The sequence below is a fragment of the Euleptes europaea genome, chromosome 7 (genome assembly GCF_029931775.1).
Source record: "Euleptes europaea isolate rEulEur1 chromosome 7, rEulEur1.hap1, whole genome shotgun sequence".
Classification (NCBI taxonomy): domain Eukaryota; kingdom Metazoa; phylum Chordata; class Lepidosauria; order Squamata; family Sphaerodactylidae; genus Euleptes; species Euleptes europaea.
This window is the reverse complement of record NC_079318.1, coordinates 97513420-97583923: the sequence shown is the minus strand read 5'-3', so window position 1 is coordinate 97583923 and position 70504 is coordinate 97513420. Positions and strand designations below refer to the sequence as shown.

General features: G+C 47.5%; 4 protein-coding genes across 4 annotated transcripts in view; 3 read left to right on the top strand and 1 right to left on the bottom strand.

Moving 5' to 3' along the window:
* The window catches only part of LOC130480911 (acyl-coenzyme A thioesterase THEM4-like), a 10210-nt gene extending 8112 nt beyond the window's left edge, over positions 1-2098 (top strand). Inside the window, exons 6-7 of the mRNA XM_056853534.1 lie at positions 1437-1672; positions 2030-2098. Coding sequence (XP_056709512.1) covers positions 1437-1672; positions 2030-2098 — 305 coding nt within the window. The remainder of the gene's footprint in view (positions 1-1436; positions 1673-2029) is intronic.
* A 4539-nt stretch (positions 2099-6637) lies between these two features.
* Positions 6638-7712, top strand: AP5S1 (adaptor related protein complex 5 subunit sigma 1). The gene is made up of 2 exons (XM_056853663.1): positions 6638-6810; positions 7286-7712. Exons 1-2 carry the CDS (start codon positions 6638-6640, stop codon positions 7710-7712), a joined length of 600 nt encoding a protein of 199 aa, XP_056709641.1.
* Positions 7713-16465: 8753 nt separating this feature from the next.
* LOC130480910 (acyl-coenzyme A thioesterase THEM4-like) lies at positions 16466-25925 on the top strand. The gene is made up of 6 exons (XM_056853533.1): positions 16466-16639; positions 19491-19650; positions 21668-21839; positions 22436-22546; positions 24635-24759; positions 25885-25925. The coding sequence occupies exons 1-6, from the start codon at positions 16466-16468 to the stop codon at positions 25923-25925; spliced, it is 783 nt and encodes a 260-aa protein (XP_056709511.1).
* An 8753-nt stretch (positions 25926-34678) lies between these two features.
* Positions 34679-49080, bottom strand: LOC130480909 (acyl-coenzyme A thioesterase THEM4-like). The gene is made up of 6 exons (XM_056853532.1): positions 48943-49080; positions 46390-46549; positions 44802-44970; positions 41616-41726; positions 39213-39337; positions 34679-34737 (listed from the first exon to the last, which is right to left on the bottom strand). Exons 1-6 carry the CDS (start codon positions 49078-49080, stop codon positions 34679-34681), a joined length of 762 nt encoding a protein of 253 aa, XP_056709510.1.
* Positions 49081-70504: the final 21424 nt, after the last annotated feature.

The window sequence follows — 70504 nt, the reverse complement described above, 5'->3', positions numbered from 1 at the left end:
CGGCTGCCACAAAATGGTGGCTGCAGGAGGCGGAGCCAGCCACGAAATGATTGCCACTGCTTCACTGCAGTCGCGCAGTGCCGATCTAGTACCTGGAGGTTGGCAACCCTAGCAGACAGGCTGAGGCCTTCCCCTAATGTTGCCTCCTGGCATGGGGATTCAGATAGGGTGGCCAACCTCCAGGTGGTGGCTGGAGATCTCCTACTGTTACAACTGATCTCCAGGCGACAGAGATCAGTTCACCTGGAGAAAATGGCAGCTATGGCAATTGGACTCTATGGCATTGGAGTCCTCCCCTCTCCAAAACCCGCCCTACTCAGGCTCCACCCCAAAATACTCCCGCCGGTGGCAAAGAGGGACCTGGCATCCCTACGCTATGCCCTGTTGCTGGACCTCCAGAGGAACTGGTTGGCCACTGTGTCAGACAAGATACTGTGTGAGACCTAGAGTACTGTGTTCAGGGCACCGCAATTTAAGAAAGATATAGACAAGCTGGAGCGTGTCCAGAGAAGAGCAACAAGGATGGTGAGGGGTCTGGAGACCAAGTCCTAGGAGGAAAGGTTGAAGGAGCTGGGTATGTTTAACCTGCAGAGGAGAAGACTGAGAGGGGACATGATTACCATCTTCAAGTACTTGAAGGGCTGTCATAGAAAGGAGAGTGCAAAGTTGTTTTCTGTTGCCCCAGAAGGTCGAAATAGAAGCAACGGGTTGAAATTAAATCAAAAGAGTTTCCATCTAGGCATTAGGAAGATTTTTCTAACAGTTAGAGTGGTTCCTCAGTGGAACAGGCTTCCTCGGGAGGTGGTAAGTGCTCCTTCCCTGGAGGTTTTTAAGAAGAGGCTAGATGGCCATCTGTCAGCAATGCTGATTCTATGATCTTAGGCAGATTGTGAGAGGGAGGGCATCTTGGGCATCTTCTGGGCATGGAGTAGGGGTCACTGGGGGTGTGGGCGGGAGGTAGTTGTGAATTTCCTGCATTGTGCAGGGGGTTGGACTAGATGACCTTGGCAGTCCCTTCCAACTCTATGATTCTATGCTGGACTGGATGGACCTCAGCAGCTCCTCGGTGAAACAGACTTCCTTGGAAGGAGGTGAGCTCTCCTTCCCTGGAGGTTTTTAAGAAGAGGTTAGATGGCCATCTGTCAGCAATGCTGATTCTATAACCTTAGGCAGATGATGAGAGGGAGGGCATCTTGGCCATCTTCTGGTCACTGGGGGTGTAGGCGGGAGGTAGTTGTGAATTTCCTGCACTGTGCAGGGGGTTGGACTAGATGACCCTGGTGTTCCCTTGCAACTCTATGATTCTATGACCGCTGGCCTGATCCAGCAGGGCTCTTCTTCTCATGTCCTAATGACGTGACCCTGGCTGAGTTGTCCCCTTTTCTCTTGTTTTCCCTCTTTTTGGTTTTAGGTCTGATGCTCCCACTGGATTCCAGCAAGCCTTTTTAGGAACTGCAGCTCTGTCCTAAGTAAGGCTCCGAAGTCCACCCAACAAATCCGGACCTTTGCCTTGGCCCGGTCCTCTCGAGTGAAGCCTTTCAATCCGCATCTCTTGCTCTCCCTCGTTCCGGAGTCAGCTACCATCGAAGTGTCTCTGCCCTTCGTGCACCTTCAGAAAAGCCCGTTTCCTCTTCACCCACTTGAATTTGTACCTTCGGGGCCGCCTCTCCTGGTACATGCTCCCCTCACAAAGGACACTGTGTTCTGCTGATAACAACTTGTTGGTAGTCCCTGGCTGTAGAAGCATGCTGCTGTCCTCGACAAGGGCCAGGGCTTTTTTGGCCATGTCTCCGGCCTGGTGGAACTCTCTTCCCAGTAACATCAGGGGGGCCCTGTGGGACCTTAAGGAGGACCACATGCACACATAAGAATATAAGAAAGGCCCTGCTGGATCAGACCCAGGCCCATCAAGTCCAGCAGTCTGTTCACACAGGGGCCAACCAGGTGCCTCCAGGAAGCCCACAAACAAGACGACTGCAGCAGCACCATCCTGCCATGATGATGTCTCTTCTGGATTTACTTCTGGAAGCACCGCATTGCCGCGGCCGATTTAGCACTCAAAAAGCAGCGGCAGCACATCGCCGCCGCTGCTTTTTGAGTGCTAAATCGGCCGTGGCAATGTCATCGCGTGCGCGCAACCACGCACACACGATTGCCGTTCCGGAGCAGCTGGGTGGATTGGGGGGCAATTGCCCACCAAAACTACCCACCTAGCAACCTGACTCCCTACTAGGGTTGCCAACCTCCAGGTAATAAATTACAAGCTTACTTGGATCGCAATATATAGTTAGTCAACAAAGAGCAACCAGCCTCCAGGTATTAGGTGGAGATCTCCTGCTATTACAACTGATCTCCAGCCGATAGAGATCAGTTCCCCAGGAGAAAATGGCCACTTTGGCAATTGGACTCTACGGCATTGAAACCCCTCCCCAAACCCCGCCCTCCTCAGGCTCCGTCCCAAAAACCTCCTGCCGGTGACAAAAAGGAACCTGGCAACCCTACCCCCTACCCCCCCTTTTGATTTTGTCTGGTTATGCACCATTGGGGGTTCTGTCTGACTGCCGAGCGCTCAGCAGATATTGTGATGTCCTATTATTTTTATATTGTAGGTAAGACTGTTTCATCTTGTTTGAATGAAATTGGATGTTACTGGTTTTAATGTATACATATTAAGTTTTATATCTTTGATTAGATTGCTGTTACCCGCCCTGAGACCGGCTTCGGCTGAGGAGGGTGAGATAGAAATAAAAACAAATAAATAAATAAATTCCAAGCGTGTGTGTTTTTTTACTCTCCTGGCCAACATCCAATTTGTATTGCCAATGAGCTGTCTTTGTTATGTTAAGTGAGCTGTGCCAAAATTTCTCTGCTGGTTGGGAGTCAATCAGCTGTTTATGCTTGGTAATTATCAGTGTGTTCCAGGCTGAAGTGCCCTGCATATTTTTTTGAGTTCTTCATGCTGAACCGTCATTCCGGAAGTCATTGCGAAGCCTGCACATACCTGCTTTGCATTTCTTAAGAGCCCCTTTAACGCTACCTTTTTTCTTTGCTCCGTCCCCGCCTCAATACATCCACTTAAGGAAGCATGAAGAATCACAGCCTGGCTTAGCTATGCAAACGACTATTGCTAATGGTTATGCAAACGAAGGAGCAGGCGAGTGGGGCATGGTGGAATTGGTTTGACTTTCTCCTCTTGCATCGGGACCACGAATAGGCATTTTAAAGGTCGGAGCGAGCATCAAAATCGACCCAGCATAAATGGCCAATCCAGTCTGAGGCAGAGTTTACGCTTCTATGCTGTGGCCAAGATAAACTAAGCCAACCCTCGTTGAGCGCACCAACATCCACTTCCGGTTCAACTGCCAGTGCCCCAACTAGGGTTGCTAGCTCCAGATTTGGAAATACCTGGACTCCACTTGCCCTGGGCCTGATATCTACGGGTAATCTTCCTTCCTATATGGATTCTCTGGTTAGTCCAAAGTTATGTAGAATCTTTAAGCATTCAAGATTTAATTGATTCAATGGTTTTGCTGGGCCGTATGCTAAAGATCCCCTTTTCAGACCGGCTGTGTCCCTGCCCTCTTCAGCCAGTGGACTCCTTGGTACATATCCTTTTGCACTGCCCTTACGTGTACCAACTTAGGCTAAAATGGATTATACCGTGTTTTAACAAGTGGCTAGGGTTGCCAGGTCCCTCTTCGCCATTGGCAGCTTTTTTTTTGGGGGGGGGGAGCCTGAGGAGGGCAGGGTTTGGGGAGGAGAGGGACTTCAATGCCATAGAGTCCAATTGCCAAAGTGGCCATTTTCTCCAGGTGAACTGATCTTTATCGGCTGGAGATCAGTTGTAAAACAGGAGATCAGGTATTTCCCAACCCAGAGCTGGCAACCCTACCAACGCCTGAGAAAGAAGAAGGAAGCTTTGAATCTGGAAGGATTGCTAGGGTTGCCAGGTCCCTCTTCGTCACTGGTGGGAGGTTTTTGGGGCGGAGCCTGAGGAGGGCGGGGTTTGGGATGGACTTCAATGCCATAGAGTCCAATCGCCAAAGCGGCCGTTTTCTCCAGATGAATTGATCTCTATCGGCTGGAGATCTCCAGCAAGTACCTGGAGGTTGGCAACCCCAAGGATAGCAGTATCATGGTTAAGAGAGTTGGATTAAGAGACCCGGGTTCGAATCCCCACTGGTGCCATGGATGCCTGCTGGGTGGCCAAAGGCCAGTCACTCACTCTCAGGCTCTCCCACCTTGCAGGGTGGTTGTGAGGATTAAATGGAGAAGAGGAGAATGCTTTAAACTGCTTTGGGGGGAAACAGGATATAGACGAATTACATAAATAAAATTGTACTAGCTATTCTACATAACAGGGTTGTTTGCTCTGAGGAGTGGAGAAGCAATGTATGTTACCCTTAGATGAAGAGGGGTAATAAATAGATAAAAATCCCTCTTCTATGTAGTTGATTTAAATATCCGCCTTTTGTAACCCCATCAGAGTTCTAGCCAATCCATGAATAGCCTCGTCAAGTCATAGCCAATCACAGCGGAGCTATGTGACACTTCGCTATTGATAAACAATTTATCTTCGTTCATTGGTCAAGGCTTTGGCCAATCCCAGTCGGGCAGAGCCCCTCTTCTTTTTCTCCTCCCCCATCCTCTTGCTCTCACGTGGACGCGCCCATTGTCCTATTGCCAGCCAATCCTTAGACAGGTTCAGAACCTTCTTTAAGCTGTCCAAAGGCGAGACCACGCCCCACTTTGTTCAACCAATCCCAGGATTGGGGCTTAATAAGGCGCATGCGCGTTTTAAAAACGGAAGCCTCAGAAAATAAGGGAGCTCAAATTTTCAACCAGACTACCTTTCCCGGAATGCCTCGCGGCGCCTCAAGGCGGCTGTGGCCGCTAGTGCCGCGCAAAGGTTTCTGGGAAATGTAGTTTACTTGCTCTCTTTCTTCCAGTCGTTGCTGCTTTTCCTCTTTTTTTTTGCAACGCTTTGGTAGGGCTGCGAGTTCTGCGGCTGATTTCGGGAGGAAGAAGCGGAGGTGAGTGGGAGCCTTCAGCCCTGGGAAGCGTCTCCGAGGAACCTGTCATGAAATCTGCAAGAAATCTGCAAAATGCCTGTATTTATCGGAGTCTTTGTTCTTCTGGGTTTGGCCCCCTTACTTCTTTTGAGACAGAGTTGCCAACATGCCTGGGGGGGGGGGGAAGCGCCCTGCCCTTCTTACTAGTTAGAATTGAATGCAAATGACTATATCTATATATATATATATATATTTCTTTTTTCTTTTTTGTATTGTAAAATTCAATAAAAAATTATTAAAAAAAATAGAAAAAAAATTAAAAAAAATTGAATGCAAATGGGCAGGGGCAGCTTTTCATGGCATGGTGGTAAATGACATCCACGTTAAACCTCAATGAAAGGGACAGGCATTTTTCCTCCAAGCAATTGAGCTCGGGTTTGGAGTTTGGAGAGGGACAACTTTTCAGGGAGGGGTGCAGGGAACTGTCTGTGGGCTCTCTCCCTCACGCACACATTACAATTGTCTTAATGCTTGCAAACTCCCACTGGGCATTTTGAAGCTGGAGGGGGAGAGATTCAAAACAGATATAAGGACATATTTCTTCACACGACACATAGTTAAATTGTGGAACTCCCTGCCCCAGGATGTGGTGATGGCTGGCAACTTGGAAGGCTTGCAGAGGGGAGTGGACATGTTCATGGAGGAGGGGGCTATTCATGGCTACTAGTCAAAATTGATGCCAGTCATGATGCATAACTATTCTCTCCAGGATCAGAGGAGCATGCCCATTATATCTGGTGCTTTGGAACACAGGCAGGATGGTGCTGCTGCAGCTGTCTTGTTTGTGGGCTTCCTGGAGGCACCTGGTTGGCCACTGTGCGAACAGACTGCTGGACTCGATGGACCTTGGTCTGATCCAGCAGGGGTTTTCTTATGTCCTTAAGAGATCAGCTGTAATTTACCCAGAACACCCTTATTTACTCCCTCTCTCATAATACCAGAACGCGGGGTCATCTGCTGAAGCTGGAGAGTGAGAAATTCAAAACAGGTACAAGGAAGTATTGCTTCACACAATGCAGAGTTAAATTGTGGAACTCCCTGCCCCAGGATGTGGTGATGGCTGCCAACTTGGAAGGCTTGAAGAGGGGAGTGGACATGTTCATGGAAGAGAGGGCTATCCATGGTTACTAGTCAAAATGGATACTAGTCATGGTTCATAACTATTCTCTCCAGGATCAGAGGAGCAGGCCTATGATATTAGGTGCTGTGGAGCACAGGCAGGATGGTGCTGCTGCAGTCCTCTTGCTCGTGGGCTTCCTAGAGGCACCTGGATGGCCACTGTGTGATCAGACTGCTGGACTCGATGGGCCTGGGTCTGATCCAGCAGGGCTTTCCTTAATTTCTTGTGATCTGGCAGGTACATCTGTTGGGATCCACATCTGGCAGATCTGGGGGGAATGAAAAGGAGCTCTAGAGACTGAGGGGCTATTTGAAAAGCTGCCTCCCTAAAATTCATGGACTCAAATGATGTGACTTGGCTTGGTCTCCTCTGAGTTGCCTGGACCTTGGGATCATGTCCTTCTTTCTCAATCTCCAACCCCTTCTGCAGTAACCAACCAGTCACCATGGTCCACGCTTTCTTGATCCACACAATTCGCTGCCGGCCTGGGGATGAGGCCGGGCCCTGCCGGGTGCTGTATTCAAGAGTCTTCGGTCCCGAAACGTTGGAAGAGGGCGGATGTCAGGATGTCGAGAAGGAGCGGCTGTGCAGAAAGGAACAGATCCTGGCTGTGGCAAGGTAATTGATTGAAAGCTGCCCTGGGCGGAGATGCAATTTAAGGAGGACAGCCTGCATGGCGTAGGGGTTGAGAGGGGCAGATTCTAATGTGGAGAACCAGGTTTGATTCCCCACTCCTCCACATGAGCGGCAGACTTTAATCTGGAAATCTGGATTTGTTTTCCCACTCCTACACATGAAGCCAGCTGGGTGACCTTGTGCTAGTCACAGCTCTCTTAGAGCTCTCTCAGCCTCACCTACCTCACAGGGTGACTGTTGTGGGAAGGGGAAGGGAAGGTGATTGTAAGCTAGTTTGATTCTTCCTTAAGTGGTAGAGAAAGTCGGCATATAAAAACTATCTCTTCTCCTCCTTCTTCTCCTTTTCCTCCTTCTCCTCCTCCTCCTTCTTCTCCTCCTTCTCCTCCTCCTCCTCCTCCTTCTTCGCCTCCTCCTCCTCCTTCTTCTCCTCTTCCTCCTTCTCCTCCTCTGTTCACAGGCAAGCAGAATCGGTGTGCAAATTATCTCAGCAGGCCTCCGGGAAGCCCCCCTCCGACCACCTCATCCAGCTGCCTGACGAGCCCGTTTCCCTGCAGGACGCTCCGTCGGGGGTCTTCCGCCTCCCCTCGGGGGACCCCTTCCGTGAGGACAAGGCCGTTCTGTGGCTGGGGGTCCAGTGCCTGGGCTTCGCTCTGGTCTGCGACCCGCACGAGAACCTGATGCTGGCCGAGAGCACCCTGCGGCTGCTGGCGAAGGAGCTGCTGGACCACCTCAAGCTGCTGAGCTCAGGAAGCGACGTGGTGCTGAAGGCCGACAAGACCGAGGTCATCCTCAGCAAGTTGCTGCCCCACGGCCAGCTGCGCTTCCTGAACGACCAGTTCGTGCGGGGTCTGGAGAAGGAGGTGGCCGCCTCACTGGGCAAATAGATCTCTTTGTGTGACCCGTGATTAAACTGTGTAATTTGCTGCAGGAGGATGTGGTGATAGATGGTTTTAAGAGGGTTTGCGCCCACCACTTCTGTCCTGTCTTCCCTTCTTCCTCCCGCCTGGGCCAGCCTCAAAATGGACAGCACTCGTTTCACACCCTCCTGTCTTGCGTGGTGTAGTGGTTAAGAGCGGCGGTTTGGAGTGGTGGACTCTGATCTGGAGAACTGGGTTCGATTCCCCACTCCTCCATGTGAGCGGCCGAGGCTAATCTGAACTGGATTTTTCCCACTCCTAGACATGAAGCCAGCTGGGTGACCTTGGGCTAGTCACAGCTCTCTCAGCCCCACCTTCTTTACAGGGTGTCTGTTGTGGGGAGGGGAAAGGAAGGCGATTGTAAGCCAGTTTGATTCTTCCTTAAGTGGCCAAGAAAAGTCGGCATATAAAAACCAACTCTTCTTCTTCTGTAAAATACTGCTTCTGCTATTTGGTGTTTTGACACCACTTTTCTGTGTGTTCAAAGGATCTCGCGTGATTGGAGTACAACAACCTGGCAACCCTATTGATGGACCAGGGGTCTGATTCAGTATAAGGCAGCTTCATGTGTTCAGGTGTTTATTAAAGCCAGTGTGTTGTAGTGGTTAAGAGTGGTGGTTTGGAGCAGTGGACTCTGATCTGAAGAACTGGGTTTGATTCCCCACTCCTCCACATGAAGCCAGCTGGGTGACCTTGGGCTAGTCACACTCTCTCAGCCCCACCTACCTCACAGGGTGTCTGTTGTGGCGAGGGGAACAACTCTGTTTTAAAAGCACTGCGGAACTCCTGAAGAAGAAGAGTTGGTTTTTATATGCCGCCTTTCTCTACCACTTAAGGCAGAATCAAACTGGCTTACAATCACCTTCCCTTTGCCCTCCCCACAACAGACACCCAGTGAGGTAGGTGGGGCTGAGAGAGTGTGACTAGCCCAAGGTCCCCCAGCTGGCTTCGTGAGGAGTGGGGCAACAAATCCGGTTCACCAGATTAGCCTCCGCCACTCATGTGGAGGAGAGGGGAATCAAACCCGGTTCTCCAGATCAGAATCTACCATTCCAAACCACAGCTTTTAACCACTACACCAAGCTGGCTCTGATGTTGCTAAGGAGGGAGTTCCGCCAGGCCGGAGCCAGGGCCAAGAAAGCCCTGGCTCTTGTTGAGGACAGCCGCACACTTTTAGGGCCTCTGACCACCAGTAAGTCATTATTCATCAAACGTAATGTTCTTTTGGGGGGTGGACCAGAAGAGGCGGTCCCAAAGGTACGAGGATCCCAGACTCTAATCTGGAGAACTGGGTTTGATTCCCCACTCCACATGAGTGGTGGACGCTGATCTGGAGAACCAGGTTGGTTTCCCCACTCCTCCACATGAAGCCAGCTGGATGACCTTGGGCTAGTCACACGCTTTCTCCGAACTCTCTCAGCCCCACTTACCTCACAAGGTGTCTGTTGGGAGAGGAAGGGAAGTGCAAGCCAGTTTGAGTCCCCTTAAAAAAAGATAGAGAAAATCGGGGGATTTGCATTGCCTTACATTGAATGCAGAAAGGGGGGGGTTCTTGCATTCATGCTACCTTCGATCCAGCAGCCTCAAACAAACAAGGCTTTGCTTTAAAAAAAACATTTCACGCAGAACTGCCGCCCATTTTAAACAGCGGAAGAGGGTTGTGCAGGTCAGAGCTCCAAGAAACACCAGCACGTCTCCACAAATCCCCTTCTTTTCCCCGAAGTAAAGGAGGATGGGTTATTCTAGCATTTCTTTGCTGGTTTGGGTGTCAAAAACCAAAAACTTGGGGGGGGGGAATGGATGAGGGGAGGGGAGATGGGCAAAACAGTGGGTGTGAACAAGGGCGGAGAAATAAAGAATGTTTTCAAGCTGTCCTCACGCTCAAGGGAAACTGGCTCAGATACGGTGAAAAATAAACATCGCGGCAAAAAGTGTTCGGGAAAACAACGGCGAATAAATGACGGGAAAACGTTTCCAACACCAAACGGAGGGAAAAACGTGGAGTTGTTCATCTGAGAGCCGGTGTAGTGGTTAGAATGTCGGAATAGGACCTGGGAGACCCAGGTTCAAATCTCTGCTCTACCATGGAAACTTGCCAGGTGATCTTGGACCAGTCACACGCTCTCGTCCTTGCCAGCATGGCATAGTGGTTAAGAGAGGTAATTTGGAGCGGTGGAGTCTGATCTGGAGGACAGGGTTACCGGTAGGGTTCCCAACCTCTGGAGATCTGCTTTTACAACTGATCTCCAGCTGATTGAGATCAGTTCCCCTGGAGAAAATGGCCCCTTTGGCAATGGGACTCTATGGCATTGCAGTCCCTCCCCTCTCCAAACCCTGCCCTCCTCAGGCTCCACCCCCAAAATCGCCTGGCAACCAGCGGGAGGGTTGAGGGTGGAGACATGGTGATGGGGGCATCCAGGATGCGAAGGCATCACTTTCGGTAGACAACCCAGAGGAGACAATGGGTAGCTCTAAGAATCACGGGAAACTCTTTGGTAAAACACTCAACCCCTAGGATTCCTGGCCAATCTGGCCTGGAGGAAAATTCCTTGCTTATCCCAAAGTGGTGATCGGCACTACCCTGGGCATGCAAGAAAGGGCCACGAGAGCCAAGCACTGACGCAACCCTTCCTGCCCTCCCTCTCATCATTTGCCGAACACCGCCACAGATTAAATCTATCCGTACAGAACTATTCCAGTACGCAGCTGCTGCGGCCAGAACTGGGTTCGCCAATCATTGGAAAGCCGAAATTCCTCCAGAAAGAACCGAATGGATTATAGAGTCACAAGACCATGCCGCGATGTCGAGACTAACATACCTTCTCAAAAGCCAGTTCATGGAAGATGATAAACAGAAGTGTTTCCTTGGACATGTCTTTTTAAAATATTGTATTACTTTGTGGATGATGTCAAAAAGGGCAAGAGTCCAGTAGCACCTTAAAGACTAACAAAAATATTTTCTGGTAGGGTATGAAGAAGTGAGCTGTGGCTCACGGAAACTCATACCCTACCAGAAATTATTTTTGTTAGTCTTTAAGGTGCTACTGGACTCTTGCCCTTTTTTGACTACTGCAAACAGACTAACACAGCGACCCACTGTGAATTATCTTTGGGGATGATGTTTAGTGAAGGCCTATGGCCACATACAAATAAATTTCTCACCGATAAACAGAAGTGGCAGCCGTCATTTGACAGATTTCCATGACTGAATTATGTAGACAGTGGAGCAGCGAATGGGCGTAGAAGATATATCAGTAATAGAGAATGTGTAACAGCCCATTCCTGAAAATGCGGCACGCGGAGTCGGCGGGGAAGAGGCGCGGCGGCGCCTCTTCCTAAGCCGAATCGCGCACGCCGCAAAACAAAAAAAAAGCCGTTTCGTGGCTTTTTTTTGTTTTGTTTTACCGGGGCCTTTCGCCCCATAGGGAACAGTGAGGCTGCGCCTGCTAAAAACCAGCCAAAACGGGATAGGAAGCCACCTACCCGGCGGCTCATCCCCCCGGAACGGCCCCAGAACGCCCCCCTGCGCTGGCGTGGCCTCTCTACGCCGTGGCCTGCGCCATGGAGAGGCCACACTGGCGGAGGGGGGGAGGCACGGTCCTGCGGCCCTCTGCTGCCAGCGGGACTGGCCTCACCGCCAGCGTAAGTGCGTTGAAACACGCGATTAGGCGCACTTACGCTGGCGGAGAGGTCACGCTGCCTCCTAAGAAGATTCGGCCCGATTTTCAGGAACGGGCTGTCAGCGTATCTAGTTTTAAGGCTAGGATGATTATGTTGTGTCCGTGAAAGCACAGACAGTACAGTTTATTGGAACAGTCCATGGCCAGTGAAATATCCATCACATATACAGAATAAAAGATATTAATTTTTAAAAAGGAAATCAAAGTGATCCAAAACATGTAACGTATAAAACATTATATACAATCGTAAACATGATTAACCATTAAAATCCACGGATAATAATAGACACTGTCATGAAATTAGAGGTGCTATAACATTCTACCTACATGAAACCTAAACTGTTTATAAGTGACTTACGTTTGATAATTGCAATATACAGAAATTAAGGCACAGACAGTACATACACTCACATAGCCCGATTAGAGTGCTTCTGCTCAAGGACAGACTCCCCTCCCTCCTTCCCCGTCCGTGAATGCAAAAGAACTCTCTGACCCCATATAGATTGCTTTGTTCCTTCAATAGAGCGAAGGACTCGTTAGACGCGCTTGCGCAAGAAAAAGTGCTGACTTAGTATCTTTAATATGCAATAATAGTGCATATTCCTTCAATTTGCAGGATCTGAGCAGGGCTGTCAAAGATAGGACATTTTGGAGGACTTTCATTCATAGGGTCGCCATGAGTCGGAAGCGACTTGACGGCACTTAGCACACACACACACACACAATAGTGCTAGAGAGACTGTATGGTCGAATGTATCTTTTAATGGAATGTAACTGCCTTCATGATATAAAAAGTACTGCTTGCCCCTTGCTCAGGTGTGGCAGCCTCCCGGCTCTGTTTGATTTGGAGTCTGTGCACCCGGTTCTATGGCTTTGGCCAAAATAAAGAGCTGTAGTTTATCCAACCTCCCCTCTATTGTCTTCTTCTTCTTCTTCTTCTTCTTTTTTTAAATAATATTTTTTATTCGACAATATTTTAATATTTTTTATTATTTTTCAAGTATATAAACAAACAGTTCAACAATTGATAAAAGTTGGTTCTTGTAGGTTATCCGGGCTGTGAGACCGTGGCCTTGGTATTTTCTTTCCTGACGTTTCGCCAGCAGCTAATTAAAGAAGATTTAATTCTATGTTGCTGAAATGATGTATGTATTTTAATTTTATCATACCACAAATAGCCATGTCATCCACTTCTATTATCAAAACCCTCCAAGTCAAGTAGTCGGGCATTAGAAAGTTCGATCCAGTCTTTAAGCCGTACTAAAGCGGCCGCTTCAGCATATAATTGAAAATTAGGAAGTGCAAAACCTCCTCTGTTTTTGGAGTCTTCCCCTCTATTGTCTTCATTGGACTTTATAGTCACAACAATTATAGGTTAATAGACTGATTTAGCATAGACAAGTATGATCATTCTAATTACTAGGAAAAAAGGAGAGTGCAGGTTTGTTAGCTAATGTTTAATTACAATTATTAAGCATAGCAATTATAGTAAAGACAGTAATGACAGAAATGAATGAATTAAATTAAGTAACAGAAAATTAAATTAAAATTAAATATGGGGTAAGACTAAAGTCACGACTGAGTCTGGGCCTGGAGATAACAAAGGACTTGTTAAAATTCCCTAGCTGTTTTTCCCTACTTTTTCTTTTCTGTACCCCCTTTATTATGAAAATAAATCAGTAAATAAAAATCATTTGCCTAACATGAGAGTGTGTTCAGACAAGCCAGGTGTAGATCCTAAGCTACCAGCTTTCTAATATAGGACTGAAAGGCCGTGGAAAGAGAGCTTTCTTCCTTGTGCTCAGGCTAAAGCGGATCTATGCTCAAACTGGAAAGCGGACCACGTCCACCCAGGCACATGTCTAGTATACTTGTGACTTCCTGGCCTCACGTGGTAACAAGTGGTCCTTGTAAAATGACGCTTCGCCTCAGGGATCTGCATTAAAAAAATAATAACCACTTTGCAAGATGAACGTTGGAATTTGCACTCTGTGAATATTCGGAGGCTAACATAAAAACTGCCTTGCCAGGTAGTCCAAAGGTTGCAGAACAAGTATATCTTGCTTGCTTCCAGTATGCAGAAGTACCAGGATGGGGTGATTCAAGTTAGTCGAGGAAGTGCTGAAGACGATAGGCTGGCTCTTTGTCTGGAGCAGCTGCATATAAGCGATGGGAGCTAGCAGAAGCTTCGACTTTCTCTCTGTGCCCTTATGGTGACCATATTAATTCATGTCCTCCCAAACGCCCATTGTTACAGCCAACGTGGAACACTGGTTAAGAGCGGTGGACTCTTACCTGGAGAACCGGGTTCAATTCCCCCCTCTTCCACGTGAAGCCTGCTGGGTGACCTTGGGCTAGTCACAGTTCTCTCCGAATTCTCTTAGCCCTACCTAACTTACAAGGTGTCTGTTGTGGGGAAGGGAAGGCTGTCAGAAGATGTCTGTTGTGGAGAGGGGATTGTATAACCTGCTTTGAGTTTCCTTATTGTAGAGAAAAGCAGAGTATAAAAACAAACCCTTCTTGTTCTTCTTGTTCTTCTTCCTCCTCCTCTTCCTCTTCTTCCTCCTCCTCCTCCTCCTTCGGGATTGATGACCCACGTATACCAGGATCATCCTGGGGAAAACTCTCAAATGAGCAGGCAGTTGTATAATAACATTTGATTTTATTAAAATATAAAATAATAAGGAATATACTTTCAAGAAATGGACACACACACACACACAAATCAAACAAGAGTACAACAGCTAAGAGAAAAAGGGTGGAAGTTGGATAGTTATTCAGGGATGGGCGATATTTACCAGCCTCGAAGGGACATTCGGGGAAAGCAGTGCTGAAGAGGGCAACGGCCAGCATTTCCAGGAGCAAAGAAAAGAGCGCACACCTTAGCGGGGGTGCATGCACGGATCCAAGGCACACGCACACACACTATAAATGGCCAAAGGACCCATATTTATACCCCAAAATGGGTCCTGAGGTAGTATGAGGTACACTGGCAGGAAAGCCAGAAATAATCGATTGCTTTTCTGGGGTCCAAACAAAAAGGTAGCAGAGGTTTGATGAGTCGTCAGGACCCAAGAGAATGCCTGGGTTGTTCTCCTGAATACTGATTGATTGCTGGGATGGGTGCAAACAGGGTAAGCAATGTCTGCTCAGAGGGGAGTTTGAATCACCTTAGGGTGACACAGTGGAGATTAACTAGCCGCATTGTCCAGCCAGGCACGACTTAGGGCCAGGGGAAAAGTTCAGCGGCCATGGGATGGAGAGAGTGGACAGGGAGAAGCTTTTCTCCCACTCTCATAATACCAGAACGCGGGGTCATCTGCTGCAGCTGGAGAGATTCAAAACTGATAAAAGGAAGTATTTCTTCACACAACGCAGAGTTACATTGTGAAACTCCCTGCCCCAGGTTGTGGCAAAGGCTGCCAACTTGGAAGGCTTGAAGAGGGGAGTGGACAGGTTCATGGAGGAGAGGGCTATCCATGGCTACTAGTCAAAATGGATAGTAGTCGTGATGCATAACTATCCTCTCCAGGATCAGAGGAGCAGGCCTGTTATCTTAGGTGCTGTGGAACAAATGCAGGATGGTGCTGCTGCTGTCGTCTTGTTTGGGGGCTTCCTAGAGGCCCCTGGTTGGCCACTGTGTGAACAGACTGTTGGACTTGATGGGCCTGGGTCTGATCCAGCAGGGCCTTCCTTATGTTCTTACAATTCATACCTATTCTCTCCAGGATCAGAGGAACATGCCTATTATCTTAGGTGCGATGGAGCACAGGCAGGATGGTGCTGCTGCAGTCGTCTTGTTAGTGGCTTCCTAGAGGCCCCTGGTTGGCCACGGTGTGAACAGACTGCTGGACTTGATGGGCCTGATCCAGCAGGGCTTTTCTTAAGTTCTTATGTTCTTAACCGCCTTCCTGCCCAGGCTTGACACACAAGATGGCTCCAAAAACTCTCTGAGAGGCGTCTATTTTGTGGGCAGCAGCGTCTTGCTCTTATGCCAGTCTTTGGCCCTCGTGGCACCCCTTAGTGGGAGAAGGGGTCCAACTGCTTACACAAGGGGCATAGCTCTGGCAGAAGAGGACGGGTGTTCTACCACAGGAAGCCCCCTTGCGCCAGTGGAAGGGAGGTCTACCCCCTGAGGAATGCATTCGCAAGAGACATCCAGGGGTGTTTTGAGTTTGTATTTTAACATATTCCTATTTCTGTAAACTTCTTTGAGCGGTTTGTGGAGAATGCAGTACTCAAGTTGGGCGTCATCCAGAAAGACTTGGTTTCAAATCTCTACTTGGGACGGATCGCATTGGATGACAAGCGATTGACTGTGTCCAGGATTCACATACTGAAACGAGCATGAATATAGCAAAATAGACAGAAGGCTCTTTGCTTTCTTGCAAGTCTGGATTCGCAATGACCTGGGAAAGTTTTCCTTTCTCCAGGCTTAAAGCCTCATGCGGAGCAATACTCTGGGAAGAACCACCTGCCCTGTTGAAATTCATTGGCAGAAGCCTCATTGGCCCGGTTTCTCTGGCCACGCATCACCTCATACATTCACATTCCATTTATTAGCGTCAGGTTAAGCAAGAACGTCAAGCGGAGCCTACCCCCGGAGGCATCTGTCTGAAGCAGATGTAGGCCACGCCAATGAGCTGTGGTTGTTTGGTGAGGGGGCTTGACTGATGCGTTCGACAACCCCGAGATGTGTCCTACAGGTGGTAGCATGTCAAGGGAGGATGCTGCATCCTACCCACATGCCGTTCTCCAACAGCACAGGGAGTACAAGGAACAGTGGTGGGAAGTGTTTTGAGGCATCCAGCACGGAGACCTGGGTTCAAATTACTACTTGGGGATGAAGCGAGTTGGATAACATCTCGGGGCTTCGAGCTTCGTCTACCTCCCAGGGGTGCAAGAGGGATAAAATATCACTCTTGCTCTCTTGCGAGTCTGGCTTTGCGACGTGAGAAATCGGTGGAGAAACTTTCACCTCTGGGAGGAACCATCTGCCCTGGTGCAGTTCCTTGACAAGGTTGCAGTTGAAGTCAGAATATGGAGGACACAAGGTGTCCGAAGGAAGCCTCCACGACGCACGACAAGCCGAAGAGCTGCGGTCACCAAGCGAAGGGACTTGACCACTGGAGGACTCTGAGATGTGGTCCGTGGGTCGCAGCTCGCAAAGGGGTTGTGTTGCGGCCTGCCCACCTGCCATTCTCAAATATCACAGTGAGTACAGGGAAAGTCATAAACAGGACTGGGGGAAACGCTATTGTTTTAAAACCGAAACTTAACACCCATCTTCTTCGTATTGAGAAATACTTCCTTTTCTCTGCCTGGTCAGTCAATTACGTTTATGGTCTTTTGTGAACAAATTAATTAATTGATTAAAACATTTATACCAGGGGTGTCAAACGTAAGGCTCAGGGGCCAGATCCGGCCCCTTGAGAGCTCTTGTCCAGCCCGCAAGATAGTCAAGGCAGCCACCCCCCCAGTCCCAATTTGGGCTGGGGAGCCCATTGCAGGGTCACTAGCCAAGGCAGCCCCCCCCCCTCAATCTGGGCTGGGTAGTCCGCTGCGGTCTTGCCAGCTGAGGCAGCCACCTCCCCGCTCCCGATCTGGGCTGCCGAGGCATGGCCTGGCTTGACCAAGTGACATTTATGTCATATTCAGCCCTCGTAACAAGTGAGTTCAACACCCCTGATTTCTATCCTGCCTTTCCTCATGGTTCAAGGCGGTAATCCAATTGATCGATAATGCAATAGTAATGCAATTTCCTTTTCTCTGCCTGGCCCGTCAATTATGTAAGGTGGTATCATCAGCATATCTCAGATTGTTAATGTTCTTTCCACCCATTTTCACTCCGCCTTCATCTAAATCTAATCCAGTTTTCCTTATGATATGTTCTGCAAACAGATAGAAGAGATGGGGAGATAAAATACATCCTTGTCTAACACTTTTGCCAATTGGAAACCATTCTGTTTCTCCATATTCTGTCCTACCAATAGCCTCTTGTCCAGAGAATAGGTTGCGTATCAAAACAATCAGATGTTGCGGCCCACCCATTTCTTTTAAAACCAGCCACAGCTTTTAACGATAGACACTGTCAAAGGTTTTGCTGTAGTCTATGAAACACAAGCTGGTTTTCTTCTGAAATTCTCTTGTATCCTCTCAGTAACCACCATAAATTTGCAATATGATCTCTACTGCCTCTTCCTTTTCTGAATCCAGCTTGAACATCTGGCATTTCACGTTCTCATAACATTCTCTGTTGTAAGATTTTGAGCATCACTTTACTCATGTGAGAAATTAATGTGATGGTCCAATAGTTGCTGCAGTCTTTGACATCGCCTTTTTCAGAATTGGAATGAAAATTGACCATTTCCAGTCTGAGGTCCATTGTTTTGTTTTCCTTACAGCAAGCTATACACACCAGTATAGACCACAGTCCCTTATCATTTAGCCATGTAACTTTGTGAATCATTTTGTACAGTGCTACCCTATTGCCTGTGTAGAAAAGCCCTCTTCTCCTGACCTGGATGGCCCAAGCTAGCCAGATCTTGTCAGATCTCGGAAGCTAAGCCCTGGTTGGTACTTGGGTGGGAGACATCCAAGGAAGTCCAGGATCGCTATGCAGGGGCAGACAATGGCAACCTCCGTCTGAACATCTCTTGCCTTGAATACCAAACAGGGTAACCATAAGTCAGCCGAGGCTTGACAGCACTTTCCACCATCACCATGGCTCAAACCCAGCGGGGTTAGGTTCAACCAGATGGTTGTGTCATTTGCCCTCCAGCCACAGCTTTGGAACATATTCTATTGTGCTGGAGTAAGAACATAAGAAAGGCCCTGCTGGATCAGACCCAGGCCCATCAGGTCCAGCAGTCTGTTCACACAGTGGCCAACCAGGTGCCTCTAGGAAGCCCACAAGCAAGATGACTGCAGCAGCATTATTCTGCCTGTGTTCCACAGCACCTCATATAATAGTCATGCACCATGACTAGTATTCATTTTGACTAGTCTAGTAGCCATGGATAGCCCTCTCCTCCATGAACCTGTCCACTCCCAATTGCCAAAGCGGCCATTTTCTCCAGGGGAACTGATCTCTGTTGGCTGGAGATCAGTTGTAATAGCAGGAGATCTCCAGCTAGTACCTGGATAGAGGATACAGCCCTCTAGCCTCTGATGGAAGGACGTCAAAAAGCACGCCTCCGTAGTACAACAAGATACCAAAATTCATGGAACTACTTTCAGACTGGAAACGAAATGGCATTCTTCAGCCAATGCTACAATTGTGATATTGTGATCCATTTTTATGAATTTAATGCGGCTGAAGAAGCTATTTTTTTGAAATAGGTTTAAAGGACCTCGCATTTGTCCATTTTTCATATTTTGCTCTTTGGATCACACTCCCAACATCGCCCCTTTAAATTTTGGAAGCTGCGGCAGCAAAGAGGGAGCGATATATCGCGTCTTCAGACGGGACTATCCTATGGTATATCTATGGACATTGGATTGAACTGTCATCGTAAATATGTTTAGTAGAGTCCCAATGCCCTGACCTGGATGGCCCAGGCTAGCCTGATCTCGTCAGATCTCAGAAGCTAAGCAGGGTCACCCCTGGTTAGTATTTGGATGGGAGACCACCAAGGAATACCAGGGTTGCTGTGCAGAGGAAGGCACCGGCAAACCACCTCTGAACGTCTCTCTTGCCTTGAAAACCCCTAAAGGGGTTGCCATAAGTCAGCTCTGACTTGATGGCACTTTACACACACACACACACACACACACACACACAGAGAGTCCCAATCTCTATGTTCCAGTCTTATGTATATAAGAATGTACTGATCAGATTATATGTATGTTGTTATAGTTTCACAGTTGTGACAGGTTATAGATAGTTCAGTAGTAGTGTAGTGTATTTTATAGTGTGGCATTTTGGCTTCACAATACATTGGGTTAGCATTCAATAACTTGTGTGGTTTTTTTTTTATATGACTTGGGGTCATAGTACTGTCCTCTTCAGCAGTACCTGGAGGTTGGCAACCCTAATACGCACATCCTCTGCCTTTATCTTCAGGTCTGCTTGTGTCAGTCCAGGCGGCTGAAGGATTACGCCCTCCCCAACGCCAGCTGGAGCAAAGAGATGCTGGACCAGTTCAACAAGTTCATGGAGATGTGCAAAGACGGGACGTGGATCAGAATCCCTTCCTATAGGAATGTGAAGTATGATATTGCAGGCAAGATCTCTCTCCTTTCCCCCGCCCCATTGAAAGCATCGCCTTCAGATCTTGTGTCTTAATTCACAATAGCTAGAACAATAGAAAGCCACAATAGCCAGAACAAAACTGGAGGGGAGGCCCATTCTGTTTACTGTGTTAGATATTTTCACAACTATTTCTTAGTTGGACTAAGTTTCAGGGTGCCAGGTACCCCTGGCAGCTGGCGCGGGATGGGGTGAAGGGGGAATTTACCAGCAGCAAACTCAGGCCTAGGTAGGGTTGCCAGTAGGGTTGCCAACTGCCAGGTAGTAGCAGGAGATCTCCTGCTAATTCAACTGATCTCCAGCCGATAGAGATCAGATCACCTGAATAAAAAATGGCCGCTTTGGCCATTGGACTCTATGGCATTGAAGTCCCTCCCCTCCCCAAACCCCACCCTCTTCAGGCCCCACCCCCAAAATCTCCCGCCAGTTGAGAAGAGGGACCTGGCAACCCTAGTTGCCAGGTCCCTCTTTGCCACCGGCGGGAGGTTTTGGGGCGGAGCCTAAGAAGGGCAGGGTTTGGGGAGGGGAGGGACTTCAATGCCATAGAGTCCAATGGCCAAAGCGGCCATTTTCTCCAGGGCAACTGATGTCTGTCGGCTGGAGATCAGTTGTAATAGCGGGAGATCCTCAGCTAGTACCTGGAGGCTGGCAACCCTAGTCCTAGGCCTCCATCTTCAGTAGGGTTGTCAGCTCCAGGTTGGGAAATACCTGGAGATTTTTGGGGCGGAGCCTGAGGAAGGCAGGGCTTGGGGAGGGGAGAGACTTCACTGCCATTTATAGGGTTGTCAGCTTCCAGATGGTGGCTGGAGCTCTCCCACTATTACAACTGATCTCCAGGCAAAAGAGATCAGTTCACCTGGAGAAAATGGCTGCTTTGGCAATTGGACTCTATGGCATTGACATCCCTCCCCTTCCAAACCCCGCCTTCCTCAGGTTCAACCCCCAAAATCTCCAGGTATTTCCCAACCTGGAGCTGGCAACCCAAGCCATAGAGTCCAATGGCCAAAGCAGCCATTTTATCCAGGTGAAAAGATCTCTATCGGCTAGAGATCAGTTGTAATAGCAGGAGATCTCCAACTAGTACCTGGAGGTTGGCAACCCTGATTGTTGTTGACATGTTGCCATCACTTACAGCATGCACTAGAAGTAGGGTTGCCAGGTCCCTCTTCGCCACCGGCGGGAGGTTTTTTGGGTGGAGCCTGAGGAAGGTGGGGTTTGGGGAGGGGAGGGACTTCAATGCCATAGAGTCCAATTGCCAAAGCAGCCATTTTCTCCAGGGGAACTGATCTCTATCATCTGGTGATCAGTTGTAGTAGCAGAGATCTCCAGCTAGTACCTGGACGTTGGCAACCCTAACTAGAAGTGATGTCATCCCGTCACTGGCAATGTGGGGATGGCTTTGGTCTTTGGTCAAACTCTATGGTAGAAGCCATTGTTACGACAGAGTTTTTGCCCAAATGCCAGAGCGTCCTCACATCTCCGCGACATGATGACGTCGCTTCTGGTGAGCGCAGGAGATCTCCAGCTAGTACTTGGAGGTTACAATCCAAAATAGGCACCTCCGTGCCAATACCAATGGTTAGAAAATCTGCAACGGAGTCTCCAGTACAAAAGTAGCAAAAAATTCTTATTGGTGCTTACACATGTAACATCAACAATACAAGAGTGAAAGATACATATAAGAACAATCAAAGTTATATACAATATGTACAATCTAAGTAAGGTGCAGTCTCAATGCACCAATTGCCATGTTCTTTCACGTAAACGTTGTATTTTCTTCAAAAAGTCCAATAGCAGGTACTATCCCAAAAGCACACTTTTTGGGAAAAGGTGGGGGACGGCCGTTTCAAATCTCTTCTTCAGCCCCAAACCTAAATTAAATAAATAGTTGCGAGCATAAACTACTACGTTGGGGAGAGGATGTCAGACTTGGACTGAAGCTGTCCGGGGTCCCTGCTGCTGCCTGACTGCTGGTCCCCTCCGCTCCACAGAATGGCAGGGAGAAAAACTGGAGGACGAGGAGGAGGAGACCGAGGCCCGGCTGTTCAGCAGGAGCGTCGACGTCGAAGGTCTGGGATTTGAATACGTGATGTTCTGCAACCTCTCCGAGAAAAGGGTGGTGTGTCTTTTCCAGCCGGGGCCCTACCTGGAAGGGCCCCCAGGGTAAGGCTTGAAAAAATCAGGGAACTCCTCGATGGCGGACACAGCGGGTTTCACCTCCAATCCACCACGGAGGAGTGTCGGGCTCCCTCGTTCACACGGGAACGGTTGAATCGGGACCTCAGCAGGGGTCTACCGCACCCTCAAAGGCCGTTTTGCTTTGAGATGCCAATCCGCTGGCCGGGGCAGAGAATCCCCCACACTGAACTCCCATTTCCAAGTAGGGTTTCCAGGTCCCTCTTTGCCATCGGCGGGAGGTTTTTGGGGTGGAGCCTGAAGAGGGCAGGGTTTGGGGAGGGACTTCAATGCCGTAGAGTCCAATGGCCAAAGCGGCTACTTTCTCCAGGGGAACCGATCTCTATCGGCTGGAGATCAGTTGTAATAGCAGGAGATCTCCAGCTAATACCTGGAGGTTGGCAACCCTACTTCTGGGTGTAAACCGGTAGTGACGTGATTGCGTCATTGTGGCTGCGTGCGCACGCGACCCCCGCTCCTGAGCCAGGCAATGGATTGGCGGGCAAGCAACCTGGCAACCCTGCTTAAGAGTCTTCATTCTGCTCCATCTCTGTCTCACGGTCGATTTCTTTTCTCCTTTCCAGTTTTGTGCACGGTGGTTCCGTCGCAACCGTCCTCGACAATAACCTGATGGGATGTGCGTTCATGACCGTGGGCGGCGCTTTAATGGCTAATCTCAACATCAGCTTTAAGAGGTGATGTACTCTTTCTGACATTGTTTTACCAGGTTGATAATTGCACACACACTTTAAATGAGAGACCTATATAGCCCAGTATAACAACTTGAGACAGTCTTACCAGATGTTTGTCTAATTGGTAATATATTATACAATCTATATACTTGCCTGGTCTGATATATATTGTCTGTATATGTTTATATATCTGTAAATACGTGTGTATGTTTTACATGGGTTTCAATTGACTCCCGAGGAAGGCCAAATAGGCCAAAACGTGTCTGGCATGTGGTTATGAAGTGCCTATAAGCTTCATTTATGGGGAAACATATAGTCTTTCACATGTATGTATACTCATAGCTTTATGAGGTGCTATGCTCAAGTATAAGAGCATAACATCAGGCATATATATATTCTGCACACATATGTAAAGGCACTGCCCCATGTATAAGGGGTAAAGAATTAATCTTTGGTTCAGATTCACTCGTTTGTGATCACTGGGTTTAGCATAAGCTCGCAGCCATTATGGATCAGGTGCCAATGAGATCATCTTTGCTTGCCTGGTACAGCCTTTCACCAGTAGAGAAAAACAGTGTCTTACCTTCATCCTTAGTAATGTGGTCTCTAGATCACAAGACCTAATGCTTGCTTAAAGACAGCTTTTGACCAATATCTAAACGCTATGCCAATTAAAGTGAAATAGACAACCAATGTGCAGTGAATCTACGTAATAGTAACACCCCTGAGGGCCTCCATTGAGGCCATCTAGTCCAACCCCCTGCTCAATGCAGGATCAGCCTAGAGCATCCCTGGCAAGTTTTGTTCTGCCTCTGCTTAAAGACTGCCAGTGAGGGGGAGCTCAACACCTCCCTCGGTAGCTGATTCCACTATTGAACAACTCTTACTATAAACATTTTCTCCTTAATATCCAGCCGGGACCTTTCCACCCATAATTTTAACCCATTATTGCGAGTCCTATCCTCTGCTGTCAACAGGAACAGCTCCCTGTCCTCCTCTGACAGACTTTAAAGTACTTATAGAGAGCGATCATGTCCCCTCTCATATCCCCATTGAGAGCCAGCATGGTGTAGTGGTTAAGAGCGGGGGACTCTAAGCTGGAGAACCGGGTTAGTTTCCCCACTCCTACACAAGAAGCCAGCTGGGTGACCTGGGGCTAAGGAAGGAGATTGTAAGCCGTTTTGATTCTCCTTAAAAGGTAGAGAAAGTCGGCGTATAAAAACCAACTCATAAAAACATAAGAAAGGCCACGCTGGCTCAGACCCAGGCCCATCAAGTCCAGCCGTCTGTTCACACCGTGGCCAACCAGGTGCCTCCAGGAAGCCCCCAAACAAGACGACTGCAGCAGCACCATCCTGCCTGTGTCCCAAAGCACCTAATATAATAGGCATGCTCCTCTGATCCTGGAGAGAATAGGTATGCATCCTGAGTCTTCTTCCTCTTCCTCCCTAGACTGAACATTCCCCTCAGCCTTTCCTCGTAGGGCTTGGTCGCCAGGCCCCTGATCACCACCCCTTCTATACCACCTTGGGGGGTGCTTAGATTTATCTGCCGCCTGCAGATTGCTATTTTGGGGTTTTTTTAGCGCCATCGAGGGGCATTATTGGGCTATTTTAAATTATATTTTTAAACGTGTTATTGTTTTTATTATGTTTTAGATTGTGTAAGCCACTCTGAGCCCGACCTTTGGGTTGGGGGGAGCAGGGTAGAAATGTAATAAAATAAAATAAATAAATAAATAAAATAAATAAATAAATAAATAAATACATCATCCTCATCGCTCTCCTCTGCACCCGTTCCTTTTGGATCAAAGGACAGAGGCCATCCTGACACATATAAGCACGTCCAGAACTGGGCCGATCCATCCCCGCCGTCGGCCAGGGTCAACCCAATACCCCGGTTGGCTTCTAGCTTGACCAGCTGCCCCTAGATAAACCACTTCTTGGAGGAGTCCAGGTCCAGTTCTGGACATTCGACTACTGTTCCGATGGTCCCGCAAGTTCTTTAGCGCCTTGTGGGGACGGGAGGCGGATTTCAGCTTCGAGGCAGGAGGCCAGAGAGTGCTGACTGGCAAATGCCTTTCCTCTGCAGCCCCATCCCCCTGGGCTCGGTGGTCCTGGTGGAGAGCAGGGTGGAAAAAGTGGAGGGCCGGAAGATGTTCACATCGGGCTTGGTGCGGAGTACTGACGGGGAGACTATTTACGCAAAGGCCACAGGTAAGTTCTTTGTCCAGGGATCCCCGACAGGGTGGCCGCGGTCGCCATGCTGCCTGCTAACACCTTTCCTGGAGCCTGCCAAGTGTTTTTGGAAAGTGAGTGGGACTTTTGCCCAGCAAGGCTTCTGGTTGGCCATTAGATTTGATTGGCTGTTCAGAGAGCCAGCGTGGTGTAGCGGCTAAGAGCGGTGGTTTGGAGCGGTGGACTCTGATCTGGAGAACCGGGTTCGATTCCCCGCTCCTCCACATGAGCGGCGGAGGCTATAATCTGGTGAACCGGGTTGGTTTCCCCACTCACAGAATCACAGAGTTTAGAGTTGAGGCTATACAGGTGGCCACCTGAGAAAGGGCAATCTTGGTTGTGGTGCCACAACTTTGCAGGTCCCTCCCCAGGAAGATACCTCTTGTCTTCCTCTATTGTCATCTTCCACAGGTGAAGACTTTTTTGTGTTTGAGAGCCAGAGTGGTGTAGTGGTTACGAGCGGTGGTTTGGAGCTGTGGAGTCTGATCTGGAGAACTGGGTTCGATTCCCCACTCCGTGACATAAGTGGCGGAGGCTAATCTGGTGAACTGGATTTGTTTCCCCACTCCGCCACACGAAGCCAGCTGGGTGACCTTGGGCCAGTCACACTCTCTCAGCCCCACCTACCTCACAGAGTGTCTGTTGTGGGGAGGGGGAGGGAAGGAGATTGTAAACCGGCTTGATTCTCCCGTAAGTGGTAGAGGAAGTCGGCATATAAAAAACCAACTCTTCCTCTTCTTCTTTTAAAAAATATTGCTTTGGTAGTAGCTGCCACCACGGGACAAGTATCGTCACTGTGTGACTGCAGCTGGCAACCCTAGCCATGGATAGGGTTGCCAGGTCCCCCTTCGCCAGGAGGTTTTTGGGGCGGAGCCTGAGGAGGGTGGGGTTTGGGGAGGGGAGGGACTTCAATGCCATAGAATCTAATTGCCAAAGCTGCGATTTTCTCCAGGGGAACTGCTCTCTGTCGGCTGGAGATCAGTTGTAGTAGCAGGTAATCTCCAGCTAGTACCTGGAGGTTGGCAACCTGGGTTATGGACATCTGTCTTTCCTGATTCGATTGCATTTTCTTCTTATTGCTCTTGTTTCCCTCTCCGGTTTTAGCTCTGGTCATCCTGATGGAATCAAAGAAATCCCATCTATAAGCATTTGCCGAGTCACCTTCGGGATCCTGCGACTTGTTGTCTGGATCAAAGCCAGTCAGATTCCCAGCACGGAGCACTCGCTTTCCTGCCGTTCCGGGACCGCCTACCACAATCCTGATTCAAACTTGCCTGCCTCAGCTGTTCTCCGGCGGCTTCAAAAACAGGCGCACTCTTCTAGGAAGATATTCAGTTTTGCAACCTCCTAGAGGGCTGTATGGAAGCAACATGTGTCTGGCTTTAAGACTGAACGTTGCTCTGTGGGCAGTGATTAAGGTCATTTATGCGCGGTCGCTTTAACCTCCTTTATTCCCTGTTTCAGCCAGGATCAAATTTTTCAGTATGCACGATACCCCATTCCTTGGAAGCTCAACGCTTTCTTCATTGTCCAGCTCTCACACCCATACATAGTAATAGGGGATACGATGGCATGAATTAACCTGATCTTGGTTGCCAGCGACACATCCATATTATTACATACAATGCACAAATCCAAAATCCCACATAAACGCACAATGTTCTGTCCACTCTAAGATTTCTCCCAAGCCCGATCACTAATATATCACAATATACAAGTGTCCAATCCACAACGGGAAAAGGATGCCGGTATATCCTTTTTTTCTTGGGTTCTCCATCAGCCGCACTTGGAAGAATTGGACCCACTCTTGAAAAGGCTGGACTTGAACAAGAAACCCAAGTAAAAAGGAAATACCGTCATCCTTTTCTCGCGGTGGATTGGACACTTGTGTGTTGTGACATATTAGTGATTGGACTTTGGAGAAATCGTAGAGAGGACAGAACATTGTGCATTTATGTGGGATTTTGTATTTGTGCATTGTATGTAATAATTGTAAAATAGTAGCAATAGAATTCATTTTGATAGTTTGCTGTTTGGCCATTGGTGCTGGGTTTTTTTGTTTGTTTTGCATAACCTATTGGGTCAGCACGAGTTTGTTCTTGGATATAACCTCCAGGTGGTAGCTGGAGATCTTCTGGGATTACAACTGACCTCCAGCCGATAGATCAGTTCACCTGGAGAAAATGGCCGCTTTGGCCATTGGACTCTATGGCATTGAAGTCCCTCCCCTTCCCAAACCCCACCCTCCTCAGGGTCAGCTCCAGAAACCTCCCGCTGGTGGGGAAGAGGGATCTGGCAACCCTAAGTTACACACAGAAATACTTGTATTTTAAAAGTAATTTTCTCCGTAGGCCTATGCAAATTTGTCCTTCAAGCACTGAAGTAAACTTTTTATCCAGGCCGGAGGAAACCGGATCAGGAGAAAAGGTTACCAAACAAACAAAAATACTGTTTGGTCCAAACCACATTTTGTGTTGGAGGGTGAAGGTTCATTCCCCAAATGGCAGGTTCATTCCCCAAATGGCACCCTCCTCTATATGACAGCCCTTCAAGTCCTTGAACATGTCTACTATGTCCCCTCTCAGTCTTCTCCTCTTCAGGCTGAACATACCCAGCTCCTTCAACCTTTCCTCATAGGACTTGGTTTCCAGACCTCTCACCATTTTTGACCAATGCGCACGCTTATGTTCTTATGTAAATCTCCAGGAATTTCCTAATAGTTTGCAACCCTGGCCAAAATTGAAGAGCTGGGATCATTCCCGCCCCCCAGCCTCCTCTGACGATGGCCAGCAAGCAGGAGTGAACAAGAGCTGTCGGGAACAGCGGCGGCCAAGCTCAGAGTGTGCATTGGTCAAAAATACTAAACTCCGTGGCATCCTGGCGCCTGGGATTTCTTGAACCTCTCTTGCTAAGGGATGTCAGCTAACACCAGAATCTTGGTGCTGCATTCTAGGATTCTGTTGAGGGCGGATGGGCAAGAAACAGACAATGAAGAATGGGCATGTGACCCATTAATGTCACAGGGGGCTTTGTAGGGAACAGAGAACGCTTTCACGCATGCCGAACAATGCACTCTCAGTCTACTTTCAATGCATTTTAACGATCGTTTGCAAGTTGTCTTTGCCATTTCACAAAGGAAACTCCAGCTGCCAAGTGCATTGAACGTGGATTGAAAGTGGATTATTCGGCCTGCTACTACAACTGATCTCCAGCCGACAGAGAGCAGTTCCCCTGGAGAAAATGGCCACCTTGGCAATTAGACTCAATGGCATTTAAGTCCTTCCCCTCCCAAACCCCACCCTCCTCAGGCTCCACCCCAAAAATCTCCTGCCGATAGCAAAGAGGGACCTGGCAACCCTACCACTGGGGTACCTCGACACCCATATCCAACAGCAGTCCTCCATTTTCTGCGGATTTAACAGTACTTGTTTGCACATCTTTTATTTTGTTGCCTGCTTCGAACACACTAATGCAGCAGTTCCCAACCTTATGTAGCATGGTGACCTACAAGTTCAACTTTACTCTGTACGGTTGTAGCGTGAGAATTATCCCGTCTACTTCGAGACATCCGCACTGAACAATCCTTCAAGAGCTTGCCTTCTGAAACGCTGCTCAGCCACTAAGTTCTCTGTGTAGTCATGGCAGAGAGAGAGAGTTACTCCCTTTATAATGCTGGATAATACAAAATAATCTTTTTGGACGTGTGTCCAGTTTTTCTCTTCTGAGCAACCAGCAACTTAAACAAGAATGCCTGTAGAATCTTTTATTAAACAAAAAAGAGATTCTTTGCATTAAGCGAGTCAGCAAAAAATAGACATAAAAAATAAAGACATAAAATAAGCACCCTGCAGACTACCTTGGATTCCTGGAAGTATCTAAATATCGAAGATCTTACTCTCTGCCAAGGATTTCCAGATTAAAAGTGTTTATATATTCATTCATTCAGTGTTGCAAATACATACATACAAGAAACTAAGAATAAAAAGGAGGTAGGATTAGAGACATTTCTCAAGGGAGAGGATGTTGTTGATTGGGTAATATGTTACCGATCTAGAAGTGGAGATGTCAAAAATCCGTGGCATATAGGTACAAAATAAAATAGAGCAGGGGATGGGAGAGGGATGTATCGGAGCCTTGAGCCAGCCAAGTCACTGGAAAGGATGGGTTTTGGAGCTCCACAAAACTCAACACACACGGTAAAAGGAGGGAGAGGTAGGGCAGAACCTCACTGCTTTGTCGGGGAGGGCAAAATATACCCTTCTCTGGGATGGGGGCGGTTGAGATTCCCCATATGGCTCCTATCTAAAACAATAGGGATCAAAGACTTCGGCTGCAGGGATCGGGCAGAGTGACAATTTGTAAACTAAGCTGGCACCAATGATTTGCATATCTCCGGGATGGCTTGACTCGATCTTCTTATGTTCGACAATACCTCAGGAAGATGTGAATATCTACACTCCAGGGATGCGGCAGAGGAGTTCTTCCTAGTTGTTAATGCCGATTGCGGTGGATGTTTTTCTCACAGGATACGGGGGGGGGGGGGACTGCAGGAGAGGGCGACATGATGCTCTCGCTTCGGCGTTATGGCTTCCCTTTGGATCAGGAGACAATCAGGATCATGGCTTCCCTTTGGCTGGTTCTGCAGGGGTGACCCGGTCTCTTGTCCTGGGCAGCCTGGTAATGCAGTGGAGCACTAGCCCAGAGCAGCAGGCTATTAACGCTTAGACAGTACAGTGAGTCTCTGAGGTAGTTGCCAAGACCAGGGCGGGGAGGTCGGGCAGCACATGTGGCAACCCAATCATATGACTATTTCTAAATATCTGATTGGTTACTCTTAACAAGAGAGTGAAACAGGTGCAAACAGCCAATCAGCAAGCACTTTTGAGATCATCTGAGATACCAAAATAGGAAGGCCAATCACAGCTCTTACAAAACAATTTCTCAGGCCTTGTTCTGTGAAGAGTCAGCTTGGCGTAGTGGTTAAAAGTGGCGGTTTGATTCCCTACTCCACATGAAGCCTTCTGGGTAACCTTGGGCTAGTCACAGTTCTCCTAGAGCTCTCTCAGCCTCACCTGCCTAACAAGGTGTCTGTTGTAGGGAGGGGAAGGGAAGGCAATTATAACCCAGTTTGATTCTCCTTAAAAAAAGGTAAAGGAAATTGGCATATAAAAACCAACCCTTCTTCTAATTGTTGCAACTAACTGTCCAAGACTAAGGATGACCAAGAAGAGAAATGATATAATTGCTACTGCAACAAACTGATCTCTATTGCCTGTAGATCAGTTGTCGTACCAGGAAATGTCGAGACACCGCCTGGAGGCTGGCAACCCTATCTACCACCATCGCCCCTCCCCAACATTTAAGAAATCTGTTATTCTTCTTTGCGATGCAAGAACTAAGTAGAAGCAGCCAAATTAGATGCTCAATGGGAAGAAACACCTTTGCCTTCAGAGAGAACATATTCATGGACTGCGGTCTGTTTTGAAATCCGCTCTACTCCAAGGCCAAAAAATTTAAAAAGCCAAGGCTCTCCAGATATTGCGGACATATAAACTGCACTCTGTGATCATCCTGAGGTTGAACATGATAGCATTGCTACTGGAACAAACTGATCTCTATCGCTTGTGGATCAGTTGTAATACCAGGAGATATGGCGGCAGGCAATGGCGGCTGCTGTTAGCTCCTGTTTCCCTGTTTGTTTTTTATCCCAAAATTATGTTTTCATCTGGCTGTGGAACGATTTGCTGGCAGTATATTAGAATAACCCAGGAGCTACTACGACAGGTAAGGGGCTGTGGCTCAGTAGTAGAGCATCTGCTTGGCATGCAGAAGGTCCCCGGTTCAATCCCCAGAATCTCCAGTTAAAGGGACGAGGGCAAGAAGGTGTGATGTGAAAGACCCCTGCCTGAGACCCTGGATAGCCGCTGCCAGTCTGAGTAGACAGTACCGACTTTGATGGACCAAGGGTCTGATTCAGTATAAGGCAGCTTCATGTGTTCATGACTAAATTCTTGCAAAACCCTACCTGGCGTGTGGAATTGTTCGGCCTCTCCCTCGTGCCCACAGCCTTGAGCTGCGCTCGGTTTCCATCTTGGGAGGGCAGGCTGTGAGCCGAGGAATTATCAAAGGTAATGTGCTAATCATTGTCCTGTAAGTATCAAGATAATGTGCTAATGAGGGTGTGGTATGTTAATATGGAACCATTGTATCCTGAAGTGATCTGTTAATGTGTGAAATCCAAAACTAATCTGCATGGCTATTGTTGACTGTAGTCTTTGTTAGTCTGCAGGAGTATATCGTATACCTTGCAGCTGTGGACAAGTTTACAAGTTTACATCGGGACCACAAAACGCAGCATACAAACAAGGATAAAAGAACATGAAAGATACTGCAGACTTGGCCAACCTGAGAAATCAGCAGTGGCTGAACATGGGCTGACACAAACAGGACACAGGGTCTTATTCCAAGACACTGAAAGACTGGACAATTCTACCAACTATTTTGTCAGATTGCACAGAGAAGCCATTGAAATTCATAAACATCAGCACAACTTTAACAGAAGAGAGTTTAAGAATGAATAAGGCTTGGCTTCCTGTCCTGAAAACCTCCAGACTAACAAAGACAATGATTAGAACATTACCTTTGATACTTTTTGCAGGACAATGATTCAGCTCAACCCAACCCCTTTCTGACTATATATTACTCTTCCTACACACTTGACACTGAGAGACACTGTCCTTCAGTGTTACTCCTCTGAAGATGCCTGCCAGAGCTGCTGGCGAAACATCAGGAAAGAAAATACCAAGACCACGGTTACACAGCCCGGATAACCCACAAGAACCAATGAACTCTGACCGTGAAAGCCTTCGACAATACCAACTTTGATGGACCAAGGGTCTGATTCAGTATAAGCAGTTTTATGTGTTCATGTGACATATGGATTCCTCGTTGTCTTCTGCAGCCCTCCCCCGACATAAGCAATACATGAGTCTGTCCCTGCAAGAACCATCAGTACAAGTTCAAACCCTTCCCAAAATAAATATTTATTCAGCTTTTCAAGGATCGTAAAAAAAGTTCTTCAGCGTACAGCAGGAAGGTGAGGCCGACCAAGATCTCTCTCTTGTTCTCATGAACATATTGTTCATCCTCCCTGCAAACCAAGTCACTACTGAGATTCTTGCTATATAGGAGGCACGAAATCTGCATGCCATCTGTTGAAGTTAAATAAGGAATTTGTGGTTTTAAACGGTATGTTTTAAATTTATATATTATATATTTTTGAATTGTGATATGTGTTGTTGGAAGCCGCCCTGAGCGTGGCATAGCTAGGAAAGGGCAGAGTACAAATTGAATACAATAAAAAAAAATTATTTAAAACATTTTTATGCCGCCCTTCCACCCAATCAGGGAGGCGAATATGAGAACATTAAGACACACCCTAGTCCGATGCAGAGTTAATCCCATCCAGCCTGCAGATCCGATAATACCACATTGGTAAGTTCTCGCCCATGGAAGAAGAAAGCTTTTCTCACCCTCTGGTCTTTACTTATCCTTCACTTCCCAAGGTTGCCAAGGAAAATTTTTAAATCATGCAATTTCCTCCACTGAAAATTACTTCTAGCCCCCAATGGTTTTACTCCCCTGGTTTAAGACAGGAGAAGAGGGCATTTCTGGAAGCATGTAAACACAGAAAATTTAAAGCATCCATCTCACCTAGTGGTGTGATTTCCTATGAGACAACATCTTGTAAACTAACCTTTATGAAGACATCAGAGGTTAAGGACACTTGTGGGAAATCATGCACCAAATACTCACTAGGTAGTTTTAATACTCTTCTCGGACACTAAGGATTGAAAGCTGCTTTTCACAACAGGGTTTGTTGTCTGAGCCGGGACAGGGGAGAGAAACGGGGAATAAAAGAGGAAGCTCGGCTAACCCTCCCAAAAAGGAGAATCTCCTGGCCTCCTCGCTCAAAAATTATCTCCACAGGAGGGATTTGTCCCTGACTTGGCTGCTGATCAGGCAGGACAATAAACGGCTTGTTTGCAAGTGCAGGCGGCTTCACACGCAGCCCCTGCAGATTGTGCACATGATGTCTCAGCACACACAAGCGCCCCCACGTGCATTTGCAGTTCCATCCGGTGACCTGAACTTATTTTCAGAAATCAATCCTCGCTGATCGGACTCAAAGGGTTGCTGGCGGAGACCAGCTGCCTTTTGCGTGGGAGCTGTAATGATTTGACATAGATCTCCCCTTTGAAGTCGACTCAGAGACTCCAACTGGGGCAGAACCCCACAGTTTAGATTATCAGGAGCTAGGTGGAGCATACATATCACTCCCCTTCTGCAATCACTCCACTGGCTGCCCATCAGTTACTAGGTTCAATTCAAGGTGCTGGCTATCACAAACTGCTATGTAATTTATGCATCATTTAATGCTTATGTTTTGTTTCACCTCCACTCTTAGATTTCCACACTCCAAACCTTAATCCTTTGTTTTCTGGACATCCCATACACTTCAGTCTCAGGGCTTTGCCACATTATTATTTTCCTTGTTTCTAAGTTCCTACTTCTTCATGGTTGTTTTTTTTCCAGGTCCGCACGTGTTTTGCTTACTCAAGTTTTCGATTAGATATCCAACAAGTTTATATCCAGCGTAAAAACCTGCAGTTTAAAGCTGCCGGGAGATATCCTGGACTCAATCTGATGTTATATCAAATTGACCACTAGAGGGCACAAAAGAAATTTGAGACTGAACCCCCCCCTCCGAAGAAACAGGAACTTAGAAGTGAGGAAAATGAGAATGTGCAAAAGATCTCCGTGAGACAGATGGACTATAAATAGCGTATATAAATTAAAAATAAAATAAAATAATTATTTCTACCCAGGTTACTGGAATTCAAGATTTAACACTCCCGCAACATAGCAGTAATTCAACGAGCTAATTGAGTTACGCACAGAAATACTTGTATTACTGTATTTTTAAAGGAATTTTCTCCGTAGGCCTATGCAAATTTGTCCTTTAAGCATTGAAGTCAACTTTTTATCCAGGCTGGATCAGGAGAAAAGGTTACCAAACAAACAAAAATACTGTTTGGTCCAAACCACATTTTGTGTTGGAGGGTGAAGGTTCATTCCCCAAATGGCAGGTTTTTCTCCCCTGACTTCTCAACCTTCTTGTAACAGGGGAATTCTACTTGCCCTGATGTAAGCAAAATGGCTGAAGTCTTTATATGCTTAAGGAACCCAAACTTCCAGGAGCCGTCTTCCCGGATATGAGTCCTCTTCCAGAAGGTTGAAAAATAGTATCTCTTCCTGGGAGAGAAGCAGATGAACGTGTTGGCAGTCATACGGAGGCAGACGCTAGGGGATCAGAGAAATGCCCCACAGCCATCTTGGGAAACAGATTAAGTGCACCCGTCTGGACGTACATCACATGCAAAAATTAGCACTTGAGTTCCAGGACCACTAACTTTGTGTAACAGAAAACAGCTTCCAACCAGTGTGAACGGGAGGCCGGCCAGCAAACGAGGCACGGGCAGTCGGGATCTAAGATGGCTTCTTTGCCAGATGTTAGTCAGAAGCTAGGGGATCAGAGAGATGCCCCGCAGCCATCTTGAGAAACAGCCAGAGTGCACCCGCCTGGACGTACATCACATGCAAAAACTAGCATGAGTTCCAGGACCGCTCACTTTGTGCAACAGAAAACAGTTCCCAGCCAGTGTGAACGGGAGGCTGGCCAGCAAAAGACCATGGGCAGTCGGGATCCAAGATGTCTTCTTTGCCACGGCGCGCCAGGTCAGATCAGGAAAGACTTATGTGGGGAGAGATGCTGATGGAGTATGTGATCAGCTCTGTTCCCACAAAGATCTGGGTACCTCCGGTGTTCTTGGGTGGGTTACTTGGAGCTTTCTGGTTGCTGGGAAATCTTCTGAGAAACAATCTGGATAAAGAGTCCTGTAATCGGGGGGGAGGGGGGGGAGGAAGAAAAAGTAAGTGATTCAAATTCATACTATAGTAGTCCCCATTACTATGCATGGGTGTGAAAAACTGACAATAAAGAAAGCTGACGGGAAGAAAGTTAATTCCTTTGAAATGTGGTGTTGGAGGAGTGTTACGGATACCACAGACCACCAAAAAAAAAAACAAATCAGTGGGTTTTAGATCAAATCAAGCCTGAACTTTCCCTAGAAGCTAAAATGACTGAACTGAGGCTGCCGTACCTTGGTCACAAGACAAGACTCGTTAGAAAAGACAATAATGGGGAGGGGCTTTTGTTCAGTGGTAGAGCATCTGCATGACATGCAGAAGGCCCCAGGTTCAATCCCTGGCATCTCCAGTTAAAAGGAGCAGACATGTAGGTGATGTTAAAGACCGCAGCCTGAGGCCCTGGAGAGGCGCTGCCAGTCTGAGTAGACAATACTGACTTTGATGGACCAGGGATCTGATTCAGTAGAAGGCAGCTTCATGTGTTCATGTGTGTTCAAGGCTAGGAAAAGTTGAAGGCAGCAGGAAAAGAGGAAGACCCAACATGAGATGGATTGACTCTCTAAAGCAGTGGTTCCCAACCTTTTTTTGACCAGGGACCACTAGGACTTTTTTGTTCGGTGCAGGGACCCCAAGGTTCAAAATAAAAATTCCGAGAATTTGAAAATAAACTTTAATCATAACTGTTAGTTAAACATTAAACTTAGAATAATATTTGAATATGTTTTTTTATAATAGAGAACTTTTAATTGAAAAGATTAATTTATTATGGGTTTATAACCTTAATTTAGTTCTTGCGGACCCCTGGGGGTCCGTGGACCCCCGGTTGGGAACCAGTGCTCTAAAGGAAGCCACGGCCCTCAATTTGCAAGACCTGAGCAAGGCTGTTAACGATAGGATGTTTTCGACACACACACACATGATTCAGTCAAGAGACACTGGGGTCTTGAAAACTATAAATGGGTGAGAACGCATTAAACAAGTTTGCTGATTAGAGATGGATATTCAGAACGCATTTCATCAGTTTTGAAAGAAGTTCTTTGGTTTCTAACTCCTTTCCAGACAAATTCAAAATGCTGCTCGTTGCTTTAAAATCCAAAAAGGTTTGGGACCAGGGTGCTTGAAGGTACATCTGCTCCCATGTAAACCTGCCCCAATAGTCAAGATCTTCATAGGAGGACCTGTACCGCATACCGGCTCCTTTCGTGGAAAGGTGGGTGACCGTTAAGAACAGGGCCTTCCCTGTATTGGCCCATGTCCGAAGCTCCCTACCTACAAAGAACAGAATAATAGAATCATAGAGTTGGAAGGGGCCATACAGGCCATCTAGTCCAACCCCCTGCTTAATGCAGGATCAGCCTAGAGCATCCCTGATGAATGCTTGTCCAGACTCCGCTTAAAGACTGCCAGTGAGGGGGAGCTCACCACCTCCCGAGGTAGCCGATTCCACTATTGAACAACTCTTACTTGTAAATTCCCCCCTCCCAATATTAAGCTGGTAATGGAACAAATAAAGGGTGGGACCTAGAGCTGGATTTTAAAAAAATCCAGCAGGGAAGAGCGCCAACACAGCATCTTTCTATCCTCCCGCCCCCGCATGTGTGCGAGCGCGTCAGCAGGGCTGAAGGCTTCCTGCCTCGCATGCACGGGCCTGGCTTTTTCCTCTTTCCCCCCTCCCTCTCTCCCTCTCGCCCCCCAACAGCTGACAGGCGGCAGGGAGGCCAGCAGCAACAAGGCTGGGCCTCCTCCTCCAGGCTCCAGCAGCTCCTCGCCGCCTTCCTCCTCCTCGTCCCCCTCAGGCGGCTCCCAAAAGACCAGCTCCAGGCCGCCGCTGCCATCCTCCTCATCAGGCGCCTCTCCCCGGCTGTTTTCGCCCGCTGCCTCCTTCTTCTTAGGGCGCTCGCGCGCGTCCGCCAGAGAAGGGCCTGCCGTCTCCCTCCGTCCTTTCTCCCCCTCTTCTTTCTTCCTTCCTCCCTTTCATCCTTTCTTCCCCAGTTCCTTCCTTCTTTCTTTCTCTCTGTCCCTCCCCCCACTCTTCCTTCCTCCCTTTCATCCTTCTTTCCCAGTTCCTTCCTTCCTCATTCTTTCTGTCCCTCCCTCACTCTTCCTTCCATCCTTTCTTCCCCAGTTCCTTCCTTCCTTCCTTTCTCTGTCCCTCCCCACTCTTCCTTCCATCCTTCTTCCCTTTCATCCTTTCTTCCCCAGTTCCTTCCTTCTCTTTCCTTCCCCAGTTCCTTCCTTCCTCTTTCTTTCTCTCAGTCCCTCCCCCCACTCTTCCTTCCTTTCTTCCCCAGTTCCTTCCTTCCTCTTTCTTTTCCTCTGTCCCTCCCCCACTCTTCCTTCCTTCCATCCTTTCTTCCCCAGTTCCTTCCTTCTCTTTCCTTTCCCAGTTCCTTCCTTCCTCTTTCTTTCTCTCAGTCCCTCCCCCCACTCTTCCTTCCTTCCTCCCTTTCTTCCCCAGTTCCTTCCTTCCTCTTTCTTTTCCTCTGTCCCTCCCCCCACTCTTCCTTCCTTCCTTTCATCCTTTCTTCCCCAGTTCCTTCCTTCTCTTTACTTTCCCAGTTCCTTCCTTCCTTCCTCTCTGTCCCTCCCCCCACTCTTCCTTCCTTCCATCCTTTCTTCCCCAGCTCCTTCTTTCCTTTCCCAGTTCCTTCCCCACTCTTCTTTCCCTCCCCCACTCTTCCTTCCTCCCTCCCTTTCATTCTTTCTTCCCCAGTTCCTTCCTTCTCTTTCCTTTCCCAGTTCCTTCCTTCCTCTTTCTTTCTCTCTGTCCCTCCCCCCACTCTTCCTTCCTTCCTTCCCCAGGTCCTTCATTCTCTTTCCTTTCCCAGTTCCTTCCTTCCTCCCTCTACTAGGGTTGCCAACCTCCAGGTGGTGGCTGGAGACCTGCCAACCCTAGATCTCCCCCCCCCCCCCGCCGGGAGATCTACACCTGGTATGGCCCCCAAATGATGTTATAAATATGCAAATGGCCCTTGGCAGGAAAAAGGTTCCCCACCCCTGCTATAAACAAATGGGTGGGGGTGCTGAATGTGTTCCCACTATACCGGTTCTGACCCCTCAGTGGCCCCTTCCACTAGTTCTCCTTATTATATCCTACTTGGCTTACTATGATTATTATCTTGTCCTCAATGATTGATAGAGAGCCAGCATGGTGTAGTGGTTAGAGAAGGGGTATCGAACTCACTTGTTATGAGGGCCGGATATTACATAAGTGTCACTTGGTTGGACCGTGCCATGCCTTGCCAGCCCAGATCGAGACTGGGGGTGGTGGCTGCCTTGGCTGGCTTCTGGGCCTGATAAGAGCTCTCAAGGGGCCGGATCTGGTCCACAGGCCTTATGTTTGAAACCCCTGGGTCAGACTAGGATTGGGAGGCTCGAATCCCTACTCTGCCTCGGAAACATGCCGGGTGACTTTGGGCCAGTCGTCCACTCTCAGCCTGACCGGTTCGCAGGGATGTTGTGAGGAAAAACTGGAGAAGAAAATCCTGAAAAGCCAATTTGAGTCCCCGTATGGATAAATGGAGAAAAGTGGGGTACAAGTGAAGCAAGGGAATAAAATAAATTTGGGTCTGATCCTGAATTAACACTGCTTTGCACTGAACCCATCTTTGCTGCCCCCTAGTGGACAGTGTATGCACTGACCCCCATATGTGCTCCCTTCAAAGGGTCAGCAAGCGACCTGCTAACGTCTTCGTCTCTGCCTCACTACTGTCCCCTTCCACCCTGCAATCAATTATCTGGCAAATTATCTGGCAAATACACCTAGAGTATTGTGTTCAGTTTTGGGCACCGTAATGTAAGAAGGCTGTAGACAGGCTGGAACATGTCCAGAGGAGGGCAACAAACATGGTGAGGGGTCTGGAGACCTAGTCCTATGAGGAAAGGTTGAAAGAGATGGGTATGTTTAGCCTGAAGAGGAGAAGACTGAGAGGGGACATGACAACCATCTTCAAGTACTTGAAGGGCTGTCGTATAGAGGAGGGTGCTGAGTTGTTTTCTGTTGCCCCAGAAGGTCGGACCAGAACCAACGGGTTGAAATTAAATCAAGAGTTTCCGTTTAGACATTAGGAAGGATTTCTTAACAGTTAGAGCAGTTCCTCAGTAGAACATGCTTCCTTGGGAGATGGTAAGTGCTCCTTCCCTGGAGGTTTTGAAGCAGAGGCTAGATGACCATCTGTCAGCAATGCTGATTCTATGACCTTAGGCAGATTGTGAAAGGGAGGGCATCTTGGCCATCTTCTGGGCATGGAGTAGGGGGTATGGGAGGGAGGTAGTTGTGAATTTCCTGCACTGTGCAGGGGGTTGGACTAGATGATCCTAGTGGTCCCTTCCAACTCTATGATTCTATTTACATAGGTTCTGCATTCATACTGAGGATCTGCATGCACATTTCTACTAGATATGGGTACCCATCTAACCTTGAAAAACCGTCAAGAGCTTACCTGTGGCTTCTGCATATAGAGTCTCTCCGTCGATGCTCCGTACCTGACCAGATATGAACACCTTCTTCCCCTCCACCCTGTCTATTTTGCTCTCCACCAGCACCACTGAGCCCAGGGGGACGGGGCTGCAAGGGAAAGACATCCATTCGTCAGTGCAATCTGGATTCCTGCCTGTAAGGTGGGACTCACCCTCTGACCCCGGCCGGCACAGCAACCTTTCCATTATCCCTTAGAAGCTCCTTGATCCATTGATCTTGAGCAGCATAGTTTTGAATCTAATGTTTGGGGGATATAAGGACTGAGATAAATGTTGCCACTGCCCATGTAGTCTTGGGCCCCTATCACTTAATAAAAGAGGCATTATATCAGACATGAAGGCAATGGATTTATGTATTAAAAGAGGAGAGACATATCGTGCTCTATGGTCCTAATAGAAACGGCATTCCAAGAGCACATGAGCTAATGAATCGATGGAGCCGGAAGAGCACGGACAAGTCCTTTCTGAGTATGGTAAATTCAAAATTCTGCCTTACATCACCATAGAAGGGTTAGCGTTTAATCTAGCCAGAAAGAAGGATCTAGAGAGATTAGGAAATGTAAAGAAGTAGGTATAGGCGGGCAAACCACGTGGTGGCCAGCACAGGAAGAGTCAACAAGTCCCAATGGTGGTGGAGGAGAACAATGTTCAGGATCGGAGTTTGGGTTTAGCCAGGAACATCAGCCCTGATCGGATAGGCCAGGCTAGCCCAATCTCATTAGATCCTGGAAGGTAAAAGCAGCATTGGCCCTGGTCAATATTTGGATGGGAGGCCACCCAGGAATTCCAGGGTAGCTTTGCAGAGGCAGGCAATGGCAAGCAGGGTTGGCCCCAGGTAGTACTGGAATGAGAGACCACCCAGGAATTCCAGGGTAGCTTTGCAGAGGCAGGCAATGGCAAGCAGGGTTGGCCCCAGGTAGTACTGGAATGAGAGACCACTAAGGAAGTCCAGAGTTGCTGAACAGAGGCAGGCAATGGCAAACCGACTCTGAACGTCTCTTGCCTTGACCAGGATGGCCCAGGCTAGCCTGATTTCCTCAGATCTCAGAAGCTAAGCAGGGTTGGTATTGGTTAGTACTTGGATGGGAGACCACCAAGGAAGTCCAGGTTTACTACACAAAGGCAGGCAATGGCAAACCACCTCCGAATGTCTCTTGCCTTGACCTGGATGGCCCAGGATAGCCTGATCTTGTCATATCTTGGAAGATAACATATTTTTCGCTCCATAAGACGCACTTTTTTCCTCCTCAAAAGTGAGGGGAAATGTCCGTGTGTCTTATGGAGCGAATGCCGGCTGGGCGCGTGCGTGTTGGGATGGCACAAGCTGGCATTCCCTGCCCCGACGGCCAGCTGGGAGGCGGGTGGGGCCGCACAGAGCGAGCCGGCGCACTCGCCCAGCCGGCTGTCAGGGTGGGAAACGCTGGCTCGTGCCGTCGGGACGCGCACGCGCCCAGCCGGCTCTATGCGCCCCGCCTGCCTTTCAGCTGGCCGTTGGGGCGGGGAACGCTGGCTCACGCCGTCCTGACACGCACGCGCCCAGTCGGCTCTGTGTGCACCGCCAGCTGGGAGGCGGCGAAGCGCAGAGCCGGCTGGGAGTGTGAGCGTCCGGACGGCGCGAGCCGGTGTTCCCCGCCCCGATGGCCAGCTGGGAGGCGGGCGGGGCTGCACAGAGCCAGCTGGGCGCGTGCGCCGGCTCGCTCTGTGCACCCCCGCCCGCCTCCCAGCTGGCCGTCGGGGCGGGGAACGCCGGCTTGCGCCGGCTTGACGCGCACGCGCCCAGCTGGCTTTCGCTCCATAAGACAAGTTTTTAGAGGAGGAAAACAAGTTTTTTTCTTGTTTTCCTCCTCTAAAAACTAGGTGTGTCTTATGGAAAGATGCGTCCTATGGAGCGAAAAATACAGTAAGCATGGTTGGCCCTGGTCAGTATTTGGATGGGAGACCACCAAGGAAGTGTATGGTGGCTACGCTGAGGAAGGCAGCCGTTAACCACCTCTGAACGTCTCTTGCCTTGAAAGCTCTAAGGGGTCGCCAAAAGTTGGATGTGACTTGACGGCTCGTTACACACACACAGACACACACCCTCTGAAAGGGAAGGAAAGATGGGCGGTATTCCGGGTTTGCTGCTTCACTTTTAGAAGACGCTGTACGTCGCTCTGTTGGAGCTACGCTACAAAATGCAGTCCTTCTCATTGGCAACCTCTTTTTCCAGAGTGACCACAAGTGGACAGGGGAGGCGTCTGCGATTCAGAAAGTTGGGAGGGGAAATGAGGAAAGTCAACTGAAGCAGCTCCCCCCACCCCTTCGCTAGGTCTTACCCCAGTTCTTGTCTCGCTGGGGCACAAGACGCAGACCAAGAATGCACTTACTTTTTGTAGTTTACGTTCAGGTTCGCAGTCATCACTTTGCCCGCAAAGAAGGTGCCGGAGCCCCCGAGGGTGCAGTCCAGAATGGTTGCGATGGAGCCCCCGTGTGTAAACCTAAAAGGCAAAAAAAAGTGGATGGCCAAGCTGAAGAGGATAAGACTGAGAGGTGATATGGTAACCATCTTCAAGTAATTGTAGGGCTGTCATATAGAGGATGGTGCTTTGTTTTCTGCTGCCCCAGAAGATCAGACCAGAACCAACGGGTTGAAATTGAATCAAAAGAGTTTCCGTCTAGACATCAGGAAGAACTTTCTAACAGTTACAGCGGTTCCCAAGTGGAACAGGCTTCCTCAGGAGGTGGTGAGTTCTCCTTCCCTGGAGGTTTTTAAGAAGAGGTTAGATGGACATCTGTCAGTAAGGCTGATTTTGTGAGCTTCGGCAGATTGTGAGAGGGAGGGCATCTTGGCCATCTTCTGGGCATGGAGTGGGGTTCACTGGGGGTGTGGGGGGGGAGGTAGTTGTGAATTTCCTGCCTTGTGCAGGGGGTTGGACTAGATGGCCCTGGTAGTCTTCCAACTCTATGATTCTATGAAATGAAAGCTGCCTTCCTTCCATCTTGAAATTCAAGATGGTCTAAATGGGGCATTTCTAGCCAGCCTCCTGTCTAGATACTGGCCAGACATCCCTTGCTAACTTCAGATGGTTGTTCTGTATTACGGTGAATGCGAAACCAGATCCTGGGTGGAAGTCAGAAGATTGGATTAATGGAAATGGAGATTCCTTTGGTGGGCTGAAATGAAACCAAATCCTCAGGGACAAATGAATTGCATCCAAGGATATTAAAAGAACTCACAGATGGAATTTCAGAGCCCCTGTTCATTATTTTTGACAATTCTTGGATAACAGGTGCCAGAAGATTGGAGGTGGACAAATGTTGTCCCCACCTTCAAGAAGGGGAAAAAGGAGGATCCGGGTAACTACCGACCTGTCAGCTTGACTTCTATACCGGGAAAGGTTTTTGAACAAATCATCAAACAGTCAGTCCTTGAGCATTTAGAAAGGATGGCTGTGATTATTAAGAGCCAGCATGGGTTTCTCAAGAACAAGTCATTTCAGACTAACCTCATCTCCCTTTTTTTGAGAAAGTTACTATATTGCTGGATCAGGGGAATGCTGTGGACATAGTGAATCTTGAATTCAGTAAGGCTTTGGATAAGGGTCCACATAATATTATTTTTGACAAGTTGGTAAAATGTGTAAAATATTGTCGAAGGCTTTCACGGTCAGAGTTCATTGGTTCTTGTAGGTTATCCGGGCTGTGTAACCGTGGTCTTGGAATTTTCTTTCCTGACGTTTCGCCAACAACTGTGGCAGGCATCTTCAGAGTAGTAACACTGAAGGACAGTGTCTCTCAGTGTCAAGGGTGTAGGAAGAGTAATATATAGTCAGAAAGGGGTTGGGTTTGAGCTGAGTATTGTCCTGCAAAAGTAATGTGCTAATCATTGTCCTGTAAGTATCAAGATAATGTGCTAATGAGGGTATGGTATGTTAATATGGAACCATTGTATCCTGAAGTGATCGGTTAATGTGTGTAATCCAAAACTAATCTGCATGGCTATTGTTGAATGTTGTCTTTGTTAGTCTGGAGGTTTTTAGAACAGAATAAGGCTTGGCTTCCTGCACGCTGCAGGCAATTCACAGCTGGGGTTGGACTAGGTGACCCTAGTGTCCCTTGCAACTATCTGATTCTGTGTGTACTAAGAAGAAGAGTTGGTTTTCATATGCTGACTTTCTATACCACTTAAGGGAGACTCAAACCGGCTTACAATCACCTTTCCTTCCCCACAACAGTCACCCTGGGCGGAGAGAGTGTGACTAGCCCAAGGTCACCCAGCTGGCTTCATGTGTAGGAGTGGGGAATCAAGCCCAGTTCTCCAGATCAGAGTCCACTGCTCCAAACCACCACACCATGCTGGCTCCCATGATGAGCGGAGGCTCATTTACATGTACACCCAATTGTGAAGTCATCGCTGAGGGATGGTCGATCAATAATAAGACTTAGATCAGAATATCTTGGTTTCCATATATGCAAATAGCACATGCACTAAGAACTGAATATCTTTTGAAAGAGAAACCGAGAAAACAGACTGAATTTGAACTAACAATAAAAAAATCACAAGATCATTTATTATCAAAAATCTACAAAATATTATTGGCAACTGAAACAGCTTCAGAGCAAGTAAAAGTATGTATGGTGAAATGGATGCAGAATTTTGGAGAAATGATACCTTTGCAAACATGGGAAAAAATGTGGCAGCAAGATATTAAATTTTCAAGTTCCCAACAGTTAGAGAAAACTGGTATAAGATGTTTTATAGGTGGCATTTTGCCCCAAAAGATCTACAAAAAAATGTACAAATCTAACCAAGTTAACTGCTGGAAATGTTCAGAGACTGATGGCACCTATTTTCATCAATGGTGGAACTGTAGAAAGGCACAGAAATATTGGAGAGAAATATACAGAGAACTACAAGCTATTCTACAATGGAACTTTGATTTACAGGCCAAATATTTTTTGTTGGGAATGACTCCTCCACAACTAAGATCCTTAGACAAAGAATTCTTTCTATATGCAATGACAGCAGCCAGAACACTTTATGCTAGATACTGGAAGGACAAAAAAATACCATTACTAAACGAATGGATTACAAAAATGTACGAATACGCAGACATGGCTAGACTTTCAAACTGGATGAAGAAGAAACCGCCAGAAGAACACGAACAGAGATGGCAATTATTTTATGAAAGATACACAGTGAATTCAAGCAAGAAATAAAGGATATGTAGATAAGATTTTAGATATTAGTAAGAATAGACATAATGAGAAGGTTTTTTTGTTAGTTTGATTTCTATGAACTATTATAGACAAATGAAGTAAAAGTTAGACATAAGATTAAAATAGAAACTTGATAGATAAGATTGTGATTAAAATGTATAAGATAGAAGTAAAACAGAGATAAGAAAGTAGAAGACCTGTCCAAGGCGTTAACTCAATAAGATTTGTCAAATTTACCCACCCTTTCCCCCTTTTGGATCCTGAATAAAACCAATAAAATATATATAAAAAAAGACCTAGACCACCACCTCAGCCCTCACAAATAAAGAATTTCAGGATTTTTCAAGCCTTACCCTGGGGGTCCTTCCAGGTAGGAACCCGGCTGGAACAAACAAACCATCCTTTTCTCTTTGGGATTCAGGAACATCACGTACTCAAATCCCTTGCCTTCCTCATCCACGTTTCGGAGGAATATCCTGGTATCTCTGTTCATCATCTTCTTGTGTTCTGGCCTCATCCTTTCTGTGGGGGCAGTAAAAAGTGATAATAGTGTGGTTTAGTGGCCAGAGAGTTGACCTAAGTTCCGCAATACAAAGGTTCAAAAGCCCATTCCGACATGATGCTCATGGAAGACTGTGGGCCAGTCATTCTCTGTCAGTCTACCGATCTTACACGGGCGTCGAGAGGATAAGCTTGAGGAGGAACCAACTGTGCATGCCTGCCATTCCTAGCTCCTTGGAAGACAAGCAAGATAGACAGAGAGGTGAAAGCTCAATACAAATTTCAACTGCTGAAACTATTCTACCAGAATTTTCGCCTTTGCTCTAGCATGTGATATTACTGATTGTTATTTCAGGCTAGGGCAGGTTATTTGAACCCATGAAGCTGCCTTATACTGAACCAGACCCTCGGTCCATCAAGATCAGTATGGTCCACTCAGACCAGCAGCAGCTCTCTAGGGTCTCAGGAGGAGGTCTTTCACATCACCTACTGGTCCCTTTAACTGGCAATGCTGGAGATTGAACTTGGGATCTTCTGCATGCCAAGCAGATGCCCTACAGCTGAGCCATTGCCTACTGAAATAACAGCGCTTACAAATGTTTGAAGCTTACGTACATTAGAACAGCAGCAGCAAAAAAGTACTTCAGTACCTCACACATTTGACATTTTTATTAAAAACAAAATCTGTTAAATATTATTGGCGGAGCCAGGAAATCACCACCCCATCTTCCACAAGAGGAAATGGTGTCCAGCTTAATTAAAAATTTACCCTGCTATTTTATTCTGAATGAGACAGAAGGCTGGTGAGGTGTATAGGTTCAGGTACAGGATTAGGACCTGGGACTCCGAATCCCCCACTCCACCATAGAAGAAGAAGAGTTGGTTTTTATACCCTGATTTCTCTACCTTTTAAAGAGTCTCAAAGCAGCTTACAATCACCTTCCCTTCCTCTCCCCACAACAGACACCCTGTGAGGTAGGTGGGGCTGAGAGAGCTCAGAGAGAACTGTGACTGGCCCAAGGTCACCCAGCTGGCTTCATGTCGAAGAGCGGGGAATCAAACCTGGTTCACCAGATTACAGTCCGCCACTCATGTGAAGGAGCAGGGAATCGAACCCAGTTCTCCAGATGAGAGTCCACTGCTCACGTGGAGGAGAGGGAAATCGAACCAAGTTCTCCAGATTAGAGTCCGCCGCTCTTAACCACTACACCACGCTGGCCTGCCAGGCGACCGTGGGCCTCTAATAGCCTTTCAGCCTAGCCTACCTCACAGGGTTGTTGTTGTGAGTATTAGGGGGAGGAGGGGGGGAATGACGTCAAAAGTCACTTTGAGTCCCTGGTCATGGAGAAAAGCAGGACACAATAAAAAAAAAATACAAAAATAAGCGCAGCTTTTAACCGGATTGGAAAAGGGCGTGTGCGGAAATCAAACAATCCTTGCCTGGCAAATGTTCCAGAATGTTCCTGTACGAGGGCAGTCTTTTCCACGTCCCGTCTTTGGACATCTCCATGTACTTGTTGAACTGAGTCACCATCTCCTGGCTCCAGCTGGCGTTGGGGAGGGCGTAATCCTTCGCCCGCTGGGACTGACAGAAGCGAGCCTGAAAATAAAAATGGGGGGTGAAGGAGAAAGCACACGAGAGAAGAAGAAGAGTTGGTTTTTAATATGCCGATTTTCCCAACCTTTTATGGAGAATCAAATCGGCTTGAAATCTCCTTCCCTTCCTCTCCCCACAACAGACACCTTGTGAGGCAGGTAGGGATGAGAGAGTTCAGAGAGAACTGTGACTAGCCCGAGGTCATTATATTATGACCTTATTATAACTGTTCAGTGCCAGAATCTAAATTAAACCAGATGGCAACACATCCACAACAGACAGATAAAAGAAAAGACTTCGCGATAGAAAGTCAGCGTGGTGTAGTGGTTAAGAGCAGCAGTTAAAGATTGGTGGACTCTAATCTGGAGAACCGGGTTGGTTTTCCCACTCCTACATATGAAGCCAGCTGGGGGACCTTGGGCTAATCACAGTTCTCTTACAGCTCTCTCAGCTCCACCTACCTCGTAGGGTGTCTGTTGTGGGGAGGGGAAGGGAAGGCGATTGTAAGCCGGTTTGATTCTCCCTTAAGCGGTAGAAAAAGTTGGCATATAAAAACCAACTCTCCTTCTTCTTCAATACCACTTAGGTTACTTTAAAAACAAATACATCAGGGAAGAATAACCCCCCTCGGAGGAGTAGGGAATGGTCTGGCCAGGCGACCATATTCTGGCTTCAAGCATACTGGCAACTCTGATTACCCCCATAATTTCCCGCCATCCCGGTAAAAATAGGACTCTCCTCTCATTAATGCTAGCAGATAAGAACCAAGAGATCACTTTTAAGGCTGCCAAATTTTGTTGGATAGCCTATAAGATTAGGAAAACTTGGGTAAGCCATATATAGGCTTTATAGCAACAACTTTTAGCATACAAGATTAGGAAACTTGGGTAAGCCATATATAGGCTTTTTAGCTATAAGTTTTATATTGTATAATTCTGTGATTCTACAATTTTAAATGTTCCCCCTCATGAGTTAATTGATATTCTTGAAGTATAAATTATTGTATTGATTCTATTTTTATTGGTCTTGGACTGTATTAAATAAATGTGATTTGATTTACTGGCAACTGGTTTCATCATGCCCATAAGTGGCCGTGGGATTGCTTCCTCTTATTCAGCCTTCCTAATGAAGGAATCTCAGATGTGGAAGCATTAGACACAAGCTGGTACCATTCAGCATGATTCCTTTAGGCGTTAACTAAAGCCGGGAGGCAGGATGAAAAGTATAGAAGAGGAAGTGATAGCAAGTTTAGCTTCGTAGTAGCAAAGGAGGCATCGCTAGAGACCAGGAGGTGCTGTGGAACTGGGGCAGAGGAGTGGCCACTGCTGTAGGAAGCCCCCCCCCCCCCGCGATTAAAAGGGCCGTAAGAGACGGCTGTTAATTTAGTCCCCTCAAGCAAGAGGGGACCAGATTAACAGTCTTCATGTATGTTGTGGACTGTTTCTTTTCTATAATTAAAGTTCAAGCGTGTTGCCAAGGTAAACCTTGCCTGAGTTTCTTTGACCACCCAAATCCATCAAAAAGCCCTTGCTTCCCTCACAAACGACCGTTGCAAAACACAGTCATAAGAACATTAAAAAAAAGCCATGCTGGATCAGACCCAGGTCCATCAAGTCCAGCAGTCTGTTCACACGATGGCCAAGCAGGTGCCTCCAGGAAGCCCACAAACAAGATGACTACAGCAGCATTCTCCTGCCTGTGTTCCACAGCACCTCATGTAACAGGCATGCTCCTCTGATCCTGGAGAGAATAGGTATGCATCATGACTAGTAATTATTTAGACTAGTAGCCATGGATAGAAGAGGAAGAGTTGGTTTTTATATGCAGACTTTCTCTACCACTTAAGGGAGAATCAAACCGGCTTATAATCCCATTCCCCTCCCCACAACAGACACCCTGAGAGGTTGGTGGGGCTGAGAGAGCTGTGACTAGTCCAAGGTCACCCAGCTGGCTTTGTGTGTAGGAGTGGGGAAAAAGATCCAGTTCACCAGATTAGCCTTCGCTGCTCATGTGGAGGAGTGGGGAATTAAACCTGGTTCTCCAGATCAGAATCCACCACTCCAAACCACCGCTCTCAACCACTACACCATGCTGGCTCTCTCCTCCAGGATAGCACTCTCCCTCCAGGAAAATGTCCACTCCCCTCTTAAAGGCTTCCAAGTTGGTAGCCATCACCTCATCCTGGGGCAGGAAGTTCCACCGTATAACTATGCGTTTTGTGAAGAAATACTTCCTTTTATCAGTTTTGAATCTCTCACTCTCCAGATGACATCCCCCCCGCGTTCTGGTGTTCTTAAGAGAAGGAGAAAAGCTTCTCCTTGTCCACTCTCTCCATACCAGGCATAATTTTGTACACCTCTATCAATTTCTTGACTATGTCCCTCCCCAATACTTGCTGTGGCAGTGGAGACTGGTGTATGGGTGGAACCCAGCAAGGCCCTGTGACATGCTGGCGCTTGAGGACCACATCTGGGGGCTGCCAGGCGAGCCAGCTCTGCTGCCATCTGGCTGGCGCTCCTGAGCATGGGCTGCATCGTGGAGACTTCAGAGTGGCAACCTCCAGGGGGTGAGCTTCAGCTTCTTTTCTGGCCAGGCACGGTGCAGCTGGTGGGAATGCGGTCGTGCGATGACATGCCTGCCAATAAAGGAAGAACGAAAAGAAACAGCCTGCTCAGGTTTTTGCAAAGGAACTGCGGTTTGGCAGAAAGCTCCTCCTTGGAACACGGAGAGCTTCTGAGTTAAGCTTGGCTGGCAATTGCTGATGTGCTTGCTAGGGCACATGAACCCAGGAAGCTGCCTTCTACTGAATCAGCCCCTTGGTCCATCCAAGTCAGTATTGTCTACTCAGACTGGCAGCGGCTCTCCAGGGTCTCAGGCACAGGTCTTTCACGACACCTACTTGCCTGGCCCCTTTAACTGGCGATGCCGGGCAGGCCTTGACAGGTTTTCTTGGGATCTAGGAGCCAGCCCCAAAACGAGAGTTGCCAACCTCCAGGTGGGTACAAGCAAAGATTCACCTATACTGTACAGTAAGTAAGCAAAACTAACAGTAAGAAGCTCTAAAGCTACAAAAATATAATGTAGTCAGACGTTGTGAATGAAACAAGGTGATTTACTCTATACAAAACTACAAACAAACAACTGTGAAATGTGGAACACAAACATATTTTTCTGTAGTGCAATACAACATACATACAAAAAACCCTTTTAAAGGTAAGTATTTATAAATTCAGCTAACAGCTTATTTTTTTCTTTCTATGTGCTTTCCTCACAGGTGTCTTCGTTCATCAAGTCAATTCTCATCCAACAGAACAACAATATGGAATATGGGAGCGTTCTCCGGATTAATAATCAAGCTTTCACCACAGTAGTGGCTTCTTCAGCCATTGCTAAAAGGACAATAAAGATCTCACAATCTCTTACCACAGTCATTGCTGTTATTTTACACAATTCTCAATTGTTAATTTGTAGTGAACATACCTTAAGAAATTATGTCCAAAATAAATCTTTCAAGGACCTTAGTATGCCAAATCGGCTGTTCTCTCCTTAGAGACCTTCTCAGTGGTTAATTACCTTCAGTATACTCAATGGGGATCGGGTGTTAGTTATACTGGTAGACCGGAAACAGGTCTTAGGATCCCAATTTAAAGATACTTGCCAAGCAGCAGTACAGATTTATTACCTTGTTTGATTCATTACGTCTGACTACATTATATTTTTTGTAACTTTAGAGCTTCTTACTGTTAGTTTTGCTTGCTAACCTCCAGTTAGACTGCCTGGAGACTGCCTAGAATTACAACTGAACTCCAGACTAGAGATTGGTTGCCTTGGAGAAAATGGCTGCTCTGGAAGATGGACTGTATGGCATTGTACCTGTGGAGGTCCTACACCTCCTGTATTAAAAACATTAAAAATTACATTAAAGGGAAGCACAAATGGCAACTAATACTGGTTGATAAACTAAATCCACATTCCAAACGAGTTTTGGCCCCCTGGCCTTCATCAGTGGTCTAATAACATCACTTATAATGCACACCAATACATATTGCAACATGTATAACAGTATTATAGCAAAATAATAACAACAACCCAGGTATGTATGTAGGGATTTCTGAAAACAAAAAGAAATAATAACTAGTTAACCTCAATTAAACTTTGCCAAATTTTGTAATTCTTCATAGGGGTATTGGGGTTACTTACATTCCAATTTGACTTTGTGCCCAATACATTCTGTAAAATTTATAAAATTAAAGAGCCCACTGATGTGGAATACTTTCTGCTTGTTCTTTTCTGTAAAAGAAAGCCAAGTACTCTTTTGGTATACCAAAACCCTGGTATAATAACCCATCGTACCTATTTTTAATGAAACAATTTTTACATTAGGTATATAAATGTATAATTTACATACCTGGGACTATGTTAGCCTTCCATACAAGATGTGCATGCCAGTATCAACCAGATTAACTGCACTATCTGATGATCCTAGCCTCCTCTAAATAGTATGAGTGAAATTATGAAATCACCTTGGCTCAGCAAATCCTTTCACTGAGTGGAATGATGCAATCAGCAAGCCTCATCAAGGTAGGAATGGGTTATAATCATAGAATCACAGATTTGGAAGGGACCACCAGGGTCATCTAGTCCAACCCCCTGCACAATACAGGACATTCGCAGCCACCTCCCCCCCACACCCCCAGCGACCCCTACTCCATGCCCAGAAGATGGCCAAGATGCCCTCCCTCTCATGATCTCCCTAAGGTCATAGAATCAGCATTGCTGACAGATGGCCATCTAGCCTCTGCTTCAAAACCTCCAGGGAAAGAGAGCTCACTACCTCACGAGGAAGCCTGTTCCACCGAGGAACCGTTCTGACTGTTAGAAAATCCTTCCTAATGTCTAGGCGGAAACTCTTTTGATTTAACTTCAACCCGTTGGTTCTGGTCCGACCTTTTGGGGGCAACAGAAAACACCTCAGCACCATCCTCTATATGACAACCCTTTTAGTACTTGAAAAAGTAAACAAGAACACACTTACTGTACTGTAGCCAAAAGATTAACAGGCACAAGATAGCCTATAGTTTAAATATGTTAACAGTTACAGACAAAGCCAATCCATGTCTTCATTTGAACCCTTTGGTGCAAGAGTTCCCGAAGTGTAGATCCAGAATGTTTCCCATTTCTTTAAAAGTCTCTGCTGTTGAGGGGAGGAGGCTGGCACTTGTTCGACAACCCAGAAGCGAAGGTCCTTATCAGTGTGAACGAAGGTCATGAAGTGTTGCACAAGTGGCGCTGCCAGCTTATTTGTTCCGATGCAGCCCCTGTGCTCACAAATTCGCGTATTGATCAGTCTTGTTGACATACCTACACACATAAGGTTGCCTGGACACTAAAGGTAAAGGTCCCCTGTGCAAGCACCGGGACATTCCTGACCCAAGGGGTGACGTCACATCCCGACGTTTTTTAGGCAGACTTTTGTTTACGGGGGGTTTGCCAGTGCCTTCCCCAGTCATCTTTCCTTTACCCCCAGCAAGCTGGGTACTCATTTTACCGACCTCGGAAGAATGGAAGGCTGAGTCAACCTTGAGCTGGCTACCTGAAACCGACTCCCATTGGGATCAAACTCAGGTCGTGAGCAGAGCTTGGACTGCAGTACGGGGCTCCCTGGACACTGCACCATATGTATTATCCCACTAGAATTACAATTGTGTATTGCTTTGTTATTTTATGTTGGCCAATGGCCGTAACAATAAATTACATGTCCACTAGAATTACAATTAACAAATCCATTGATGTAAAAGATTTTGTCCCCAGCTGAATTATAATGAGAAGAAGAGTTGGTTAAGGTGTGGTGCTGGAACCTTTTTTTTTTCAATATTGGAAGCTCTTTTGGTGTAAGTATACCTTTGGAAAGATTCACCACCTTTGGGTTCTCTGGTACTTTCTCCTGTGAGGGGGTCTGTACTCTTGAGGTTTGTAACTTCTGCCTGATCTCAATTCCCTGCCCTGGTCTAAAAAAACTATCATCATGTTTCAGTATAGATTAGTTGGTATGATCTTGTGGATGTGTAACTGTACCTCCCTCAGATGTACTGGGTCTCTCAGGACCTGAACTAGAATCTAAAGTTAAGTCAAAAGACACTGATTTTTTAAAGACAAAAGACACTGAAGAAATCAAATTTTAAAAGTTTCAGAGGCACCTAAAAGATTATGAGGAAAACAGGGTATATAACTGGCAATCACACAGACAAGGTCCCAACATAAAAAAATCACTACCCGAAATGGATGTCATTGCAAGCACAAATCACTGCCCCCACAAAGCTCCTACCGGTGGCCAGGGGGGGCTGGCAACTAGAGTTGCCAACCTCCAGGGACTGGCAATTCAAAATAAAAGCACCAGCAAAATTACACACTTGAGGTAACTACAATGCAATTGCTATTAGAAAAATATATTCAGAAATGGTTCTTATTAACACAACCAAAGTTGAGCAAAACAACACCGTGATTTTTTTACAAATGGTCTAAAAAGGACCCAATGTGAAGACGCAAAAGGCGTTACAAAATAAGTAAATGTTAGGCACAATTGCTCAGTTCTTTAAGAGTTCATACACATAAAGTGCAAATGCAATAATTAGGCAGCAGAGACCGGACGTAGTGCAATGGAAATCCGGTATAATTCCATTTCATGCGATACTTTTTCAAGCTTCATAAGTCCTTCCGTGCATTTATTCTATGAAGGAGTGTGCCTTCCTTGTATGCACGGACGGCAAAGTAAGACGTCTCACCTCCAGGGACTAGCTGCCGATCCCCTGCTATTAGAACTGATCTCCAGCCGATAAGAGATCAGTTCCCCAGGAGAAAATGGCCACCTTGTCATTTGGACTCTATGGCATTGAAGTCCCTCCCTTCCCCAAACCCCGTCCTCCTCAGGCTCCGCCCCCAAAAACCTCCCGCCGGTAGCAAAGAGGGACCTGGCAACCCTAACAGTGACCCATCCAGGGTTGGCCCAAGGGTTTACGGTGCCGCAGGTAAACTATGACCGTGGCACCAATCTGCGCCAGCGTTCCATTTTCCATGGTGCCAACCAGATGTTTGGGAAGCCAGCAAGCATCACACAAAGGGTTTGTCCTCGCTGCTGGTGAAGGCGGCTTAGAACTAAAATAGTAGAACCCCAAGCCTAGTAGCACCTTGTTATTATTATTTTAAAAACAAGCTTTTCCAAGTCAGAACTCATTCCGTCAAACAGACGGGGGGGAGGGGGTAACACCGGAGGGGAGACACAGGGCGCTTTCACACGTGCTGAATAATGCACTTTCAATGCACTTTAATGATCGTTTGCAAGTGGGTTTTGCCATTTCATAGTAAAGTCCAGCTGCAAAGTGCATTGAAAGCGCATTATTTGGAACGTGCGAAAGCGCTCACAGACACGCTACTGACGAAGTCAGCTTTTAACTTACGAAAGCATATTTTGCAGGAAAAAAAATTGTTGTTTTTTGCCGGTCTCTCATTTTGTTCTGCTACTAATTTTGTTACTCATTTTGTTCTGCTACTAACAGGCTAACATGGTGACCCACCTAATTGAAATGACACAAAACCAGCCTTGGGACACAAACAGCCAGCGTGGTGCAGGAGTCAAGGGGGGGGGGTGTCAGGCTCGGGTCTGGGAGTCCTGGGTTCGAATCCCCGCTCTGCCAAACGGAAGCTAGCTGGGCGGCCTTGGGCCTGTCGCGCCGCCTCGGCCCGGCCTACCTCGCAGGGCTGTTGTGAAGACGAAAAGGGAGGCGAGGGGGACGACGCGAGCCGCCTCGGGCCCCCAAGTGGGGAGAAAAGCGGGGAATGAATGAATGGAACCAAGAAATAAAAGACACCTCTGGGCTCAAGGTCATTCCCGCGCCCCAATAACCTTGGCGTGACCTCGCCCCGTCGCCCCGCCCCCTGTTCAAATGTGACCTTTGACCTCCCCACCCCCGGAGTTTGAGATGACCCCTCGCATCCTTCCTCTGCCCACTTACCTCACCGGCTCCTTCCGTGCCTTCTCCAGAGAAGCCGGTTCCTAGCTTCCGTTTCCGGGGGCGAGACGGCCCAGACCCCGGAAATAACGTCACACGCCACCATGGCAACGCAGAGAGACCGTCCGTGCTCTGCGCACGCGCTGTAGCCATCTCCGTCCCCACCCGCCGTGCCTTTTCCTACACCGCCCTAGTCGCCATGGCTACGCGACGGGGCTCCTTCGGACTGTTTCCCTACCCTGTCAATCAAAGTACATCTTCCAATAGAATATCGCTTTCCCGCACCGTCCTCTTTAATCCCAGCCTGATTGGCTGAATCGCTACTTTCCCCCGCCCTCGTTTCAAATATTTAGTTTTGATTGGGTCACGGAATGTCAATCTCCCCTCGCCTGAGCGTTTCCGACTCTGATTGGTGCCGGTTTAGTACCTCGCTAAAGGCCCGGCCTTTTCTGAGGAATACGCGAAGCTGATTGGGCGAAGCGAGTGGCAAACGCCCCTCTCTAAGAGTAGGGGTGGGGCTGGTGCTGGGTTTGCATTTGTTCCCTGGGAGTCTGTAGGTTCTCAGAAGCCCTGTCGCGACAGCACCGTGCCTGGCATCTGCATGCAAGAGTTACTGACCTCCCACATGCAAAGTGTACCTTTGCATTGGGGAGTAATGACGCTGAATCCAACTCTTCCACTCTAACCACTTGCTGAGCAATTGCAGCAACCAGGGCCATTCTTCTTGTTTTGCAACATGCACTTTTTTGGCAGGAAGGCAGAGCGTCCGGCCGGACGCTCTGCCTTCCTGCCAAAAAAGTGCATGTTGCAAAACAAGAAGAACGGCCCTGGTTGCTGCAATTGCTCAGCAAGGAGAGCTGCACCTGGTGAATTGCTGGATCTGCATGTCAGAGCTGCAGAGAATCTAGGGAGGGGCCGTGGCTCAGTGGCAGAGCCTCTGCTTGGCATGCAGAAGGTCCCAGGTTCAATCCCCCGGCATCTCCAGTTAAAGGGACCAGGCAAGGAGGTGATGTGAAAGACCTCCGCCTGAGACCCTGGAGAGCCGCTGCCGGTCTGTGTAGACCAGTGGTTCCCAACCTTTTTTTTGACCAGGGACCACTAGGACTTTTTTGTTCGGTGCAGGGACCCCAAGGTTCAAAATAAAAATTCTGAGAATTTGAAAATAAACTTTAATCATAACTGTTAGTTAAACATTAAACTTAGAATAATATTTGAATATATATTTTTATAATAGATAACTTTTAATTGAAAATATTAATTTATTATGGGTTTATAACTTTGTTTCGCGGACCTTAATTTAGTTCTCACGGACCCCTGGGGGTCCACGGACCCCTGGTTGGGAACCAGTGAGTTAAAGGGACCAGGCAAGGAGGTGATGGGAAAGACCTCCACCTGAGACCCTGGAGAGTTGCTGCCAGTCTGAGTAGACAATACTGACCTTGATGGACCAAAGGTCTGATTCAGTAAAAGGCAGCTTCATGTGTTCTAATAAAGGAAAGGGCAAGGATCATCATGCTGAGCTTGTCGCTAGGAGCTAAGAAATGCTTAATGGCTAGGGTTGCCAGCTCCAGGTTGAGAAATACCAGGAGATTTTGGGGGTGGAGCCTGAGGAGGGGGGGTTGGGGAGGGGAGAGACTTCAGTGGGGAATAATAATGTACAGTCCGTCCAAAGCAGCTATTTTCTTCAGGGGAACAGATCTCTGTTGCCTCGAGATGAGCTATAATAGTGGGAGATCTCCAGCCACCACCTGGAGGTTGGCAACCTTGGGCGGAGTGGGGATCCAATCCCGGGTCTCCCAGATCTATCCACTACACCACTCTGGCTCTCCTTAAGAGACTCCCCAAAGACCCCCTTGTGAGCATGCATTGTGGAGGGAAATCAGCACAACAATGAACATCAGTAGACCGTTCCAGAAAGCTGACAGTGGCTCAGGGGGTAGAGCCTCTGCTTGGCACGCAGAAGGTCCCAGGTTCAATCCCTGGCATCTCCAGTTAAAGGGACTGGGCAAGTGGGTGATGTGAAAGACTTCTGCCTGACCCTGGAGAGCCGCTGCCGGTCTGACAATGCTGACCTTGATGGACCCAGGGTCTGATTCAGTCGAAGCCAGCTTCATGTGTTCATGTGACCCAGAGACTTGCATGAGAGGTTTGAAGAAAGACCTTTTGACTTGCATTCCTTCCCAATGCAAGAGGGAGTAATTGTTCCAGTAGTTTCAGACAGCCGGCCTCCCACATTTCTGAGCACTATGCGCATGGCTTTTATGGCCCATGGCAAAGAGCCTTAAACTCCATTAGACAGAAACGTGATCGCAGGCTGGCAAAAGGAAGGGTGGGGGTGGAATTAGAACACTGTGTTACAGCAGAAGGAAATATATATATTTTTTTAATTCTCTGTTTCAGCCAAGATGCCTGCAATTTTGGCTTGGCCCTGCCAAAGGATCTCTGCCTAGGGTTGCCAAACTCCAGGCACTAGCTGGAGATCTGCTATTACAACTTACGCTTGAAAATGGTATGTTTTACTTTCCTTACTCATAATAGTACATCTTTATAAATAATTGTACAGTCGCATTTTGCATTTAGATAATTGGCATATTGAATTTTGTAACTTTCTTATGTATATTGAATTGAAGAAATGTTACGACACAGCATGTAGGTTTTCAGTACCAGATTTATTATGTATTTTACAGAGTACATTTCAAGCTTTCTCATCGTCTCAGGATTTCCAAATTTGATGAAGCTGGAGCGAAATGGGATTTTTACCGGAAACCCATCGTTGTTTTTTGGAATCTGAGGACATTTTAGAATATACAATCTGATGATATTCAAAGTATTTGCTGCTTCAACTGCGAGTTGAAATAGTTATTGTGTTAACTGCAAGACATTCCTTCTATATATTGTATACTGGATGAACACTGATTGTGGTATAAATATTTACCAGCAACTACTGGATTTGTGGCTGTAGTGCTATTTTGCTTTGTTAAAAACTCCAGGTAACTAGCTGGAGATCTGCTATTACAACTTATCTCCAGCTGATAGAGATCAGTTCCCCGGGAGAAAATGGCCGCTTTGGCAATTGGACTCTATGGCATTGAAGTCCCGCCCCTCCCCAAACCCCACCCTCCTCAGGCCACACCCCCAAACACCTCCCACCAGTGACAAAGAGGGACCTGGCAACCCTATCTCTGCCTGAGCTTCAGGCTGCTAGCAGGTGGATGATGTGTGCATATGCTCTCTGTTCTCTGATATGCAAGTTTGGAGGAAACGGGATTTCTACAATACCAAAAAAGCAACTCAGGCAATGTATAGCTACTCATAGAACTATAGTCCAAAATTTACGAAGTTACAGTGTTTCTCACTGTGTACCATTAAACAGAACAACAGTGTTCCATATGGCAGTACAGTTTTTCTCTCTCAGTGAGTGATGTACTCCCTTCCTGGACTATAATATAGTTTATTGAAGCATTACTGTCGTTTGGCCACTTTGCTTAGCTTGCTTGGCACGAATTCTGATTTTTAATTGCCCCAGAAGGTCAGACTAGAACCAACGGGTTGAAATTAAATCAAAAGAGTTTCCAGCTGAACATCAGGAAGGATTTCCTAACAGTTAGAGCGGTGCCTCAATGGAACAGGCTTCCTCGGGAGGTGCTAAGCTCTCCTTCCCTGGAGGTTTTTAAGCAGAGGCTAGATGGCCATCTGTTAGCAATGCGGATTCTGTGACCTTAGGCAGATGATGAGAGGGAGTGCATCTTGGCATCTTGGCCATCTTCTGGGTATGGAGTAGGGGTCACTGTGTGTGTGTGTGTGTGTGTGTGTGTGTGTGTGTGTGTGTGTGTGTGTGTGTGTGGGTGGGGAGGTAGTTGTGAATTTCCTGCATTGTGCAGGGGGTTGGGCTGGATGACCCTGGTGGTCCCTTCCAACTCTACGATTCTATGTGCTACATAAATGTAGCTCTGTCTACACATGCCTCTGGCAAAGAGCCTTGTTCTAATGCTTTTCAAGGGAGGCTTCTTGAAGATATTTACATTCTGTACTCCCACTATTGAAGGCCGAGGAATGTGTACGTCTTTGCATCCATTATAGCTGCAGGAAGGCTTTACTGAATTATTAAAAATGCATATGCTGCTCTTGCGGTTTGAGGTTGAGCTAGGAATTTATGGGAAGGAACCGAACTTCTTCAAGGTGATTGTTTGTCAGGAGAGGAGGGGGAGAAATAACAACCCACATTCCTATCCACCGCCTGGGGGCTATGGCCCGGCGTAGGGTTGCCTACCTCCAGGTGGTGGCTGGAGATCTTCCACAATTACACTGTATTTGTCATACTTACGCTTTGTATTTATTTATTTTTTTACCATCTGGAGGTTGGCAATCTTAACTGTCTGATTTGGGTTGACAGGCGAGGCCTTCTCCTCCCTGGAAGAAAATGCTAGCTATCGCCCCGGCGTGGCAGATCCTCTTGGGAGAGTGTGCTGGAAACAGAACAGGACCTGGGCAGGACGGATCGGACTGCAGGTGGAATGCGAATGTGTCAACACACATCCAAGCCCGCCCTAAGCTGGAATTCAGCTCAGCCCGTTCCCCCCCACCCCTTCCACGTGAAGCGTGGACATTCCTCAGTAGGATTGCCAGCTTCCAGGTTGGGCCTGAGGAGCCGGAATCATCGAATGGGAAGGGACCACCAGGGTCATCTAGTCCAACCCCCCTGCACAATGCAGGGAATTCACAACTACCTCCCCCCTACACACACCCCAGTGACCCCTACTCCATGCCCAGAAGATGGCCAAGATGCCCTCCCTCTCATCATCTGCCTAAGGTCGCAGAATCCGCATTGCTAACAGATGGCCATCTAGCCTCTGCTTAAAAACCTCCAGGGAAGGAGAGCCCGCCACCTCCCGAGGAAGCCTGTTCCACTGAGGAACCGCTCGAACTGTTAGAAAATCAGTCCTAATGTCTAGATCAGTGGTTCCCAACCTTTTTTTGACCAGGGACCACAAGGACTTTTTTGTTCGGTGCAGGGACCCCAAGGTTCAAAATAAAAACTCAGAGAATTTGAAAATAAACTTTAATCATAACTGTTAGTTAAACATTAAACTTAGAATAATATTTGAATATATATATTTTATAATAGAGAACTTTTAATTGAAAATATTAATTTATTATGGGTTTATAACTTTGTTTCTCGGACCTTAATTTAGTTCTCGCGAACCCCTGGGGGTCCACGGACCCCCGGTTGGGAACCAGTGGTTTAGATGGAAACTCTTTTGATTTAATTTCAACCCGTTGGTTCTGGTCCGGCCTTCTGGGGCAACAGAAAACGACTCGGCCCCCTCCTCTCTATGACAGCCCTTCAAGTACTTGAAGATGGTTCTCATATCCCCTCTCAGTCTTCTCCTCTCCAGGCTAAACATACCCACCCAGGGTCTACCAGAATTGCAACTGATCTCCAGACTACAGAGATCAGTTCCCCTGGAGAAAATGGCTGCTTTGGAGGGTGGACTCTGTGGCGTTATTTCACCCTGAGGACCCTCCACAAACCCTGCCTTCTCCAGGCTCTACCCCCCCTAAACTCCAGGAATTTCCCAACTCAGTTGGCAGCCCTAGCTGTGGCTCAGACTTGACCCATCTATCTTGGCGATAGTCTCTTCCCTGCCCATCCCCTCTATTTTCCAGTCACTGGGATTTGACTTTCCCAACATCCAGTTCTGCCATAGGTGAAAATCTGAATTCCCTTCCTCTTCTAGCCCAAGGATAGCTGGGCACAGCTGTGCGTTGTTTTCTGTCATTTATTCATTTATACCCTGCTTTCCCCCCCCCCAAATGGTGCACAATATTTCCCCCTTCTCCATTTCATCCACACAACAATCCTGCACGTAGGGTTGCCAACCTCCAGGCGAGATATTCTCACAAAGACTCTTTGAATGGGATTCAGACATTTGTAATTACAAGTTGTTTATGATTTATCCTGCATAATATTGCACAGACAATGATTATATAATTGTATGTTAACTATATGCCTAAATTGAACAAAGACATACTTTGCATTTATTGAATGCTTGTTTTTCTGCTATTTTGTATTTGCTAACCTCCAGCTACTAGCTGGAGATCTCCCGCTATTGCAACTGATCTCCAGCCGATAGACATCAGTTCACCTGGAGAAAAAGGCCGCTTTGGCCATTGGATTCTATGGAATTGAAGCCCCTCCTCAAACCCCGCCCTCTTCGGGCTCCCCCCCCCCCAAAACCTCCCACCAGTGGCGAAGAGGGACCTGGCAACCCTACCTGCGGGGTAGGTTAGGCTGAGCGTGTGCAACCAGCCCACGGTCACCCAACAAGCTTCCATAGCCGAACGGGGATTTGAACCTGAGTCTCCCAGATCCCAGTGACTGCAACACTCTACCCACTGTACCACACCACACAACTCTCTTTATGGTCGTCTCTGGGTTACAGTACAGGAAGGATGAGTCAGGGGCTTACTCACTGGAAAACTTGTGTGTTTGTGTATGACAAAGGAAACGGTAACTTGGTTACTGGCACTTCTCAGGGTAAACCACAAGAAGAGTCCGTCAGATCTCGTAAGCTAAGCAGGGTCGGCCCTGGTTTGGGTTGCCAGCTCTGGGTCGGGAAATACCTGGAGATTTTTGCAGTAGAGCCTGAGGAGGGCAGGGTTTGGGGAGGGAATGGGCTTCAATCCCATAGAGTCCAATGCAGTCGTTTTCTCCCGGTGAACTGATCCCAAAGCAGCCGTTTTCTCCCGGTGAACTGATCAATATCGGCTGGAGATCAGTTGTAATAGCAGGAGATCTCCCCACAATTATTATATGCATCCAAATGGGCAGCTGATGAAGAATTTCGAAAACAGGACCAAGTAACCGGTCGCCTGTGCCTGCCTACTGAAATAATTCTACATTTGTAAGCTGTTTGCTATACGGACTATTTTTCCTGTGTTATATGGTACATCGTTGACTTATGTTGAAATTGAAATTGACCAAGTTTGAATGGCCTGGTGTATGACGTGAATACATATTGCAAAACGTAAGGAGTAATTTACACAGTGAATTGTATTTATTACTAGTAAATTGTATTTATTACTAGTAAATGATTCTGGCCACAGTCGCTACGTATTTGTATACTAGTTTAGATAGTAGCTCGAGATTCTTTTGTTTAGTACCTGGAGGTTGGCAACCCTACCCCTCAGGTATCCCCCCCCCAAAAAAAGGAAAGATTTGTTCACCCACCGCAGGTGGGGAAGGGCACAAATACCCAGCATTCGAAATGGGAGGAAACCCATTTCCTGTGCTGTGCCCAAGCGTCCCAAAAAACCGTTTGCAAGCAGCGAGGCAGGGTGAATAAGCGACCGGGGCTATTGCGGCCGGCGGTGCCACGCCCGGCCCGCAGCCCCACGGTCTCCTCGGCAACGTCAAATATTTTGGCTAAAACACTCAGCACGGGAACCGCACGGGTGAATCACACCGACCCAGAGGGGTGTGGGTGTGTGTGGGTGGGTGCATTGACCCCGTGCGCAGCATCTGTTTCCCATTAAACAGTGGCTGCTTGTACCAGGCCCCGCCGAGGGGTTGGCCGCGGTTGCATTATGGAGGAGAAAGGGCCGTGCCGGGAACATCTAACCTCCAGGCGGGGCTCGGAGATCTCCCAGTATTACAACTGATCTCCAGATGACAGAGATGAGTTCCCTTGGAGAGGCTCGCTGCTTTGGAGGGTGGGCCTGCCCCCACGGCCCTCCCCAGGCGCCACCCTGGGGTTGCCAACCTCCAGGTGGGAGTCAAAGACGGCTACTTGGAAGTTTTGGCAATTCAAAATAAAAGCACCAGCAAAATTACACACATGGGTAACAATAATGCAATTGCTTTTAAAAAATATATATTCATTCAACTGTGATTCTGATTCACACAAATTGAGCAAACAACTCAGTAGTAGTTTACAATTGGTCTAGTAATGACCCAGTACGGAGACGCAAGGCGTTAAGAAATAAATAAATAAATTTTATGTACTGAGCAATCTGCCTACTACTAATTTATTTATTTATTTCTTAACGCCTTGCGTCTCCGTACTGGGTCATTACTAGACCAATTGTAAACTACTACTGAGTTTGCTCAATTTGTTTGTGTGAATCAGAATCACAGTTGAATGAATATATATTTTTTAAAAGCAATTGCATTATTGTTACCCATGTGTGTAATTTTGCTGGTGCTTTTATTTTGAATTGCCAAAACCTCCAGGTGGGGGCTGGAGGTCTCCTGGGATTGCAGCTGATCTCCAGGCGACGGAGATCAGTTCCCCTGGAGAAAAGCGGCCACTTTGGAAGGTGGGCTGTATGACATTATACCTCATTGGAGTCCCTCCCCAAACCCCGCCCTCTACATGCTGCACCCCCCCCCCAAATCTCCAGGTGTTTCCCGACCTGGAGCTGGCGACCCTATTTCCAACTGAAATGAGGGGTAAACATCAGGCTGGGGATTGAGTCCTCAGCCTGGCGGTTGCAGGGCATAGTTGGAAAGCTGAGTCACCAAATGATGGCAGCTTTGAACAAGGAAGAAAAGAATGGCTGAGCGAAAAGGGAACATCCGGCTCCTTGCCTGCCAACCCACACTCCCAGGGGTTAGCTAGAAAGCAAAGCAAGTCAAGTGGGTGGGGTTTTTGGCATTACTGTTCTTGGTTAGTGGTAGGGTTGCCAACCTCCAGGTACTAGCTGCAGATCTCCTGCTGTTACAACTGATCTCCGGCCGATAGAGAACAGTTCCCCTGGAGAAAATGGCCACTTGGGAAGTGGTGGACACTATGGCATCGCACCCCATGGAAGCCCCTTCCCTCCCCAAACCCCACCCTCCTCAGGCTCCACCCCTCAAATCTCCAGGTATTTCCCATCCTGGACTTGGCAACCCTCTCCCTGTGGTTCCAGATGATTCCCATGGAGGCTTGATTTCATTTTTGCCTTCGTTCCAGGCGTGTTCTTGATAATATTCCCTGTGGCTGAAGTACATTATGCGCATGGTGCATTCCTCTGGGGCTCCTTGGAGAAGCCGCGCATGCAACAGTCACTGGAGTGGGCGGTTTCCGGGAGATTAATTACTCTCTGGCTGGTGTGATATACCCAGCTTGCTTATGCCAAGTTATCTTGGCTACTTATTAATCCCTCAAGATCCGGCCTTTGGCATCTCCTACAATTAGGGTTGCCAGCTCCAGGCTGGGAAATATCTGGAGATTTTTTTGGGGTGGGGGAGAGCCTGAAGAGGGCGGGGTGTGGGAAGGGAGGGACTTCATTGGGGTATTATGCCACGGAGTTCACCCTCCAAAGCATCCATTTCCCCCAGAGGAACATTTCCACATTTCAGGCAGCTCAGTTTAATAGGGGGCCTTTTAAAAAGAACCCGTTGTTTCAAACATATTTTCTTGCTTGCACACAGCTTATCTTCAGTCTCGCAGTAAAGACCCATGTGCTGGGATGGCAGCTGCTGCCAAAGCACCTTTTAAAAACTCTGCACAGCCAATCGGATCTCCATTGGCCAATCAGGAGCCCCGCCTGGCCCCACCCACTTTCTTAAAACTTTCAGTGGCCCCATGTTGAGGACCCCTGTTATACAGCATCCCACAACCCATCCTGGCCTATTAATATTAAAAAGTCCACTCCCCTTCAGTTCCCTGCTTCAGCCATAGCTGGGGATTGGTGGTTTAAATTTCTGCGCGACAGTTTTTTCCAATTCAAGTCCAGGCATATGTTCAAGGGGTTTTTCATTTCACGTCACCACGTGAAACCATTTGGGGAAGGGCTGTGGCTCAGTGGAAGAGCATCTGCTTGGATGCAGAAGATCCCAGGTTCAATCCCTGGCATCTCCAGTTAAAGAGACCAGGCAAGTAGGTGATGGGAAAGACCTCCGCCTGAGACCCTGGAGAGCCGCTGCCGGTCTGAGTAGACAATACTGGCCTTGATGGAGCAAGGGTCTGATTCAGAAGGTAACTTCACAGGGAGGGCCCGTGGCTCAGTGGTAGGGCATCTGCTTGGCATGCAGGTCCCAGGTTCAATCCTCGGCATCTCCAGATAAAGGGACCAGGCAAGCAGGTGATGTGAAAGACCCCTGCCTGAGACCCTGGAGAGCCGCTGCCGGTCTGAGTAGACAATACTGACTTCGATGGACCAAGGGTCTGATTCAGTAGAAGGCAGCTTCATGTGTTCATGTGAAACATCGGTCCCTGCAGCTCCACCCTCTCCTTCCAAATGCAGGATGAACCCCGACAAATAACACACACTCAGAATTTCTTTTGTTAAAAAGCCCTCCATTTAAAACGTTTTATTTGATATAGCCTAAGCAGAGGATATGGTAGAGGGGTATCGGCAAGCCAGCGCTTCGGTTCCTGGCTGTTACAGAGAGGGTGGTTTGGGGGTTCATACATTTTGGAGGGGGGAACGGGGACGAGGGGGGTTGCGATTCTCCTGCGCCCAACCGCGGTTACATTTGACACATAGGGAGGTGCTTTTAAGCGGACCTGGGTTAGCTCTGGAGGGATAAGTAGGTTCTCGGGTTATTAGCCTTACAGGCCAAACTGCGCCATACTGGGTGGACTCAGTGCTTTGGGGATGGAAAGCTGCCTCCCGCCTTCTCAGTATTTCTTCCCCGTCGGCTTCATTTTCTTCACGTAGTACTCGTTGCAGCCGTTGGTCAGGCCGGCGATCAGAGAGAGGTACCCCTCGAAGTGGACTTTCCCGTCCCGGCATTCCTCTAGGCTCTTCATGATCCTGTCAATGGCCATGGGGTCCTTCTGGTTCTGAGGAGGGGGGAAAAGGAGGGGGGAGAGAAGGGGATTTGGTTTAAACCAGGGGAGCGTTTATCTGGTTGATACTTAGGGTTGCCGACCTCCAGGTGCTTTTGCGGTGCCCTTGTGGCCTTCTTTATGTTGGGAAAACAAAACGACCTATCAAGTTGCGAATCGGAGAACACAGATCACGAATTCGCAGCAACGTAATGGAGGCTCCGCTTACAGCCCCGCTATAAACAAATGAGACATCAGGATCATGAGTTACAGTTTTTTGTGGTTTGGCTTTTCCCAAACAGACTCTTTCAGAATCAAAACATGGATAGGATCCTGGCACAACAAGAGGCAAGATTTATATTTCTTTTTAATACACTAGTTCCACAAGGATTAAATTCATCTTTAGATCTAGCTTGTTATGTGTAAGTAACTGAAATTAAGTAACTTGCTTTAAGAGTGGGACAGCAACACAAGGCTCAAGAGCAAAGCACAAATACCTGAGGCATAAATGACATCAGTTTCTGAGTCAGGGTAGATGAAGCTACGTAGCCATCCGCAAAGCAACAGAGAGGCACCACTCCTTATGAAGCAGGGTATGTAATTTCTTTAAAAATGTCCAGTTTTTTAAAAATGTTTTTTTCTTAAAAAATGTTTATGCTCAAAAAATTGCCCAGTGCTTGAAGCATCAGAGTTGATAACATGAATGTATTATTTGTATGTATTTATTTAAACACGGGGAATGGCATCACTGTAAATATCTATGTATCTCATAGAAAGAGCACTTATTCAACTGGCATAATGAATTTCCAAGACTGATGAAGCAGCAAAGCGAAATGGGACAATACCGGAAGCCCATCTCTGTTTAAACCTTGGGTTCCATTGTCATTGTGACTGCTACAGACAAAATCAAATGGTGCAATATCTGTTTTGAAGGAATACTGAATTTCATGTATGCAAAACATTGTATGTTTGATAATTGTGCATAAGCAACCGTCATCACTGAATGCATGAGCAATTGTAGATTGCAAGTTTGTATGTTATATGCTTACAGAATATAACTACATTGAAAAGCACTTGGTTTTTGTCATATGTGCTGATAATTTTGTAATACTGTCCATTGGCAGCACAGGTTTTCCCATTTTGATTTCCTAACCTCCAGGTACTAGCTGGGGATCTCCTGCTATTACAACTGATCTCCAGCTGATAGACATAGGTTACTCTGGAGAAAACGGCCGCTTTGGCAATTGGACTCAATGGCATTGAAGTCCCTCCCCTCCCCAAGCCCCGCCCTCCTCAGGCTCTACCCACAAAATCTCCAGGTATTTCTCAACCTGGAGCTGGCAACCCTAATTATATGGCTTTGATAGAGTTGCCAACCTCCAGGTAGTAGCTGGAGATCTCCTGCTATTACAACTGATCTCCAGTCGATAGAGATCAGTTCCCCTGGAGAAAATGGCCTCTTTGGCAACTGAACTTTATGGCATTGAAGCCCCCTCCCCAAATCCCGCCCTTCTCAGGCTCTGCCCCAAAAATCTCTACATTTTTCCCAAACCAGAGCTGGCAGCCCTAATTATACACCATTGATCTCATGATCAAATGAGAAGGGCGCCTTCTCATTTTCTGCTACCAATCCTGCATGCATCCGCCTGGTTTTTTGTCTTTGTTTTTGCCTTTGGGGGGGTGCTTTGGTTAAATTTTGGCTAGCTTGGATTTCTGGCACTGTCGTTCTGCAGGGTCATTAAACTCCTAAGTCAATGGATGACGCAACTGGAGTGCATTCATGTTAATGTATGCGCATGAACACTGAGGTGCTGGGGTTGCCGTTTCATTCTGCCACGGGGCATGTGTGGGTGTGTGATCGGAGGAAAGAGAGAAAAATCTCCTGAGCACGGCATCTGCTGTAGAAGACTGCTGAGAGGCAGCTGGCGGGGAACAGAGAGGGCTCCCTAGGATATGGTGACGTTTGAAAGAGGTTGCTTTTAGGACTGGCATTTCCCTGCATGTGTGCATGCTGGCTTCCCATCTGCTCAACCTGTGCATTTAAAACGTGCACTTAATTCGCTGGACAACCTGTAATGAAGAATTCCCCCTCCTAAAGCTGCCTTGGAATTTCCTTCTGCTGAGGGACATGCATGAAGGACCGTTTTGGCAGGGCAAACTAAGGAAATGTTTGCACCCACTTGGAGGAGGAGGAGCAGCAGCAGTGGAGTTGGTTTTTATATGTCAGCTTTCTCTACCACTTAAGGGAGAATAAAACCGGCTTACAATCTCCGCCCCTTCCCCTCCCCACAACAGACACCCTATGAGGTAAGCAGGGCTGAGAGAGCTCTAAGAGAGCTGTGACTAGCCCAAGGTCACCCAGTTGGCTTCGGGTGGAGGAGTGGGGAAACAAATCCAGTTCACCAGATTAGCCTCCGCTGCTCATGTGGAGGAGCAGGGACTCAAACCCGGTTCTCCAGGTCAGAGTCCAACGCTCCAAACCACCGCTCTTAACCACACCATGCCGACTAATCCTCTTCCTGCATGTTTGATAGGATAGGCAGATGCTTGCCTGCTGTCCCCGCTCCAAGGCCACTGGCCAAGCAGGGCTATCGTGTTGACAAACAACGCAGCCTCGGCAAAAGGGAAAAGGTTGGTGGGTCGAACGAGCCCATCCAGAACACAGGAACAAGCATGTGCTGTGGATGGATGGAAGGCTTTACTAGGTTGATAACTGCACACATTGTATATGGGAGACATATATAAACCAGTATTACAACTACAGTCAACCTTACCAGATGTTTGAGTAATTGGTAATATATTATACAACCTATATACATGCCTGGTTTGATTTAAACTGTTTGTATATGTATTTATTTCTGTAAATGTGTGCAGGCTTAACGTGGGTTTTAATTGGCCACTGATGAAAGCCCAATAGGCCGAAACACGTCTGGTATGTGGTTACAGATTTCAACCTTAGGAAATGCCATTGTGCTATTTTAATGTTTTTAAATAATTCTAATCTTGACATAGCGCTTCTAATAAATTATATTTTCATTATTTATATATACATATATATTTTCATTCTACCCAACCTTGGGTACCCAGCTTCTGGAATGGAAGGGGTCCAGCGTAGTCTTGAGGTTAGAACATCAGACTAGGAATCCGGGAGACCTGGGTTCAAATCCCCAACTCTGACATGAAACTCAGTGGCTGGCCTCAGACCAGTCGCACTCACTCAGCCTAGCCTACCTCACAGGGCTGTTGGGAAGATAAAAACGGAGCTCCTTCGCTCGGAGCTCTGTAGAGGAAAGTTGGAGTAAATGTGTACCCGATAGAAAAACACACACACCCCAGAGTGTTTGGGAGCCCCCTAGCATAACCACCCGGGCCGTTTCGTTTTCCAGGATCCTGTCCAAAAAGTCCGACATCCACTCACTTCCATATATCCCGGGACCTCCCTCTCCATCAGCTGCCGAAGGTCTTCCTTCGTTAGATAGTTCTTGTCGCCGGCAAATTTGTGAAACGTAAAGAGCATCTGCTCCATGGCGTGTTCCAGTTGAGAGGGATGAGAGGGCATCTTTGCGCTGATCTTGGGCACCTGCCTAATGTGCGCGTGAGAAAGAGAGAGAGAGGGAGATTCATTGTTAAACCCCTTGATGGACAGATAGTACAAACAATGGCCAACCGGTCCAGCAAAAGTCGGCCAGACAACCAGTTCTTCACAGTTAACATCGATCTCAATAATCTCCCTGTGTGTGTGTTAAGTGCCGTGAAGTCGCTTCCGACTCCTGGCGACCCTATGAATCCATGTCCTTCAAAAAGTCCTACACTTAACAGCCTTGCTCAGGTCTTGCAAAGTGAGAGCCGGGGCTTCCTTTACAGAGTCAACCCGTCTCTTGTTGTGTCTTACTCTTTTCCAGCTGCCCTCAACTTTTCCCAGCATGATTGTCTTTTCCAGTGACTCTTCTCTGCTCATGATGTGACCAAAATACGACAGCCTCCGTTTAGACATTTTAGCTTCTAGGGTCAGTTCAGGCTTGATTTAATCTAGAACCCACTGATTTGGGTTTTTTTTGGCGGTCCACGGTATCCGTAACACTCTCCTCCAACACCACGTTTCAAAGGAATCGGCTTTCTTCCTATCAGCTTTCGATGTCAGAAACCCTTCTTCCTGTCAAAAATTCTAGATTTAGGTTTGGAGTTCCCTGCGGTGATAGCAACAAAAAAAAAAAAGGGGGGGGGGAACCTTAACCCTATAAAACTAGAATATGGTACCCAAAAGGTAAGGAATCAACATGAAACCATGAACTAAAATATCAATACAAACTGGGCACTGTTGTGGTTTTGTGTTTTTATGTTTTTTGTCATGTTTGGCATAGATACATAGAGGTTTGAACAGGGCTACATACAAGTTGTTTATATTTACATTTAATTTTGTGTCTATATTAACTGTACTATATATTATTCACAAAATCACTTGTATCGCTATTAGCCCATGTTCCCTGTGGTAGGGGCCGTGGCTCAGTGGTGGAGCATCTGCTTGACGTGCAGAAGGTCCCAGGTTCAATCCCTGACATCTCCAGTTAAAGAGACTGGGCAAGTAGGTGATGTGAAAGACTCCTGCCTGAGACCCTGGAGAGCTGCTGCCAGTCTGAATGGACAATACTGACTTTGATGGACCAGGGGTCTGATTCAGTAACAGGCAGCTTCATATGACATCTTTTAGGGGGGGGGGCTGTGGCTCAGTGGTAGAGCATCTGCTTGGCATGCAGAAGGTCCCAGGTTCAATCCCCGGCATCTCCAGTTAAAGGGATTAGGCAAGTAGGTGATGTGAAAGACCTCTGCCTGAGACCCCGGAGAGTTGCTGCCGGTCTGAGTAGACAATACTGACTGATGGACCAGGGGCCTGATTCAGTAAAAGGCAGCTTCATGTGTTCAGTACTTGGATGGGAGGCCACCAAGGAAATCCAGGGTTGCTACGCAGAGGCAGGCGATGGCAAACCACCTCTATTCTTCTCTTGCCTTGACCTGGATGGCCCAGGCTAGCCTGATCTCATCAGTTCTCCAACACTAAGCAGGGTCGGCCCTGGTTAGTCCTTGGATGGGAGGCCACCAAGGAAGTCTAGGATTGTTACGCAGAGGCAGGCAATGGCAAAACCACCTTTGATAGTCCCTTGCTTTGACCTCCTTATGGACTCACCATAGCTCAG

Coding starts and splice junctions, on each gene's coding strand:
- LOC130480909 (XM_056853532.1), bottom strand. CDS start 49,080: ATGCAGCCCATGCTCAGGAGCGCCAGCCAGATGGCAGCAGAGCTGGCT. Junction 44,971..46,389: donor CATTCTGGAACATTTGCCAG/GCAAGGATTGTT, acceptor CTGCCCCCACAG/AAAGGATGAGGCCAGAACAC. Junction 39,338..41,615: donor CTGAACGTAAACTACAAAAA/GTAAGTGCATTC, acceptor TTTCCCTTGCAG/CCCCGTCCCCCTGGGCTCAG.
- LOC130480910 (XM_056853533.1), top strand. CDS start 16,466: ATGGAGGACACAAGGTGTCCGAAGGAAGCCTCCACGACGCACGACAAG. Junction 21,840..22,435: donor TACCTGGAAGGGCCCCCAGG/GTAAGGCTTGAA, acceptor TCTCCTTTCCAG/TTTTGTGCACGGTGGTTCCG. Junction 24,760..25,884: donor TATTTACGCAAAGGCCACAG/GTAAGTTCTTTG, acceptor CTCCGGTTTTAG/CTCTGGTCATCCTGATGGAA.
- AP5S1 (XM_056853663.1), top strand. CDS start 6,638: ATGGTCCACGCTTTCTTGATCCACACAATTCGCTGCCGGCCTGGGGAT. Junction 6,811..7,285: donor CAGATCCTGGCTGTGGCAAG/GTAATTGATTGA, acceptor CTCTGTTCACAG/GCAAGCAGAATCGGTGTGCA.